Below are 72,089 nucleotides of genomic sequence, written 5' to 3' on the forward strand. Positions count from 1 at the left end.
TATTCTTATTTCTTTCTGTAAGTGCCAATGTGTAGCTTACATCTGGCTATGTACTAAAGGGTCACAGCTGAGCAACACACACCTAGGAATGAATTTGCCTGATACAGGACCATTAATGGTTAACCTGTGATGACATGGCTGGCAGAACACATAGCTGCATAGAGTGATGCAGCCTGCACCTGGCCATTACCATGCCAACATCACCACATCAATAAGAAATTCTGGTATTTGTTTTTGTGAAAATGCATTTTCAAGACCAAACTAAGAATGTTGAAAGCTATGTGTCTGAAAATGATAACCTATTATTGCAGTAAATGCAATAGTATACAAATTGTAGTATTTTAATTGGTCTTTGGGTTTAATTATGTGAATGGTTATTGAGAATTCCTTTTCTAGTTATGCTTAAATAAGCTCAAGTAAAACCAGCTTAATTCCTTTACTTGCATCATTACAGTACATCTTTAAGTTCTTAGAGGCTGAAGTTCCAAACCTGCCAAATAATACCGGAGTACCTGTAATTATGAAAAAGGACCTTCCCTCTCTCAATTTATTATCCGAAGTTCAACATTCTGACAGAATGATCTGTCAGTGAACCTCAGTATGAGAAATTTCAGTATTCTGAGGATATGTTGTTATTGAAGCTATATTTTTGAAAAACTCCTACAATCTGTAGTGATTCATGTAGGAATAGAGGATTCCGCTGCAAGAGTCAGTGGCAGCACCTCTTCCAAATTATATTTTGTTTGTTTAGTCAATTTTTGCCTGTAGCATAACTCACTTCAAATGGAAAACTAGTGACAGAACCAAAAACAGACATGTGAATTGCTTGGTACCATCAACTATAAAATAAACATCTCATGCACCTGTGTGTTATTTTTGAAGATACATTTTTAATGCTATCAAGATTTTACCTTTAAAGTGTACTGTGAAAAAGTGGAGAAAGTAGAAAAATGGTTAGTATTTCTTAAAAAAAATAAAAACTTGCTGGCTTTTTCTTCTTTTTCTACACTTCACCATTCTCTTTTGAGTTTGGTTATGGCTTTCTGCCCTATAAAAGCTCGATGATGTTTGCTTCAAAAAGATCCTTAGGTTTTAGTGCATGTTTGTGACTCAAAATTAGTTGAAATAACTAGGTTCATGACAAAAGAAATAATATCATTAAAGTCCTTAATGACTTAAGCCAAATTTTTCCTGGAAATATTTTTGTTCCTCCTTTCATACCTGTGTACTTCTTCTTTTTTTCTTCCAAAACTTTAAAACAAGTTTTGGAATTTTTCATGGCCATTCCCTGGGGTATATCTGCTTTGGCGAGATATCTAACTGTATTTGCTATTCTGTTTTCCAGACAGCAGCTTGGCTAGGCTTTGAAAAGAGGATGTTAGCATTTTTAAAGCCTTTCCCCTCTTTTTATTATATGAATCAGTGTTCTTGGAGGAGTCAAAGTTCAGTCCTCCTGCTGCATTACAATGCCTTTCAGCCTGATATTAGAGAGCAAGTCCCATTTTACTTTGTAATATGAAGCTTCACTTCAGCATTAATTCCATTCGGAAAGCAGCTGCGCTTATAATAGATTCCTTTTAAGCAAAATGGGAAAATATACATTTATCAAATAACTTTCTTTCAGTAGTGCTGCTATAGTCTTTATTGCATCAAAGTTGTCAGCAATCAGCCCATCTTTCTGAATAAAGATGTGCCAAATCCCAGCATCTGACGGCATACTGAATAAGCAATGAGTGAGCTCTAGGAGAGCATCTGTCTGTCTCCTTCTCTATCTGAGCTATTATAATATATATTTATTTATGCCCAAATTACCTCGCTGTAATAAATAAAAAATGCTGGGTATTTATTTGCTAAATACACATTTAAAGTGACACACAGTTAAAGTATCCACTTGTACCAACTTTTCTGCCTTTTGCTACTAATAATGTGCTAAAGCTTGAAGGGTTTCATATCTGAATATAATTCTTTAACACAGAGCCTCTTCTGGGCTATTTCATGCCAGGAAAGGAAAGGTACACATCAGTGCAACTGTTTGTAAAATGTTTGCCCTTAAACTATGGCAAAAACCACTTAAAGGCAACCCAATGTATTGTGTAGACAATACATTGTAGACAAGATTCAAAATAGCATAAAATTCATATTATATTTACATTTCTGATGAGAAAACACTGTTCATGTTTTCTTTGATTGCACGTTTATTTTTCATTTGCACAACTTCAGTTACATAACTTAGAACTGTATAAGGAGGAAGAACACCCCAAATCCCAACAGTCACTTCTTCAAACACTGTCCCTGCCTTCAAATATACTTATTCTGGACTTGGTAGAAGAGAAGATCTTCTGGCTCTTGTTGCCTTGCTTGTTAGGCTTGGATTTTGTTGAGAGATACAAAAGAGCATCAATGCATTATTTATTAAATATGAAACACATTCAGGAAGACACACAGCAAAAATCTTACTCCTTCAGCTTGCTGAAAACTGGACAGCTCATACCAGTTTCCTGGTATTAGGACAGGATGACTATTATCTACTACAGTGTTCCTCTATACCTTGTTCTCAGTGACAAGAATCTCAGATAACTCTGTGTCTGAATTACACTACTTCAATCTGTAGATGGGTACTTTACTTACATAATTGCATGTTTCTACATACAGATAAAATTTCCACATAGAAAACTAACTTATCGGGCAGAGATATTACAGCTTAGCCTTTTCCCTGACATCTCATTTTTTTAGTGAAGGGATTTTTCATAAATAATATTAATTGGGGCTTTGTTTTGAGCCGGAGCACCCCAGAATGGCGTTCTGGCACCTCTAAAAATACCAACATCACATATTTTTAAAACACCCTGGCCATTTGGGGCCCATTTGGACCTGGATCAGGACTCAAACGGCCAGGACCAAGCTGCTGCCAGGCAGGGAGGGTTCCCCTGCCTGGCAGCAGCCCATACCAGGCAGTTTCGGGCCTGATCCAGGCAGTTAGGGTCCATTTCAGCTATATTTAAACCATTTCAGGCCCAAAATGACCAGGATCAGGCTGCTGCTGGGCATGGAAGGGTTCTCACACCTGGCCAGGATTGGGCCCAAAACAGTAAGGACCAGGTCTATGCACACTTTTGGCAATTTTGGGCCTGAAATGGCGAGGATTGGGCCTGAAATGGTCAGGATCGGGCCTCTTCTGGGCGGGGGAACACTCCCCTGCCCAGCAGTAGCCCAACCCTGGCCATTTTGGACCCCTTTCAGCAATGGCCAGGATACTGCCCTAAATGGGCAGGTCTCTGCTGGGTGAGGGAGTGTTCCCCTGCCCAGCAATTCCCAATCCTGGCTGTCGATCCTGGCCATTTTGGGCCCCTTTGGCCATTTTGGGCCCAATTCAGCCTAAAACAGCTAGTAGCAGGCCTCTGATGGGTGGGGGAACACTCCCCCACCCAGCAGTAGCCCAACCCTGGCCATTTGGGGCCCCTTTCAGCAATTTTGGGCCCAATTTGGGCCCAAATGGCCAGGATAGGGCTCTAAATGGCCAGGATGGGGCCTCTGCTGGGTGAGGGAGCATTCCCCTGCCTGGCAGTGTCTCAATCCTGGCTGTTTCAGGGTTGATCCTGGCCATTTTGGGCCCCTTTTCCCATTTTGGGCCCAGTTCAGCCTGAAACAGCTAGTGTCGGACCTCTGATGGGCAGGGAACACTCCCCCACCCTGCAATGGCCCGGTCCTGCCTATTTTGGGTCCCCTTTGGCCCAAAATGGCCAGGATTGGGCCCTGAACTGCTAGGATCGGGCCTGAAATGGCCAGGATTGGGCTGCTTGCAGGTGGGAGAGTGCTCTCCCATGTGGCAGCAGCTTGTTCCAGGCCAATTCGGGCCTGATCCAGGCCATTTGGGGCACATTGTGGCCCAATACAGCCTGGATCTGGTTGCTGCTGGGCAGGAGGAATGCACCCCCATGCCACAGCAGCCTGTTCAGGTCCAATTCATGCCCAATCTGGGCCAAATTTGGCCTTATCCGGGCCAAATTGCCCCCCCCCAAGAGCATGGGAGCACTCCCAGGGTGGCCACATCCTGCCTGATGATGTCACTTCTGGGAAGTGATGTCATTATGCAGTCCCAGGAGTGTATGCACATTGCACATGTATGCATGTACTGACAGGGGGAGTACCTCCTCCCAGGAGTTGCCACTGGTGAAAGTTCCCCCACCTCTTTCCCCAGAAAAAATGCCCTGGATTACACAATTCCCACATGTAGACTGAAATGTACACTGGTAAATACATGCCATGTTCTGTGCATGTGCAGCTCCAAAATGAGGCAGTTAACTCCTTCCTGAGCTGTTTCAGCTTATAAAAAGGGCTCTGATCTGGGAGACAGGAGCCCTTCCCTTTCCCGCCCCACAATCCTAAACTAAATTGGTCCCTGCAGACTTTTAAAAAGCTTTTCCCCATAGATGTAAGGACATGAGGAAAGAGAGTCATGTTCAGGAAACCTGAACCCAACTTGTTAAAAATCCTAGTTTAATTATCTGGCACATTTCTCAAAGACTGATCATGGTTATATCCTACTTTTAAATACTAATGTTCAATAACTCAGTATTCTAAGGATACACCTATAGAACAACTGGGCAGGCAGGAAAAAAATTGTCCCATATTTATATAGTGTTTTTAATGTTTAAATTTTGTCATGTATATTATCTTCTTGTAAACATTATAATAGCACTATAAGGTATTATTCCTTTACTGACTATGGGAGGCCGAAGCTGAAAAACTTGTACCTTGCCTGCCATATAGTAAATTCATAGTAAGTATGACATTTGAACTAGGGACTTTTCAGATCACAGCTCATTCTTTCAGCCACTATGTTAACCATTTGCTGTGATGGTATATCTAGGATGTGATGCCCTAAAATAAGTCATATATCTTTACCAGGTCAGTGATAGACCCATGTTTTCTTGAAGTGAAATTCAAAAATCTCCCACAGAGCCATTCAAAGAGCCTCTATCTTTGCAGGACATTGTACTCTGTAGTTGCAACTACAAGGTTACTGAAAATCAATATTTAAAACTATGATTTTTTTTTACAAATAATACATTGTTCATCATGCTTCCCAAGATGCATCACAGCCACTTACTGCCACTTTGACAATATAATTGTTTCCTGCCATAACATTTACCAGTAAATTATACTTAATATCTAAATCTCAACGAAGATAATCCCATAGAGATCAGAAAAGTTTGCTTTTATTTGTTTCAAGTAATTTTCAACCCATCGTGCTTGACAGCTAAATAGAGGCTTGATTGGAAAACAATTAACATATTGAAAACCTCTAGAAAACAACTTATTTTCAATCAATGGCAGGCGGGTGGAAATAACACAGAGTTCAATGCTACAGTCTGTGTTTCAATAAACATAGGTCCAAGCTTTTTCATTCTGACCACAGCATAGTTTTGATTCAGAGATGGACACGATTGCCTGCTTCAGCCAATTGCAATCCTGTTATTAGTGGTGTTGTGAAGTTTGGTGTTGATTGCATTATGATGATTAAAACTACATAGATGTCATCAGAACTGTTTAAAAAACTTGAGACGTGAATACCATCACAAACGTGATGTTTAAAACTTCTGATCATTGCAACAAACCTATTCTTAAATATGAGTAGCCCTGAGACCTTGCATTATGTGATAGTTTCCTTCAATTTGTTAGATTGCTATGATATCCTAAGAAGCAGATTCTGCATTTATTTTTGTCGACTTGGACATGAATATAGTTATTTTTCAAAGTTAAAACTATGACATTTGTAAGCATCTGACAAGCTGAAAGTGCAACTGGCCCCATTCCTCCCAATATTTTAAAATTTAAAAGATCAGTGCCTGCAGCTGTAAAAGAATAGTTGATCTAATTGATCCCTCCTCCCCGGGGGAAGCAACACTTCATTTAATTAAGAGCACAGCCACCTGCTTGGTGTTCTACCTCTAGCAGTATGCTTCCATCAGTAGATTACAACAAAGTGTTTAAATGATGTACGGAGCTAAACTACTGACACATTCAGTTGTGGTAGTGGTTTTTAGACTTTCATAACAATAGCTGAGTGAAAGCCAATTTGTTAAAAAAAAACATACATTGAAGACAGAAGATTTTGAGACATTGCTTAGACAGAGGCATCACAAAATCAAGTTAATTTAAGTTTAGAATGCAGTATGAACATCTTTAAGATGTTTTCATGTCCATTTCAAAACCCAAGGACAAAACCCAGCACATAACAGTAAATGGTCTGTCCAAAGCAGTGATGTTAGGTCTTTATAGTAGAGGAATTCCAGGAATCCATTACACATCTGTGAATCAGCAGGGCTATAAAGACAAGTGCTATAGTGAAACGAAAGCAATTTTCAACTTAATTCAAGATGCAGAAGAAAGAGAAACAGCTCTGCAATATTGCAGTAAGCCAAATTTGACCTTGCACTGGTTCAGTCTGACCCTCATACATGTTATGGAGGGTCAAATTAGTTGTACAGGTTTTTAAAGAGCTGGGTCCAGGTTCCCTCAAACCTATAAAGTTTTTGTTTGGGGTTTTTAATTTAATTAATTTATTTTTTTGCTTTTAAAAATCTTACACAGAGATCTACCTCAGGCTGTGGGACTGGATCACCTCCAAAGGAAGGAAAAATTAAATGTAAGGAGTCATGTGTGATTGTCCCCATACCAACTAATGGATTTGTATCCCCATACCATCTGTTCAAAGACTGCCTTCATAATCCAAACCCTTCCATATTCTACAACTAGTATAAACTAGAGTGATCTTACAAGAACCATATCACACAGGGTACACGGTAGCAACTTTTTTGTACCCATAATCAAGAAATTACCCTAACATACATAAAAGCATGTAAACAAAATCTGGGGCCTTTTTCAATAGGAAAGAATTAAGCATGTGCTTAATTTAAATCAATGTAAAAAAGAAAATATTGAAAACAGAACTATATATCACAGTGGCATCCAATCATGCACCTAACCATCCATACACAGAAGGCAGGTGGTGTTTTCTAGCATTCCTCTCGATATGTGTAGCCTCTTCAGGCCGCCACTGACAGAAGTGGTCATTTTGAAATTACATACCAGTGTGTGAGATGACTGAATGAGATCCCAGCAGTGAACAGGCATTATATGAACCAGATAAGTTTAAATTCACAATACCCATTTTTCAAACATCTAATAATCTTAGGTTATCTAGATACTTAAATAATATGAAATTATCCATATCAGTAATTGGAGAAGCAGGAAGAAAGAAAAAAAGAGTGAGGAGCCTGAAAAAGTAAGATTTTACTGTGTATGCATAATCTGTTTCATTTACCATGTGTTAACACTGTGACTTTTATTACTAGTAAATATTTACAAAATATGTTGAAATCTTCTGTCCATAAGCAGAGAAATAAAAAAAAAGTTTCATTTGAATTGAGTGAGCTTATGAGTCATACAACTAAAAACAGTGTTCAAGAAGCTTTGAATTTTGAACGTGTTTGCATGTGCCTGAGTTCAAAAAATGTTGTATATCCTTAGAATTTTATGTTGGAAGTTATCTTTGGTTTTTATTTTCTTCCCTTCCCCCACTAACAAAATGAATATTGAAAGCCAAAGTCTTGATATCACATATTAAGCTCTGCCAAAGGGCATGCTGACTTTAAACTCATATTCATGTCCGTCAGTACAGTTGACCATCCTGTAGGTCTCCCTGGAGCAAGAGAGTGCCATTATCTGATACCACTGCAGCCTTTGAAAAAAAACTTGACTTAAAACCTGATCAGGATACCCTTATTATATGGTAAAAATTTTGCACAAGCTCTGGTTGGACTCAAACTTGGACATTTCAGTGGATTCTTTCAAACTGAGGGTCCAATTTGCAACTGATGTTCAAGTCTATGGGAAAGACAGACATCCACATTGATGCCTGTTGTTCAGGGTTTGGAGAATAAGATTTTTTCTAACTTGCACCTCTGTTGACTAATTGTGATTGGTGGAAGTGGTGGCTCTCCTGCAGCTGATGAGGTTGGATGAGTTCCAGAGCGTCTTTTCTAGGTGAGTGGACCACTATGGTGCCTTTTTCCAGCATCATTTTAGCTTTCCACTGTATCTGATTTTTGACAGCTGAAGAGTATTTATTTATTCTCTGGTTCCATTTCAATTCTCTGTATTTATTAATCATGTTTGTTATTTTTATATTGTGGTTAGGGGCACTGTAAAGTTCACATCGAACCGTTCAATAGTCAAACTTACTGTGTTTGATTTCAGTGATCAGATGTAAGCCAATCATCCAGTCTTAGTTCACACCAAAACTCAGCATCTAACAAAACATTGCTTATCCAAACAGATCAGCAGCCATTAACATTTGCTACTGACATTGCAGATGATTGTATTTTTAAAAGAACATTTATTTATGACTAATTTATATGATTTTAGACTGATTTGGCTATCTGTGGCTACATGCAAGACGCAAAACACCATTTTCTCTTAATTTTATTTATGCAGTGCACCCAGAGAGCTTTATTTGAAATGGCAATCCAGCCCTCCCCAGCTCACAGACATGGCTGCTAGGGCCAGGGTCTGCCTTTACCACCCCAGAAGGGGAAAGCAGCAGGGCATGCCTCCAGCCATCTGGGCACTTAGGAGGTGGGGTGGAGCTGAATTACTTAAAAGGTGACTTCACCCCCTGGCCCAGTTGTGAGGACAGACTGCCTAGTGGGGAACCCCTGGACAAGTCAGTCCTCCCCCAGCTTCACGGCCGGGTGTGGAACTTTAAGGCGGGGAGGAGAACCACTTTGCCTGGCCAGCCAGGTCCCAGCCATACGCATGGATGGCTCACACCCAGGGCAGTGGGGCTTGCCCAGACAGGTCAAGGCGGAGGTCCAGGGGTGATCCAAGGGCCTTACCTGTACTGCCTGTTAGGCCCTTGCCATGTTAGCATTTATGTTGTTGTCAAATAAAAGTGGCCCATTAGTACCCAGGTCTTGTGTCTGCCTCTTTATTCTGACTTAGGGGGGTGCAAATACTATTGCAAGTGTACAGTACTGTTCTGATGATCTATTGCCTCAACCTCTGAAGTTTTTTTTTCCCCTTAAAGTAAGTCTAGGCTTTTCCCATGAAGGGAACTGTAAGAGAACCTCCTCCCTTATAACTCCCCTTACCTCCCCGCTTATAACTCTGCAATGAAAAGGGCTAGACACTTTTTAAAAAGGAAAGCGTTGATCTCTGATGGGACATCAGAAATTGAAGCAATAGATTGTAGAACATTAATACACACTTTCAAAATAGCAATGACTGATCTTTAAAAAAAAATTCTCAAAAATTGTTGCAAGAAAAATTGCCACAGCTGCTTGAAAAATACTATAAGGAAGTAACCTGCTGAAGAGCTGCAAACAGGTAAAAAAAACAGTCAACCCAATCATCAAAAAATCAGCTCCTTGTTCATGACAGGACGTGAGCCAAACTGACAGGTGTTCAAGCATCTCTAATGCTTATATTTTGTATTACTTTTATGTTTGGCTACTGGGTTTCTGCTTGTTGATATGAAGGCCACTGGACAGTTTGACATGTAAAATAACTTATTGCAGTATGTAGTCAGCAATGATTTCCTTAAGAATATCACTTAGAGGAGATGCCTCACTTCATTTGTCATCCCATTCTTTCTGCAACCAATATTCTTTGAAGGTCACGGTGGTGAATGAGCAATTGTTTCTCCTCCTTCTGAATGTTCACTAAAGACACAAAAAATAAAGTTGTCCATCCTGTATTATCTCTGTCCAATGAAAAGCATACTGTTCAACAAGATTCTCTCAATCTCTTATACCAGTAATCATTTTTAATAGATGAATCCTGACTAAAATTGTTTGAAGCTAGTAGGACCATGAGGGAATGCTGTGGTAGGAAGGGAGTACTCTGTTCAGTCCTGGTTCAGACTTGGCACTCACTTAAGAAGCTCTAAGCATCTAGCTAGCTGTTCTATATCAAACCATGACAAGAGGTACATCTCAACAACGTTTTCAGTTTGTTTGGGTTATATTATTATATTATTATTGGGTTCAGTGTTACTGCCTCCGTTTAATCATTTTATTAAAACATTATTTACACTTGAAAAAGCTTGTATAAAAGAATATGATAATGCCACCCATTGATTTTACGTAGATAATTAAAGACAAGTAATTATTTGAACTCTTTATTTCTGCGTGGAAGGTTTTTGGTCAGGCTCAGTTCTGGTCCAGGATTTGACCTAACAAGTCACAAGGAATGCAGCATCTTCGGGCAACTTGGAAAGACCTGTAGAGGAGGCAGTAACAGAATCCAGCATTACCTTAAAACTTGAGCCCAGCTGTTTTGGCAAAGGAAAGTTGGTAGGAGGAGAAGATGGCTGAATACAGATATAAGTCTGCAGCTGGCTTTAGCCCAGAATGGGTACAGTTGTCCCAATCCAGAACAGATAAGCATATTTTAAACTTCTGGTTTCTTTAAGACCAACTAGAGGCATTGGAAAGCTACCATCAGATCTCCCATTTCCTTAAACTTCTGAAAAAGCCTTCAGTAGTGGTCCAGTCCCGATCCCATTTCAATCGCCTGACACGTTATGGTTTCTGTTTGTAGGAACGTAAAGAGACGGGAGCTTGAAGAATAGAAAACAAAAGAGAATACTGGAGATAATCAGTTATTTAATGTTACTATGTAACCCACTAGTTATAGATTAGAGGGAGGACTGTGTTCAGTTACAAATTGTGTACATTGAACCTGTAGCCAGAATCCTAGACCAGTATAGGCTATTCTATGGAGAAAAGAGTGCAAACAGAAAGAGAGGATTGCCTCTTTCCTATTCAGAACTTCATCAACCATTTGAGTCCTGCTCTGGTCCTTTTTGTTGGGCTTGACATGAAATTTGCACCATTAACATCAGCCTGCAATATGGAGCCACTTAGTTTTCGGTTTGTTTGGGTTATAGTACTTGACGCTCTTGTCTTGCAAAAATGAAAATGGTGCATGGTGCCAATGGTATCTGGATGCAGTTTACTAGATAGTGGAGAGCACTCACTAGATTCCAGAACACTGCCACTCCACACCTTTTCCAGCCCTTTGTTTGCCCTGCACTCCCCATAGTATTTGCTAGGGATGTGCATAATAGAAAAAATGAGCCAATATTACACACACAACTCACTGGTTCAGCTCGTTAAAGCAGCTTCCAGAACACTGAACCAAATCCATGAAATTAAATTGTAATATGAGTCCCTCCTGCCAAAAAAATGTGTTTTGTTTTGATTAGAACTTTCCAGCACCAGGGAGGCACTGGGCTCACCTGGCAGGGCAGCAATTTGTTTTCCTGAACAGCGCCAATCAGATCCCAAGGGCAGAGAGACCTTACATTATTAATTAACTCTGTGGGTGAGAAGGGGGAATGAGACCAATGTGCATAAGTGCCTCTCCCCACCCCCAACCTTGTAGCTACCTGGAAAATGGCATTCTCTCCCTCCTTGCCAATCTGGTCCTCGCAAACAAAGACCCCTCCACTCCTATCAGCTTTGGAAATGTTTAGAAGGGAAACTTCAATCATGGGCTGCAATTGAATAACATAGGACTTACATCTGAGTAGACCTGTTTGGGATTGCTTCCATGATCTTTCAGGGCTGTCTCTTTTTCTGAGTCAAAAGCCAAATGTGTGCCTACTCTCTTTCAAAAACAACCCTGCCTGCCTCAACAGCAAAAGGAAAACTTGAGGGAACGACATAGATCTGTTTGGGTGCAGGGCATTCAGCCAATCATTTTGCCTGCCTGCCTGCTTGCCTTCCTGGCTGCACTTGTGCAGTAGAGAAGATTGGCAGCAAGAACACCATGTTTTGTGATGGGACACTGAAAATCCAAAAAAAGGATTTGGATTCAATCCTCATTGTGGGTGAATCCAATCACAAGAAAACATGAAACCAACAGGCAACAACAGAATGCAGAGGTAATAAGTAATTGGCGCTATAGAAAAAGAAGTGAACATGAAGAAGGCTTGTTTTTAATGTTGCTGGGCTACACTTGTTGGAGCGCTCTCCTGCTTGGGAACACCCCACTGCCACTGCTCCATTCATCAACACTCACCTTCTACACAGCCGTTGTGTACGTTATTCTGCTTGAGGAAAAGCTCAGTGGATCAATGATTTAGACTAGGAGGGGGACTAACGGTTGATGCTGTTTTTGGTTAAGCATGAAAACAGCTGCCTCAGACCCTTCTTTCTCCACTTCCCCTTGAAAAGGACAGTATGTGTTTGCACATTTGCAAGCAACATGCATACAATGGACTGAAGCGAAAAAGCTAAATGGATCATTAAAAACCAAGTATCATTAAAATCATCCTCCGCTGGAAATAATGTGTGAATTTTCATATTTGAATGTTTACCAGCAATGCAGGTGCTCGTGTTTTTCTTTAATGCTACTGATTTCCTGGGCAGTGACCCAGAGAAGAGGGCTACCAGCCTGCACAAGCAAAGCTATGGTTCTGGCTCGCTCCTTTTCATTCCCTTCCTCCTTTGTAAGGGTGGGTCCCTTTTTGTCTTTGCATATAGGATGGCTTGTTCAGGGATCCACTGAATTGGAGCCCTTGGTCTAATTTGCTTGAAACATGGAAAGACTTCAGTAGTGGTGAGCACTGAGAAAATTTTCATTATAATTTTTAATCTGGATTTTGGGGGGAAATTTTACCATTCCAGTTTATTTCCAGATAGGATAGGATATTACCAGTTCAGGAGTAAAATCCATTTTTTCCTTTGGGACCATTATTTTCAATGGAATATATATTCAAGGGTCTGGGGAAGCTGTTTATTAAGAAATTTACACTTAACACAGTCCTCCCCAGGGCTTTTTTTCTGGGAAAAGAGGTGGTGGAACTCAGGACCACACAATGATGTCACTTTGGGTCAGCTGGAATAAGGGGGGAGTTTTTTAAAGTTTAAATCACCCTTGGTGAAAATAGTCACATGGCCGGTGGCCCCACCCCGTGATCTCCAGACAGAGGGGAGTTTAGATTGCCCTGGGTGTTGCAGCGTGGAGGGCGATCTAAACTCCCCTCTGTCTGGAGATCAGGGGGCGGAGCCACTAGCCATGTGACCATTTTCAAGAGGTGCCGGAACTTCATTTCACCGCATTCCAGCTGGAAAAAAGCCCTGGTCCTCCCTCTAATCTAAATTGCTCCAAAATTTCATGCAGATTGAACAAAGGGGGATGATTTTACAGACCCTCTATGATGGACCCTCCCCTTCAAACTCCCACTTTGAGGTAGATTTTCCTGCCAAAATTCAAGGTTGCCTGCTTTGGCTGAGCAGCCCCAATAGCATGTCTCTATTTGTGCTTCAAAATTTCTTTTGTATGCCACCCTGATGAGCAATTATAGGTTTGGCTTTTTAGCCCAGTTCAGAAACTTGATGGAGGGAAAGGAAGCAGGAGCCATTTTCTTCTTTTTATGAAATGGCACTAGAGACTGAATAACTCTCAAACGTCAATTTTATTGAACAGGAAGGTATGGTATAAGGACAGTTAGGAACTAAAGAGCTGAAGTAAAATTTGTTGGTAGAACAGAATACTCTTTAAATCACATGCAAAATCATTTTCTTTAAGCTTAGTTTCTATGTTCTTGTTCCTTAATAGTGTGAGGTGTTTTGCTCATTATTTAGGTGGCAGCAATAATGTTTCTTCACAGAGTTCCCTCTTACAACTCAGATTTCCAGATGTTAGTTCAAAACTGAGTTCCATTTACAACAGACCTGGCGTCCTCCTAAGAGCCAACCCCTCCTTCTAGACTCTGGGCAGGAATTCTACACTTAAGAAGACATAACCCTATTCTCTTGGCTTGAAAGGGAGTCTCCACTTACTACCTACTTACTCTGCCAAAAACACACACCCAGTTCTATCTTGGCCTTATCTTTACAGTGTTTTCCATCACACACCCTAAGTAGGTCCCTCTCTGCATAGCCACAATTATCTCTACTGATTTATACAATGGCAGCATAGCAGGAGACCTGCAGACTGGGCATAAGCATACCCCGCCCCCCACCCCTGGCATGTTTGCATCCATTTCATCCAGTGGCTGGCTCAGGCTCTCTTAGTAGGCCTCTACTTGACCTCCATTCCCCACCCACCCATAAGAATCAGTGGAGAGAATTGTACCTGTGCCAAGAGGCACCTAATTCAGAGGTCTGTAAAACCTCTGTTCAAGTTGCTTGAAACTTAGGGAGTCTTTAGAGTGCAAATTTGGTGCTGTTATCTTTATAATCAGCTGCTTCAGACCCTTGTATACATTCTTCATTGAAAATAATAGTCCCAAACTCCAGAACCCAAAAAACCCACATGGAATTGAATCCCAAACCAGTAATGTAAGTAATCATGGTAAAAATCTCCACCTGAAGCTTGGATCCAAACATAATATTTGTTTCTTTTCCTCAGCGCACACCTAGGCATCATATCAAAACCCAGTTAGGGAGTCTGTATGCACAGGTTTGTTTTTTTTTCCAAACCAGTAAGCTACTTAGAAAGCCAACATTGCTGATAAATACCAGACAACCTCGGTAGAGGAATATGTGGTCATATTCCTTTGACTTCTCTGAAGTATGATGATAATACTGAGTGCAATAACGATCATTGCATAATAGTGATTGTGTATTGTTTCTCTCTCTTAAAACAGAGGATTCTCTGACAACTTCCTAGTGATATAACTAATAATTTCAATTGCTGTTCTTGCAGAACAGTACACCGAACAGGCATCTTCCTCTCCTTTTTAAAAATGGTGGGAAAATTCCTTTTGGAGCTTTCCTGGGAATCATTATGTACTTATTATGAATGTGACATTGAAGTTCTGTAGTTTTTATGATATGCAGCAGGGGGAAGAAAGTACGCTGTAAAATGTTGCTTTAAAAACGTATTAAAAACAGTGTTCTGACAGTTTCCTGCACAATGAGGTCTTACATTAAGCATTTATGGCAGCTACAGATTCACAGTGTAGTTTTGATGCCATAATAAAACAAAAAAGCAAAATGGGTCCAAAAGATTTTACAATTGGAACAAAGGGTTGAAAGTGTAAGGCATATCTCAAAATATTCTTGGTTTCATATTCACTGCCATTATCTAAAACTAAGCTGCGTAAAAACTACATGAAACACTTTCCAAGACAAGAACTGTGAGTAAATTAGGGCCTTTAGTTATGCCAAAGGACAAGCAACTTAAATGGAATGTAATCACCAAGGGTCAAAATATTGTTTGGAGTTAACATCCTGAAATTAAAGGAGTTCATAAATGCCAATCCATTTATAATTCGCTTTTAACATTAATTAAGATAGAATAGCCCTGGAGCCCCTTCAGAATTATAGTGTAGTTCAGCCATCTACAGTTCTGCAGTAATATGTTTCCAATATGACAGTGCTGTGCAGCACTGCACACAGGGTCAAGCAAACCATATATTGAGGAAAACCCCTTCATAAGCTATCTTAACTACAATGCATTGATCTTCTTTGGTTTGGAAAGTGACTGTGGTTCAGTGGTATGCTTTGCCTCAGTTCCATTTCTGGCATCTCTAGTTCAAAAATATTGAGTCGCAGGTGCTGAGAAAGTCATTTCTTTGCTTGAGACTCCATAATGCTGCTACAAGTCAAAGTAAACGGTATGGCGCTAGGTTGGCCTGTGGTCTGATTCAATTTAAAATATCATCATATGTTCAATTTTCTTGGGAATGCTAAGGAATCTGTAGTTGTATCTGTGATGATACAACTAAGTTAAAAACCTTATTCAAACTTTTGCTTTATTAAACATCAATAATTAGATTCGGTTTTTTTTAATCTCTCTGTAGCCTTTTTAATAATGTGGAGAGTGGATGATGATTGCCATTTCTTTAGGGATATTCAGTAAAATAAATGCAAACAGTTGAATTCCTAGTCTAATGGTGTAGCTGAAATCAGTGGCTGGAAGAATCATGGTCCACAGCTGAAGTCTCTTCAGTGCCTGCCATGTTGATCACATACTGGAGTCTACATTGGACACAACTGCTGTAAACCAGTTTGCAACCCCAGTTGGAATGAAGAGACAGACACAGGCTTGGAATTAAAGGGCCGTTTATTAAATGACCATTAAACATAAACCACGGCAAGGGCTAACTAAGCAGTACAGGTCAAGCCACGGGATCAACTCCGGACCTCCGCCTTGACCTGCCTGGGAGAGCCCCAAAGCCCCGGGTGTAGGCCATCTCACGAATGGCTGCAACCCAGCCAGCCAGGCCATGGATCCCCCCAAGTACCTAATGCCCCAGCCGTCTAGCATGAGGGAAGGCCTTGTGCCTGGGGATCCCAGCAGGCATCTGCCCACGTTATGGTAGCCACCAAAAGCATACTGCACTGATGGCAGACCCTGTTCCCCACCCATGGGGAAGCACCACTGGGGCTCACCGGCCCGCACCCTATTCCCAAAAATCTCCTGCCACCGCAAGGGTCAAGACTCTGCTTAGACCCTTGCACCCCACAGGTGGCTTAAGGCCAGCCAAAGCCCTTGCCGCAGGTCATCCAAAAATATGCCGTCCCCCAAGGACTTCTTAATGGTGTGGTTAGCCTTACACTGGGCCATCTCAATTGCCTTAGAATCTAAGGCTTCCCGCCAAACCTGTCTTCGTAGCATCTCTGACCAAAATATAAGCACGCCCAGCCATCGGCTGCTTATACACCATAGGTCCTCAGCTACTTGCATCGACAGAGCCTTACCCTGCACCAGCCCCAGGTCATTACCACCGAGGTGAATGACAACAATATGTGGGGGAGGACCCTTCCTTCCCCGAAACAAGAGGGGCAGAAGGCCCGTCCATCTGAGGCCGTGCCGGCCCTGCCACTCCCACAGTGGCTACAACACTCAAACCCAGTTGGGATCCAATCGGTGTTCTCCTGGCTTGGTAGGCCGCCCAGAACACCATGTTTGGCTACAAATCAGGATCTTCTTCCTCCCTTGGCCCGACACGGCACCTGAGGAAAGAGCAATTAGTATGGCCTTTTAAAACTGAGGAAGGGGGCGGATATGAGTCCGAAATGCCCCTGACCGCCATCTGCCCACTTGCTGTATTGCCTGATGAGGGTACCCCATAGCTGCTGCTGTAGAGGCAGCCCCAATCCGGAAGGAGTGGGTGCCGAATTTGACCCCCAACAAACTGATCCTCTTAAGAGCCCTCTCGGTCACAGCCCCAAACTGATACTTAGTTAATGGGGTCTGATCTTCGTGGCAGAATAAGACACCCTGGTCTTCCCCACGAAGTGAGACATACTCCCTGAGTGCCTTAACAGGGCACAGCTCCTACTCCACACATGAGTCCAAAAGCAAAGTACACCCTCATTGCTGCTGATCCATCTTGGACCACCGAATACAAAGGGAGACTTTATTCCCAATACATTTAATGTCTTGGGCTGCCAAGGCCTGGCCAGAAGCGTCCCTACAAGATGAGGCCACCAGCTCACTGACCCGCAAGTCCCCAAAGAATGCTGTCAAGGAAGCAGCATGAAAGAGCTTCCTTTCAAACACCGAGGAGCACACCTCCCCCCAAGTGGTCCCCAACCCCTTCAATACAGATGGGGAGATGGGCTGCCTGGGGTCACTCAGCATTCTAACTTCCCTGGCCCAGCCCTCTAGCATCTTTCTAATCCTGAAAACACCCGTAAATTCAGGTAAGCCACGCGCTTTGCTTGCAAAGGCTAAAGCAGACAGCTGTCCCCTAATAGACTTCACCGAAAGACCCCTCCCACGCTGCACTAAACAAAAGTGCATCAGGTGCTCAAGTGGGATGGGCCATGACTACTGGAGCCCAGCCAATGCCCTAAACTGATAGAGCTGCCCTACTGCACGGTCATAGGCCCTGCGCATGCTGCGGGCAATAGACAGTTGAATTGCTCTATTCGCTTCTGCCGTCCAAGCTGCCAAAGCTCCTGGGGCATCCTTGCCAGTTGGCTGTCGGCCTGAAGGGCAAGCTGCCAGAATCGTTCCATCTGTTGGCGAGACAAAGCGTCTGCCACACCATTGTTAACACCCAAAACGTGTCTGGCCCTAAATAAAATGTTTAATTGTAAACATTTCAAAGTAAAGGCCATTACGAGCCTCATCACCCTGGGGGATCTAGATGACAGAGTATTGACCACATGCAGTACAGCCAAGTTGTCACACCAAAAGTGGACAGCCTGGTTAGCCAATTGTCCCAAAAGCCATACTGCCACTAACAAGGGAAAGAACTCCAAAAATGTAAGATCTTTAGACAATCCCTGGGCTACCCAATCTGCAGGCCATTGCTCAGCACACCAATGCCCCCTAAAAAAGACTCCAAAGCCCGTAGGCCAGGAGGCATCCAAGGTGACTTGAAGTTCAGCTCTAACAAAAGATCCTCCCTCCAAAAAGTCACCAAATTAAAGGTGTCCAGGAATTCCTTCCACACCAATAAGTCGTCCGGCATGCCTTTATTAATGCGTAAACGATGATGGGGCAACTGCAAGGTTCCTATAACATCACACAGCTGCCTGAGGAAAGCCCTCCCAGGTGCAACTGCCTTACAGGCAAAGTCTCAAGGAGAGATACCTTGTCTCTACTCAAGCAGTCCTCCAACTGGGCCCCAAGGTCTACAACCTTCTCTAATGGCAACTGTAAGGTCCGTTGTGCCGTGTCAAGTTCTATTCCTAAAAACGTTAGGACAACAGCTTGCCCCTCCATTTTCTCATGAGCTAAATGAACCCCCAGTTCCTCCGAAAGCTCCATGAACCCTGCCAATAGCCTGGAACACTGCCCCGTGCCAGCTGGCCTAGACGTCATAAAGTCATCTAAATAATGGACGGTGTCCGGGCAAGCACAGCGACGATGCAACTCCCATTCCAAAAAGGAACTGAAAGCCGAGCAAGATATGGAACACCCCAACGGAAGGGCCCTGTCCGTATAAAACTTGCCCTCAAATGAAAACCCCAGGAGCTCAAAGTCTTCTGGGTGAAGAGGGAGCAGGCAAAAGGCAGACTTAATATCACACTTTGCCATCTCGGCTCCCACCCCACACCAGCGCACAACCTTGACCGTAGTGCACCATGCAGAGTTCATCTGGAATGCCATTCACCAATCCCCCTTTGGGGAAAGACAAGTGGTGAATGAGGCGAAACTTTCCAGGTGCCTTTTTTGGCACCACCCCCAAAGGGGAAACTCTCAGGGAAGGGACAGGAGGTGCATAAAATGGCCCTAAAACCCTGCACTCGGCACATTCTTTAAAATTTTTAGCCGGACCACCTCTTCCATGCCAGCCACTGATCTAAGGTTGGCTGCCATGAAAGGTGTCCGGGGGCCCTGAAAGGGAATCCCAAACCCAAACTTAAAACCTGAAAGTAAATAGCATCCCTGTGCCTTGGGTAAGCCTGAAGCAACCATTCAAGTGCCCTCAGCTTTACCGGACTGGGCCCCTGTACCAGGCCCTTGTTGACTGCCTCTGCCTCCAAAGTGCTTCCCACCTTGCTTAGCTTTGGGGCAGGCTGAATATGGGTGGGTACCAGTGCATGCAGGACACTCGTGCCTATACTTGCACGCTTTCCTGTTGCAAACCCCCTTAGACATGAAGTCCCAACAGAGCAGCCATAATTGAACATGCTGCCCCATAGAAGTGCGGGAAACTTAACCCTGAGAGGGCCAAATTATCATAAGACCACTGTCAGTCCCATCCCCGAGGTTGGATTTGGCAGGGGCCATGACCTGCACCCACAGCTGTATCAGAATTTAATCCCAGGGGAGGCTCAGATTCAAGGCAGCCCACATGCGGAACTCCTCATCGTACCTGAGCCAAACTGCCCCCTCAGAGTCCGTGTATCCTCTATAAATGATATTCATGTATTGGAAAAGGGGGGAGAGCCCTACCTGGCTGCGCCCTAGCCAATATCCCTGCATAAACCAGGAACTCGGGCAACCAATATGCCCTGTTCCTGTCAATCTGCCTGCGGCGGATCTTCTCTTTATCCTTGCCGCCTAGATCATCCTTATTTTTCTTCTCCAGCTCCCTGAAGAGAAGAGTAAAGACGTCCACGTACTTACCCATTATAATTTTTTTCCGGGTGGCCTGAGTCAAGTGATCTCCCAAAGGCAATGCCGTACCCCCTGGGGGCAGCACCCTATAAGGGACCATGCCATATCCCTGAGATTCATAAAGGGGCCAGGCCTAGCTGATTGCCGTAACCATAAGACCACCCATAGAAAGAGGGAAGGCCTGTCCATCCCAACTGGTAGCACTGCCCGCAGATGGCAAAACTTGTGCCTGCTGCTGGTGCAATGAGCCACTGGCATAACTAGGCCACACTGGCAGGCCCGCAGAATGCCAAACCCTGCGTGGGGTATGCACCTGAAACGGAAGATGCTAGAGCACTGGTGGCTGTTGCCTGCCCCCAAGAGCCCCAGGGCCAAGCGGTGCCCTGCTGAGGCAGAGGATCCTTACTGTCAGATACAGTAAGAAGGCTTGGATTTCTTCCCCTTCACAGAGTTTCGGAACTTAGCTGCCCCCCCCCTCTAAGATGGTGACGAAAAAGCAGAGCCCTGCGATGAGTAAATCGGTGATGGCGATGTTACAGGGGAAGGGGGAAACCCTGGAAGAGATGGTCAGACGAGCGGTCTTTGAAGCTATGCAGCCCTTTGTAGCAAAGTTAAATGAAATGGGGCAAAAGGTTGATTCAGTGGAAAGCGAAGTGAAAACCATTAAAGAAACACCGTCTGGAGCAGAGCAGTCTGCACGCAAAAATGTAGTACTCATGAAAGCAACAAGTAAAGAAGTAAAGCTCTTGGAGAATCAAATAACAGGATTACAAGTGGGCCGTCCCAAACGGTACTGCGTCTTCAGAATGTAAAAGAGGAGCAAAGTGAAAATTTAAAAGATTTGGTGTCGGAACTTTTGGTGTCATTCGCAAAGGCAACTAAAGAAGAGTTAAAAAGCGATATTCTGGAAGTCCGTCGGACATCTTCAAAATATGCAATGAAGCGTCAGCTGCCTCGCGAGATTATTATTGACTTTTCATCTAAGAAGACTCGGGACACCATCTTATAAAATTCGTATAATGTGGACTTGGACTATCTGGGCAATAAGGTTAAGATATTGAAGGATGTTCCATTTTTGGCTCGTACAAGAAGATTTAAATATAAAAGACTTGCGGCTTTCCTGAGGAAATGTGAAGTAAAATATAAATGGTTGTTTCCGGAAGGCATCTGGTTCAGATACAAGGATCAAACCTACAAGATAACATCGGAAGTACAGCTGAGGGACTTTTTGTTTAACCATCAGGAGTTTCAGCAAGAAGAAAGTCCAAAGTCTGAAGGGGAGAGTGGGGGGGAGGAGGGAACGAGTGCAGCTATTGTAGCTGCGCAGAGAGAACTGAGACCGAGACACAGGGGTGGGGGGGAGAAGACCTGATCCTGAATGTTGTCTGTATTTTATAAGATCTACCAATCTGATAGCATATTAGAAAGTTAACTTTAAAGAAAAATTGCAGTATGAAGGGAATACAAGACATGTAGATGTAGTGTGTGTTTTCTGTTTATATGTTGCTCTTCCCTTTTCCCCAGTCCCCTTTTTTCCTTTATCTTTTTGTAGTTTTTTGTAGTTTTCTATGTTAGAAATTAAAAAAAAAATTTAAAAAAGATACGGGCGGTTCCACCGCTATGGCGACTTGCCCGCTGTCAGCTGGCCACTCCTGGTCAACATCAGCTACACCCTTAGCTGGTCAGATGTTCCTGTACACTGCCTCCATCACCTGCCACCACTCCAGATAATTCCTCAAGGGCTGAAAGACAAGAGGCAAAACCATCGTTAATTCAGCCCTCGAGACTTTTTTAGCACCCCTGTGTGGCCGAACAAGTGCCACTACTGATGCAGTGCCACCCCTAGCAGCCTCAAGAGCAACAATACGTTCCATAAGTTCCCGCCTGCTCGGGCCATCGTCCTCGTCTGAGGAAGTCAGAGCCGGAGTAGGGGTCCTTGGCGCTGGCCTTTTCACAGGCTGCTTCCCCTTAGATGGGCCACCCCCTTTCTTGGACGGCATGACCCCTACCAAGTATGGCACAATAGTTGTCAATGTCAAGTCATGTATGCAACTGGTTTGCAACCTAACCACTTAACCAACTATAACGCCAACCCTGCTTTGTAGCACAGTGCCCAGTAAGATTGGAAAAATTGCCAAAGGGACAATACTGATAATCCACCACTAGGTGGCACTGAGAATCACCGCGAGCAGACCCAAAGGCACTGCACAAAATGGCTGATGCCACAAGCAAACACAAAATGGCTCCTGAGCCCACAGAAGCAAGGCAGCCGCCCCACCCCCCACCTAGATGAGGGATGCCAGCCAAACTAACCCTCAGGCCACCAACCCCTAATTTATGGGCTACCAGGGCCTCAAAAGTTATTGTAATGAAGCAGAGGGGGGAGGAAAATCAACCCCCCACAACCCCCAGGCCGCTCCAGGCCATAATAGTAACCCCAGCTACACTGCTCCCATCTGCCTGGGGGGGGCACAATGCAGGTGACAGGGCAGTGGCCTAAAGCTGAAAGCCTTGCTGACCACGCTTTAAACCATGGGAGCACCCATGGCCGGAAAACCGGTCTGCTGTGGCCGTGGGGTTAAAATCAGGCGGCAAAAGCAGCAGGGACGCTCCTGCATGAAGCACCTCCGCCGCCACCACCAAAATGCTGCCGCCGCCGCCGTCAAACGCCCTCTCAACAATCAGCTGTTGCTGCAGAGGCCAAACAGCGTCTTGCTCCTTGCTGCCCGGGGAAGCATGGAGCTAAACACTCCTGCTTCGCTGATCGAGCGAAGCAACTGATGCCGGGGGGGGGGGGGGAGCGCAGCCGCCTGTATAAGGCTCTTGGCTCCACCCCCTGGCAGAGCCCCAGATGCCCAGGAAGGGAGCTTGTCTCCATTCCTCCGGGCAGGGCAGCAAATGACGGCTCCCAGCTTGAGTGGCTATGCCGCTGCTGGGAGAGCCGAATTGGTGTAGTTTAGTGTAGTGGTTAAAAGCGACAGGACTCTGATCTGGAGAGCAGGGTTTGATTCCCCACTCCTCCACTTGAAGCCAGCTGGGTGATTTTGGGTCAGTCACAGCTCTCTCAGAGCTCTCTCAGCCCCACCCACCTCACAGGGTGTCTGTTGAAGGGGTAATAATAACACTGATTTGTTAACCACTCTGAGTGTGGCACTAATCTGTTCTGAAGAGTGGTATAGAAGCACAAGGTTATTATTATTATCATCTTTAAGGAAGGCAGTGATCTTCTGAATGTTTTGCTCCTTCATTAACACTGCCATGAATCAGAGAGGTTTTTTCTCCACCTGCTGTGTGCTGCAGCTTTTACATAGTTGGCTGGCATTGGGACAGGGGCAGTGAAAAGTTACGAATCCTATAAAAACTTATCCGTTGGTCAATAAACTTCACTACATGGATTGCTCCAGAAGAAGGGCAAGCAATTATGTCAACTGCTATGATAATGTGTGCTGCTTCATACTTAAAGCCCTTCATGACCTCAGATCTATAGGATGGTAAGATTGCTCTTGACCCAGATGCAGGCTTTTTCCAGTTGCAGCCCTAGGATGACCAATACATGAGGCAGGTGCTTTCTTTGCAGACATTTCAAAAGCTCTGAAAACCTATTCTTTCTCGGGTTTCTGATGAATGGGAATGATTTCTGAAAAGCTGTTGATATTTTGTTCTGTTGATAGGCTGGAGATAATCTGGAAAGCAGCTATGGACTAAGGTGTATTGATGAGGAGGTTGTAGTCTTTTGGTGCTACACCTCTGAAGATGCCAGCCACAGCTGCTGGCGAAACGTCAGGAACTACAATGCCAAGACCACGGCAATACAGCCCGGAAAACCCCCAACAACCATCATTCTCCGGCCGTGAAAGCCTTCGACAATACAGGTTGTAGTTTTATTGTTTAATTTGATGTTTTTAATATTTGTTGTTTTTAATATTTGTATTATGTATTATATTTTTATAACTGCTGTACCTCGCCCTGAGCCCGCTTGCTGGAAGGCTGGGTTAGAAATGTAAATCAAACAATAACAATAACAAAAACAATAACAAAAACTAACAATAACATTAATGTGCATTATATCTGGAAACTGCATTGACCACATTTTAGGGAGAAATATGGGGTATGGAATTTCTCCTACGGAGTGCCTCAGGGTTCTACTCTCTCACTCATGCTCTTTAATATATATATATGAGGCTACTGAATGAGATCGTACAGAGCTTTGGTGTTGAGTGTCATCCATATGCAGTTGACAACAACTGTATTTCATTATTCAATCCTCCCGATGCATCTGTCTTGGTTAGGAACCAGTGCTTTGAGCCTGTGGTCAGATGGCTACAGCAGAAAAAACTGAACCAAATTCAGACAAGACAGAGGTAGTTTTGGTTGGGAAGGATGCTATTCTAGAAAGACAGAATCAACTTGTCCTAGATGGAATGAGCTTGGCTTTCTCAAGAGCTTGGAGGTGTTTATAAGCCATGCCTTGCCATTTAAAAAAGTAGGTTGGCATGGTGGCCCAGAGCACTTTTTATCAACTGCATCTGGTGTGTCAGCTCTCTCACTTCCTAGATTTAGCTGATCTCACTACACTCATTCATGTATTTGTAAAGTTGTGGTTGGATTGCTGCAATGCACTTTACATAGGGCTGCCCCTGAAGACAACCTGGAAACTGCAACTTGTCCAGAATGCAGCAATCTGACTATTGTCATTTTGTAAGCTGTCTTGAACTATGTTCTTTCTGGCTTTATTCTACCCCTGGCTACTTTGGGGGGGGGAGCATTTATCTTGACTTTAATTTGGAAATTAAACTATGTTCAAGTTCTGGCATTACTCTACCATGTCTGCTGTTTGTTTCATCTGAAAAGAAACATCTTCTATAAGTTTCCTATTAGTACACCCTGAGCAAATTTCCTAATACTCTTAAAGCCACTAAATCCCATGGGCCTGTTTTCAGAGTTTGTAGATAAATCAGTTTATATAAAGTCAAAATTCCAGGAAAAAAATACATATGATTCCTGTGGCTCTGAATAAGCTTTAAAACTATTTTTCAAAAGCAGGAGCCTTAGACACTTCAGCCAGCATCATTCAGATTCCTATCTGCCAAATGTGAGTAATTGTTTTCCTAAACCACAGGATTAATTTATAGATTAAATAAACTAAAACGTTTGTCCTCCTCATCCAAGTTATAATGCTCCCCCCCCTTTCATGCTTAATGTATTTTGGACTGAGGGAAAATCATATACCAATTTAAAAAGAAACCTCATAGCACCCTTACTTCTGTGCCGTACTTTATAAAACAATGTAAAATGTGTTTGTGGCCAACTCACTGATTGTTAATTTTGTACCAGAAAATGCTTTGATATGCCAGTTTGTATTGCAACTGCAGAGCATCAGAGCTACAGTCCAGAGCATTACCTCTGTTATCTGAACCTGCTTCCTGAAACATCAACAGGCACAGGGTGTTTTTTTTAAGTACTTCTCATTGTGTTCCGCTCTGCTGCTCCAGTTCAAAATGGCTTTCTGTCTCACTCCACTGGTTTCATGGAGGTGGGGATTGATCTGCGAATCTCTTGCATGATATGTTTGAAATATTTATCTGAGGTTGAGCTGTCAGGAGGTGTCCAACTCACTCATTACTAGGCAGCAGAGGGAAGCAATGCTGTCAGAAAGTTATCATTTTCACAAGATATGGCTCTGTTTTGATTTTTATGGACAGCAGGTTCTATGCTTTGTTAGACTTTGCTCCGGAAGAGCTAGTTACAGGGGACGTGATTGAAACACTGAAAATATTAATGCAATAGTGGGTTACACGGTAACATTAAATACCTGATTATCTCCAGTATTCTCTTTTGTTTTCTATTCTTCAACTTAATTTTTCTTCTGGTAAGCCTGCTCCCTTCTACCATTTCCTTTTGTTTTTCTTTAGTAGGCAATTGTTGATAGTAAGGGTGTGCAATTTGGTATATATATATTGAATATATACCCCAGATAATGCTTGATCAGCATTATCCAGGTATACCGTATAAAACAACATAATCTCTAATATAATTGGGAATCCCAAATACTGAAAGCCGGATAGACTAGAATATATTCAGATTTATCCAGCAAATAGAGCTCCAACTGTTTTAAAGCTGATTGGTTGCTTTTCCATTTCTTTATCTTTCCTGTGCTTTCCCCCTCAAGTAGAGGGAGAAATGAGGCAGAACGGGGGGGATGAGTGACCAATGGCTGGAGGAGCTGTAGTTGTCTGGCCAATCGGGATTCTTTGAGGGGAGAGAGCCTTTTTTAAATTCTTCAAGGAGTTAAGCAGGCCTCATTCAGAGCAAACTCCATTTTTGTGAGATTGCTGGAAACCAGAGAGACTGCAGTATGAGTGCTTGCTGATCCTCTGGCTGCTCTCTGGCTTGCCACCGCATGCCTGGATCTTCTGCTTGCATCCAGGAAGACCAGAGGAGGAAGTCCGGCTGCTTCCCAGCCTGTCTGAGAAGAGTCCGCTGAGGAGGATCTTCACCTAGTTTGAGAGTCTTAGAGATTCCTTTTTTTCCTGTTTTTTTTTTTTTTTTGGTGGGGGGACAGGATGGGGTTGGCCTTGTGTTGGGTTGTGGAGGGAAAGGATAGGGTAAGGAGGGGCAGGGGCATGGCTATTCTTGATTAAAGTTTAATAATTGTTTTTGCTGTTGGGGGTGCTTTTAGCTTTGCTGTTCTGATGAGGAGGAGATAGCTTTTTCTGGTTGTTATTAGTTGCTTACTTTGCTGCTTGCTAGTGATTCTTTATATATTATTAAGAGTTGTTCCTGCAGGGGGGTGGGATTGCTTAAGCAAATGTTTGCTGTCAATTTACTTGTCGCTTATTGCCGGGGGAGAGTTGCTTTCTACCTGTAAGAGATTTGTTGTTCTGCACTCTGTTTGTTGCCACTAGTGAACTTTTAGGGAGCTCTCCTATTGGGTTATTCTTTCTGAGTACTTGTTGCTTGGTAAACTTTGCATAAGGTTTTTAACATAGGTTAGTTATAGGCCTTGTCAAAAAACTCAATTTAATTATCAGCTTAAAATGGGGGGGGGGAATCTTGTGGGTTAGCATTGGGTTAAGGTATTAGCGTAGTGCAGTTCAGCTAGGCCTACTCTGAAAGTAACAGTAGTACTAGTGGTAGTGGGGACAGACTGAGCAAGAGGAGAGGAGTCCATTGGGGCCCTGGGGATAAGGCAAAGGTGAAGACTGGAGGGGTTGGGGAGGGCTGCAACTCCCCCCCCCCACACACACACACCTGCATGGTGAAGATCTGTCCCAGCACAGCTATCTTCCACCAGGCTGGCCTCCAGCTTGGCGGACAACAGCAAGAGGCCATACTTGTGCTGAAAAGAAGGTCCTTTTCACTGAGGCTGCTGCAGGAGAGCTCCCCATAGGTGCCTGAGGCAGGAACTGACACTGGGCGGGGGACTGCTGCTGAGGTTCCCTCTCCTACAGCTTTTGAGACTCAGGAGAGAGATGAGGAGCAGCATGAGGTGTCCTTTGGGGTGTACTTGGGGGATGTGAATCTTCCAGTCCTTGAGTTCACTCCGGCAATCCAGAGGATGCTAGAGGAATTGGAAGAGAGGTTCACCCCTTGTTAACCTATTCTGGTTTCCTCTGAGTCCAGCAACAGGCCTTTGAGGGAAAAGCAGGAAGAGAAGATAGAGGCAGAAGAAGAGATGGAGGAAGAGGCATGTCTGCCATGAGCATCTAACAGGAAGCGACTCTTGGGATGCCTGAAGCTGCAGGGCAGAGTGGGTTCCCCTACACCTCTGCTATCTGAGAGCATTTTAAGAAGACTGAGGGCCAAGCTACACATGACGAATGACACTTGAACGGCAAGTGGATTGAGTGGAGGGCAAGTGAACAGGGAGAAATACACTTGCCATTCAAGTGTCATTCGTCATGTGTAGCTTGGCCCTGAGGATCTGTGCTATGCACATTGCCAGTGGTGTAGGGCATGGATCAGTCAAGGTAAAGACCTTGCTCATCTCTTGACTACCAAACTCAGGAATCTCTTGAAGAAGCACCACGAGGCATCACTTCTTGGGGATAGAGAGAGGTTGGTGCTGTCTGGCTGCCAGCAAGTGAGGAAAGGCGGGGGGTCATCCTTGTAACCACTTCTAAAGCTCCCCCCCCCAGGCCTCCCATAGGCAAGGGACACAAAGGGTTTCTGATGGGGATGGTTGGTGGGGGTGGCACTAGTGTGCCATGAGGAGGTATCCAGAGGGCAGGGAAGAGGGTTACTTGCCTCATCAGTGAGATGTTCACTTTAGATGGATGTCCATTTTCCATGGTTGAGGATGTTGGCTTCTGCAGGCTGCTCCACGGTCTGTGCACTTCTCATCAGACATCTATACCTGCCCTCAATCACAGCATATATACCTCTTACTGGATGCATACTGGTGGCAACCTGATGACCTTCTGGGTTGGGGTGGGACAACCAGCATTAGGCAGGGCTAGATGGAGGGCTACTAGGCCATTTATTGCAAGGCTTTGCTCCACACTGAGGTTCTTGATGAAGTACACATGGTGGACAACATCTCTGCCACCATAGAGAGGCACTTAGTGTAATGGATAGGCAGGGTCATCACCATGGGATACATGGCAACAAAAATATCTAAGCAGCAGCAGCCTAAGTGGGGCTCAAGAACATTTACTGGATAGCCTACAAACTTCACCTCATTGTGAGGGACGTACTGGGTCTGGTTTCTTCTGAGGACCCAGGTGCTGCAACTCATGAGTTCCAGTGTCATGTGTCATGGACAGTGTCAGTGTCCATGCCATTGACAGTGTAAAAGCTACTCACCAACTATACTAGAAGCAGGTCCTGGCATGCACTGCCTGATCAGTGACATTAGCACTCACTAGCCTTTTACTCATGCCATTCTTGAGCCACTCTCACTATGTGGCTCTCGTAGAGTAACGCTGGGAGGGGGGAGAATTTAGGCTCCTCTGAGCAGGAAGAGACAGTGTAGTCTGCAGACTGTTGAGAGGAGAACTTGGGTTACCTAAAATTACCCCTCCCTCTCACTTTCTGAGGTCATCCTTGGGAAAGGGATCCATCATATACCAAGTTACAATTAGTCCTTGGGAAAGGGATCCATCATATACCAAGTTACAATTATGTTTGCTTGCCTTGTGCTGGGTTCATGGTTCTACTCCAGTGAGGTTGATGTGTTGGTACTTGGTTCTCTTCTGTGGTGCTCCCACATTGGCCCTGGGTTCTGTCTGGCTTCTGTGATTGACACTGGTTCTGTTGGGCTTGCAACAGTGTCCCTTACTTTAGTTTGATTCTGATGAGATTCTCGGGTTCCACATTGATTGTTAGGGAATTTTCTGGTTTGACATTGGATCTGTTGGGCTTTGTTGGTTCAGATTGCATTGGGACTGGCTTTTGGCCAGGAGTTGCCCCAGTGCATTTGGTGTCTTTGTTCCTCAAATAGTTTCTAACATAGGGGGAAATGACCCAATATATTCGGGATTCCCAAATAAAACCAAATCTAAATGGAGAATCTGGTATTTTTGATATCCAAATCCAGATAGAACTGAATTTTTTTTTTGGCTGTGCATCCCTAGTTAATAGTTATAAAGTCTAGTTTAGCTGTGCCTGTGTGTTGTTTCAGTCTGAATATGCCTCTGTTTTTCTGTGGTATTAGGAAAACAAGGTGTGCTGAGAAAAAATGCTCAAGCAAAGACCAAAGCCCTAGTAAACACTTCTCTTGCTTTCCCTACAGCAATCTTCTGATAGGCTTTACCCCCGATTACTTAGTAAGGAATAAAGTATCAAACAAAGTAAGACAGGTCAATTTCCCTGTTGTGTCCTTCTATTCTCCTCCTGTACCACATTTGAAATAGAACATTGCAGTCCATTTAGTGAGTACCCTGTGTTTATTCACAGCTAGACCCACTGGTTTCATTATATGTGGAAACTGACAGACATTTTTACACTATACAAACTGCCTGAAATTGTAGTTCTTAAATATTTTCGGTATATGAGAGGCATATCTGACTGCTGTGGGAACTGGGACGTTATCTTTATGTCAAATTACTATTCTTAGTATATTTGAAGTCCTATTTTGTTGTTTGCATAAATACAAATGCATTGATTTTATGACTTTTATTTCAGTTTGAATGGACTATTAATTGTGTGTTATTAGATGCCATGCAAGTGTATTGGTCTTATCTAAAAATATTCTTGTTCAAACAGGGACTGTTGTTACAAAATAACATGGTTTACATTGTATTATTCTTCATTAGCAGATTTTTTCCCACATAGGCAGAAAAAAAGTCTTGACACTTTCGAAAGTTGGGATAGTTTTTGTATGTCAATTAATAGTGGAGAATGCTGAAAAATCTGCAAACTGTAAGTTACCATCAGAAAGCACAATAGTCTAAATGTACTTTTCAGAGCCTGTGTGGTAAATGAGGGGACAGAAACCTGCTAAATGGGGGCAATCAAGGATAAATTAAAAAATTGAAACTCAATGAAGTAGTACCAACTTTAAGTAATGAAGCAATTTAATAGGGGAAATGGTGCCTTTTCAGACTACTTGGAAGCCTCTGGGAGCTATCAGTTCCACCACCATTGTTTACTTATCACTGACTATGACATCCTTGTTTCTCTTCCTGCAGTGGAAAGAAGCCAAGCACTGCCAAGGAAGGGAAACACAAGTAAGCAGCGACAGCGGCAATCTGGAGCTGCCTGTTCATGTATGAGCTATTCCTATATGGTGTTTATGTGCAGTTTACATGGATTAATATGTGAAATAGTAAACTAGTGATTTCTTTCATAGGAATTAAATTTGGAAAAGCTGAATATTTTTGCCTGGGAAGACTTCACTGTCAAGAAAATATGTTCCGATCATTTTATATCTTGGTAAAACAACCTTATTGGGGAATTGTGTGTGTGTTTGTGTATCTTCTTCCCTGGATAGCAAAAAATTTGGGAGCACCTTTTACGGGGTTAGTTTCTTGCTGAGCAGAAAGTCAGAGCCAATAATTTAGTGACATTCTCTTAAATCAGGCATTCATCACCTTATTAGAGAAGTGATAGTTTATGGAGAGACAGGCTGAATCCACACACCCTTGGAGCGTCCCGGCGTTGCGCTAAATGTTTGCTAAACACTCGGAAGTATAGCATCTTTCTAGCACGATTTCTGAATAGTGCTAGAAAGACGCTACGCTTCCGAGTGTTTAGCAAACATTTAGCGCAATGCTGGGACGCTCCAAGGGTATGTGGATTCAGCCATAGTAAGGTCATATTGTGACACTGTCATAACTAACACAGAGAGGAGCTCGGGTTTTCTGCACAGGCTTTTTTCATTGGTTCTGGCCCCATATTGCTTTAGTTTATCCCCTGATTTTTGCACGCTTTTTTTCCCTTTTAGCTTTTTCTTTGTCCCCTCCCCCCCCAACTTTTTCTTGTTCTTTTAAGACCACTTTTATACCACTTTTATACTTTTCTGTAAGCATAGTCTGAGTCATTTTTTCCTTGTGTAATGTTTCTTTTGGTTTTGTTTGTCCTACCCATTTCCATCCCCCTCCAACCCACTTTTTGATGATTGGATGTTCATCACCATCAAACCACTCCTCCTCCACCCTCTGGTTTTGTTTGCATTCTTTTTTTTAATCATCTATTTAATATCAATGTTTCATCCTTCCATTTCAAGTCTGAAGTTGAATTGAAATGCATCCAAATCTTCCATCTTATCCACAAAAACTTGGAGCCAACACTTAGAAGTATGACAGTACTGATAAGGGCAATAAAATTATTTCATGACTGTAAGCAGGTACATGAAATGAGAGCAGGTACATGAAATGGTGAAAAACCAGCAAACAATATATTTTGACAGTGGTTGTAGGGGGAATCTTCTTTACCTTTTCCCCATTATTTCCTCTTTCCCCTGAAAGTCCTAATAGCCCTCCCCTTTTTCCTGCTTCTTTCTGTCCTTCCCCGCCACTTTCAACATAGTTGATCATTTGATCCTGGTCTGCTGCCTGCCCACACTGGGAGTTTAAGGTACTGCCTTAGTGTGGTTTTCCTCATTCCTCCAGGGTCACTCTTAGAGGGTTGCCATTACAGACAAAAGGTCCTCCATGTGATCCCTGGTGTGTGGTATTTTTCAGGGTACAATCTTGTCCCCAATGTTGTTTAATATTTCTATGAGCCCTCTGGTGGAATTCATCAGGAGATGTGGCATTGCGTGCCATCAATATGCTGAAAACATTTGGCTGTTTCTCCTGCTGAATAAGCAGCCTGAGGAGGCTTTCTTGGACCACAGTCACCTCCAGGTGAGACTACTTTAATTCACTCTACATAGAGCTGCCCTTGAAGATGCTCAGAAATTGCAGATTGTCCAGAGTACAGTTGCCCATATGAAGCCTATTCCATGGCAGTTGCACTGGCTTCCAATTGGTTTCTGAATCAAATTCAAAGTGCTGATTTTTAACCTTTAAAGCCCTACATAGTCTGGGATCACCATACCTGAAGGACTAGCTCCCCCAATATGATCCCTCAGGAAGTCTGTGTTCTTCTTCTCATAACTTACTGGTGGTGCTCGATCCCTGAGTCACTTGTCTCTCTTCCCTCCAGTCAATAACTTTTTCTGTGGTGGCCCCATCCTGATTAATGCTCTGAGTTTGTGACTGTGGACAAGGAAAGTTAGAGACCTTGGATCATATAATAGTTTTTTGCCCTAAGTGGAGTAAGGAAAGAGAGAGATTTATTATTCCTATTATGTTAAAAGAAAAGCTTCCCTTCCTTCCTTGGGCAATCTCAGTGTTATTGTCTGATAACTTTCCTGACAATCAAACCTCTGCTATAGTGGCTTCCTTTTTAGCCACAGTGATAAAGAAACAAAATCTTCATGAGCTTAGATAGTTTAAAGTGATAATGACGAGTTATGTCTGTGTGAATTGGGTATGTTCAAGTGTACAGTTCATATTTTGTTGGTGTTTGTATGGCTTATGGCTTCGGACGGAAAAGCAATAAACATATTATTATTATTAATGCTCTGACTGACACTATGCATGCACTGCAGAACCTATCTTGGTTCTTCAGGGTCTGCAAGGCAGGACTATTTCTGCAGGCATTTAACCAGCCATGAATAATATGGAATCTTTGCCACCTGGTCACTGTTTTTACTACTAGCTATATTTTGGGAACACCTAATTGCAGTGTTTTTAGTTTTAACTTATAATAATTATTGCTTTTTAAGTGTTTTAAATTGTCTTAAATTGTTTAATTGTTTTTAATTATTTTCAGTTGTAAACCTCTTCAGGCCTTGTTTGAGGAAGAGGTGGTATAAAAATATAATAAATGAAATAATAAATACATGCATACTCTAATTAATGGCTTTGATGTGGTAGCTGAACAATAGCAAGCAGCTGGGCCCAGGTGAATCATGCAAACCAGGTGGTAGCAAGTCGCCCAGTGGTTCCTGGAGGTTCTGGATCTAATGAGTCCTCTTTCAAAGGGCAATAACCCTGAAAAGGGCCTTACTCTTTTCCCTGCCTTTTACTGACAGAAACAAAGGCTGTTGTAGTTGCCTACTGATAGAAACAAATACTTATGTAGTTGCCTAGCAATGATCGCCAAGGGCATTTGTTTCTGAAAGCAACAGGCACTGCTTCTATTATTTGGGGCAGGGTGGGGGAGTTAGCTTCTACAATTTATTTATTTATTAGACTTCAGATTTTTTTTTGCAATCCTGGGGCTTTTCTCAGGTTTGTGGAAACACGTGTCTTGTATATTCATGGCCCTAATCTTTGGCTTTAATATCCACAAATGGGACCAAGTTGAGAATTAAACATATTGATCATAAAAGGCAAAAGCTCTGGTATCTCCATTTTAAGCAGAAGAATGACATGATGCACCATGCTCCGCACTGAGGAATAGAGGAGCCATCTTGAAATGAAAGGCATTTTCAGCTTTCTATACAAAATGATAATGCTTACTAGCCCTTACATATGTATGTATGTACTGGCTGTATGGGATGTAATTCAATTCTAAGACAGTTGTACTCATTCTGAAATCCAATTATATTTTTTGTCTTATAGTCTTAAAGTTGACTAGTGCTGCACCTAATAATGTATGTTTAATTTGCACCAAGATTATTTATTTGCAAGATTTGTATTCCACCTTTGTGCCCTTATCAGGGCTACCAAGGCAGCTTACAGATTAAAAACATACACAATATAACCACATCTTAAAAACCTCTAAAATCAACAAAACACACAAACATTATTAAAACAATTAAAACCAAAGCTAAAATACACATACAAAAACATAAAAAAACATTTAAAACATAGGACAGGAAGGAGGGATCACTGATGGAACACCAAATAAAACAATAAAGGTTTCAGCTGTTAGTGAAAAATAGCAACAGAAAATGACAGACAAGCCTTCCTGGGGGAGAGTTCCAGAGTTTTGGTGTCACAGCGAAGAAGGCCCTCTCTTGGGTTACCCCCTGCCTAATCTCAGGCAGGAGCACTACTCAGAAGATGACCCCAGTGGTTGGGTAGATTCTTCTAAGGGGTCAGGTGGTCCTTCAAGCATGTTGGTTTCAGGCCACATAGGGTTTTAAATGTCAACACCAGGAAGTTAAATTCTGCCTGGAAACAGATTGAGATGATATTAGGTAATGGTCACCCTGGCATCTGTTTTGAATATCACATGTAAAATGTACAGATATTTCATTTGAATTGTTTGCTTTTAATAAACAGTATCCAAAACAATATTCCACACATTTTGGATTTTGTATGTAGTAGGTTGGATCCAAACATCCTCAAGGCTCCCTTCCTCTAGCTTAAAAAGCTTTCTTCCGACTTTAAGGGAATCTTCCTCCAATGGAAATGCCAATTATGTTGAAGGAAGTAAATTTAGATTGGAGGAAGACTTCAAACTTGAGCCAAAAGAAAAGATGGGATATAAATATTTTAATTAATAAATAAACTTTGATCAGTGGAGTGGTAGGATAGGGTTAGGATCCCCTCAGTACTTCTAGGCAGCCGAGACAACATGTGTGCCTTTCTGCATTGGGTAAAATGTAATGGAATTAGGAATGGACTGAAGCACATAGGGATCAAATTAACAAGGGTTATGGAGGAGTTTTTGCAGACTATAATGAAGGAACCTAAAACAGATTTATGGTGCAATCCTGAGAAGAGTTACCCCTACTAAGTAAATGGGCTTCAAAGCACACTATTAGGATGATGCTGTTCAGGCTGCAGTGTGAAAGTTTTACTATCCTAGAACAACAGCAGCAGCAGCAACAAAAACATTTGAAACTCAAAAAAACCCATTAGCCTGGCTGTACTGAATGCATCGGCACTGAAAAAAACTGTAATGACTTGTTCCGAGAGTCCTGATTGTAGTACACACAATGGGGCATGAACCTTTTCCCTCTGATGGACTACTTTTAATGATATATACTCTGCAGGCATCATAGCCATCAGCTTTTAAAAAAGTCTTTGATAATATTTAGTATGGAAGTGAATTCTCATTGAGTCATCTAGCACAGATCCCACAAGAGAACAATATAATCCTCAAACCACAGGAATCAATTACAGAAACTCTGCTATCTCATTATTTTTCCAAAATAGATTGTTGCCAACTGATTTTTTTCCAATACTGCTAGAGTTTCTAATGCATTTAAATAAATTAAGTAGGAGAATTAATCAAATTCTACTCTATATCCTTAGAAATAATGAATAGCTTAAAAAGTTCTTCTCAGTGGGAAACATTGAATTGCTTCATATGAAATGCAGTATCAATAATAACCCATATATGGAAAACAAGCAAAAAGTCTTCTATAAGGGCTTATTAAGAAACATTGTGTGGGAAAAATTGTACCAAGATAAAAGTAAATTTTAGTACAAAGCGTATCTGTAGGAAGTAGTATTATAGTAGGTAATATAAGAACACAGTTATGAATCAAAGAAACTGCCACCTTCAAGCTGTAGTGGGCAAAAAGTTAAATATTTTGGTACTAGTGGAATAGATGCATCTCAAATTGAATGGCCACGTTACTATTTTAGTTAAAGAATTAAACCATGTCTGTAGGGAAGTTTAGGAGGTTTGCTGGTGCCAAGGATCATTGTGCATTAGTTTGATTGACCTGTAACAAAGTGTGGGTTCCCCCTGATTTAGAAATATATTTCAGCGTCTCAGATCACTGATAACACACACTATGGAAGGTCTCTTTTGAAGTTATCAGGACATATTGTGAATTTATGGTAATAATATGTATGAAGAAACGTATCAATCAAATTCTAGGGAATAAAGCAAAATAGCAGTGAGAAGGATTAGGAGACAGAAAAATGAAAAGGGGCTCCTGTTGGCCACTGTGCATCATAAAGATAAAGAGTTAGTATTTTTACAAAAAATTCAGCATTGTGGCTGGCAAGTAAACAGAGGGCTAATACTGAAGTAAAAAAATAACTTTGCATGTATTTTAAGATGTCCTAACTTCCAGTAGTATGTATAGCAGGATACTATTATAAATAATAATAATAATATGTTTATTGCTTTTCCGGCCGAAGCCATAAGCCATACAAACACCAACAAAATATGAACTCTGCACTTGAACATACCCAACTCACATAGACATAACTCGTCATTATCACTTCAAACTATCTAAACTCATGAAAATCTTGTTTCTTTATCACCGTGGCTAAAAAGGAAGCCACTATAGCAGAGGTTTGATTGTCAGGAAAGTTATCAGACAATAACACTGAGATTGCCCAAGCAAGGAAGGGAAGCTTTTCTTTTAACATAATAGGAATAATAAATCTCTCTCTTTCCTTACTCCACTTAGGGCAAAAAACTATTATATGATCCAAGGTCTCTAACTTTCCTTGTCCACAGTCACAAACTCGTTCAGAATAAGGGACTCCAGAGAAACGACCAGAAAGCTCTTTAGAGGGGAAGGAGTTAAGTCTAGCCAATGTGAAGGCTCTGCGTTGAGCTGGAATCTTTAAAGAATAGCAATAAGATGGAATAGCCTCTGGGGGTGAAAGTCCCAGGGATAAGCCCGAACATGTACGTCTGGCTCTCTGGAGAGTACTGCTGTAATCGAGATCCTTTAGTTTTAATTTTATAACTTTTAGGGCCTCATTTGTCTGTAAAGATGTTATATCAATATCCAGTATTTTTAGTTTCTGGTTAATTAAATTAGTTCGGCTACTCTTATAGGTATCCTGCGAGATCAAATGTGCGAAACCTACTTTCCCTGAATTGTCCTTGTAAATATCCTTGTTCAAGAACAACTTAAAGGCTGTAATCCATGCTCTTACTATTATAAATAATATTTGTAACAACACACTATGCATTATGCATGATCAGAGAAGAAAGATATTTTTATTAAGCATCGTTATAATAGTCATATTTGTGTACTTAATTTCCTTTTAACTTTTTTGAAGATTGTATATCAATGTTTCCCTACTTAAGTGTTTTGTTTTAAAAAAAAGTTAGTAGACATTTATGCAATTTACCTCAACTTCATCATGCATATTTACAAGTTTTCCTTCTCTCTTTTTCAAAGAACTGTGTCTTTGAAAGCATATTTCATTGCCCTTGATCCTACTAATATTTTATGGAAGGGATTTTCTTATCTTCTGCTTCCCATGGAATTGTCAGCCCCCAATCCTCCATGCCCATCTGGCATTTCCAACTGCATATCAGAGTGGTGGCAGGAAAATGGATGACAGTGTGACACTTCTGGGAAAAATAGAAATGATATAATTCCTCTCTAAGAATAAAGTTTTTGGTGATTTCTAGAGAGAACTGGTGTCATTTCATGGTTTTCTATGGAAATGATGTCAGTCCTCTGTAGGAATTGCTGAAAACTCTATGGTTAATGACATCACACTGTAAGGAGATGGCCTCCTCCCATGTCCCCTGCCTCCAGGTCTTCAACTAGTTGCCAGACCTACATGTAATTCTAGGAAATAATTCAGAAAAAAATGCTCAATGCATTTGGGGTTTAAAAAATACTTCTTCGGAGATAACTCTAAGCACATCCTTGCCAGCAGTCTTCTTATAAGGAGTTCTTGTTATTGCAAATAATAGTATTTGTAGCATTGTTTTGAGCAGAATTTTAAAATGTATCTGCCAATTCATTTCCTTTACTCTTGGCTTCTCAGAAAGAAAGGAAGGAAGGAGAGGAGAAGACTTCTCCAGAAAATATTTATATTCTTCCCTTTTCCTATAAAGGAAGCCAAAACTTTCCAATTGCAAAGTTGTCAATTATAGGATGTTTTGAGGTTATTAATTCATATGTGAGTGAAGTGCTGTTAAGTATTTTATTTATTTATTTTTATTTTTCAGATTTTAGACCTCCTCTCCTTCAAAACAACATTGAAGCATAAAAAATATTATATATTAAAACTAAAAAAATCACCACAATAAAAGGGGTCCCCCACAAGAATACAACCCATAGTAAAACTACCAGGTGGCAAAAATTCTATTATTGTGTATCATCATGGAAAGTCACAGCTGTCTTTTAGTGACCCCTGCTAGGTTCTTCAAGGCAAAGGAGTACAGAGGTCGTTTGTCATTGCCTGCCTCTGCATAGCAACCCTGGTCTTCCTTGGTGATCTTCAATCGAACTTCTAACCAGGGCCGATCCTGCTTAACTTCTGAGGTCTGGCAATATTGGGTTTGTCTGGGCTATCCAGGTCAGGACATTAATTCATAGAGTCACCTATGACAATTGACAATATATGCTGTCAATTGTTGACAATTGACAGCATATAATTTACACTTTTTCCAAACTCAGGGCAGTGGTTAGCCTCAGAACAATCCTATGAAATATGGCTAAGAGAGCAAGGCTATTAATGTCATTTGACAAAGTGTGCCATGTTGAAACATGTTTGCTTCAACCACAACTATATTTTTACTTTAAATTCCCAATTTGGTTTTTCCCCTTGTTTGTATCAAATGAACCTTAGTATTTTCCTGCCATTTTCTGTTTCCTTGCATTAAATTATTCCTAGTAAATATAAGTATTTTAACATTATTTTTGCATTGTTTTATAATGTATTTACATATAATATATAATTGCTTTTTAAAAAGATATAAATGAAGCAGAAACATCTGCACATAAAATGCTCTCAAAAACAGTATATAGAAAAATGTCAAAGACATTCATGTGCCTTGGGGCACAATGTAACCCCTGTTCTGCTTCCCTGCTGGGCCCCAAAGTAAATAAAAGTCATTACTTGTATTGTCCCACAGGAATCCTGGGAGGGATGAGAGAGGGAGGGCTGCTGCTAGCTATCCTGCTGAGCTCCAAAGTGGAATGCGGAGGTGTTACTACTGTAGCCCATATTGTACCTGGTGTGAACAGCTGGGGCAATCGCTTGGCTTTGGAGCAGGATGCAGAGGTGTTGTTTCTGCAACCACCTTGCGCCTAGCAGGGATGGCATGGGAGGACAGCATTTGGGGTGGTAAAATGCCTTGAGGCATCCTTTCATTGTTTGTGCTAAAACTATTGGATCTACCCTTAACATTGGCCTGCCTGGAAGTTGGAACCAACTGCCATTTTGCCCCTCCTTAAAGAGATAAATTTGTGGGAATAATGTCTTAGCTACATGTCTTATTATCTTACATTCTTTATTCTGGACCTTGATCTTATTGGCAGTTTAGATTTCTAAACTTCTAGTACATCATCAAAATTTGTTGTTTCTTATTTATTTTTGGCACAAATATAAATATTATATTATAAGTGGGAAAATATCTACCCACTGCATTTAGAGTGTGATTTAAAATAGTTTTAAGTTGAAAGAACAGTGTATTTTACCTATGCTCTAAAATTTATTGTGTTTGATTTGTCCACTGTGTTCATTGGACTGGAACTGAAATAAACGGAATTTCTTTTTTCTTTCTATACAGCCTAATCACTAAGGCCTAATATCTCATACTTTTCAAGAGAATAGGGCAAATATGTGCCCACTTGCAATTGCAGGCATGAATACATATCTCACACTTAAGCCCAACTCTCTAACCACTGTACAACACTACTAAATTATACAGCTCTACATCTGTTTCTCCTTCATACATCTCATGTTCCATGAGAATAAAAGTATTTTTAAACTGTAATAATATAGTTCTATGACTGCATACCTTTGTTTTTCATAAAATGCCACAAATGGTTCATCACAAATACCAAGTTTATGTTCTGTAGCTTATGTGACATGGATTTATTAACATTCATGCATATTGATGAAATTCACATTGTAGCTATCAGCCTTCAGCCTTACAGAAAGTTTAAAACAAATACCCAGCACTAATATATTTTTTTAAAATCTTCAAGAAGTCTGCTTTACTTCCTGATATTAGGAGTATTTAATTATTGAGTATTTGGTGCATGATGTTTACATCATAGACATTTTTTTGTTCTTCTAATAAGAGACATAGTATCTTGTGGTGAGAGAGGAAAAGATAATGCGTACACACACACAAATCAGATGTAAATGCAGGGTTCAAAGTAAACCAGCTTCATATCATTGTTCATGGTATATGTTTTGTCAGTTTCTGTAGAATGCTGGTAGATAATTGGCCTGAGATGTAAAGGCTCATTCTACTGTTCAAGGAACAAAGAGAGACAGCTTTAGCCCACAAGGCCATATTTCGTAAAATGTACTCATCCTTTTCCTTAATGAGCTGAAACATACTGCTGTTCTCTCTGCTGTAAAAAATCAGTTGCCCTTTATTCTTCCTCAGCTCTATGAGATATTCAGACTGATATCGTTTATTCTAGTCTTTATCATCTTATGGTAAAGGGGTCTTTCATAGTATGAAGATAATACATGCTGTCATCCTAACCAAATGGAAATAATGATAGTACTCTGAGAAAATCTCTTGAGCCTGATCCAAAAATTGATAAATCCATGCAAAACAATCCACTAGCCTCAGAAATATATGAATCAGCTCATGGGGTGGAATGAATCCTCTTGCGACATGATTTAACTTTAGTGTAGATAGTATTAAGAATGTAGCAGAAAGGCTTACAGAAGCAGGTTGGGGCTCTCCATTCACAGAAAAACAAGCCAAATCACTCTAAAAACATTAGTAAAGTAATTTATAATAATGCTGTTTAAGTGGGGAAACCTGTTGATGCAGGAGAACTGTTTTGTAGGAAGTTGTGAATACAGGAACTGCACTTAGCACATCTGACTTAATTTCTGATAAGGTTTTGCTATTTGTCTACCTCTTCCATGCTACCTACACGTTTAAGTTAATACTACTCTGTACAGAAGACGTTTTGGGTTGTATTTGTTTCTGCCTGTCAAGAGCATTTTGAGTATGTACATGTATACTTCGGAAATAGATTGGACCTCTTTCATTCATCTATTCTTTCATTCAGTAGGAAGTGAACTCTTGATGAGAGTTTTATATGTGAGTGGCATTCACATTTAAGAAAAAATAAAACGAAGCAGGCAGGTAAACTATTGATAACTGTGATGCAGTAAGACCCTGGGATAGTTGACATCAGACTATACTACACTTACTCCCTTAAAGAAACATCTATTGTTTCGGGAAGTTGGAAAATATCGGTGATAGACTGAACATTTTAAAAAGCCTGGAAGTGCTGTACACACACAGCTGCATGATTGTTAAAGGTTAATCCCTCACAGAATTAGAGAGCTTTGAGTGACAGGCTACTCCAAGGCATCTAATTGAGTAGCATGAGCTGGAAAAAGGTGGGTCTTTTTTCAATCCTAGCTCATAGAGTGTGAAGAGTTGGGAGATGGGGTTCTAATGGTTTTAAAACCAGAGGGAGAACTGGAGACAGTTTAACATCAGAAGGAGAACTAGAGAAAGTTCTAGGAGGTTTAGGAAGTAGATGTTGACTCCCAAACGGGCCAAAGAAAAGGGGATAGGTCTTCTGGGAAGATCTTCCATATTTGACCTACCCAGTCAAATATGGAGGTAGCTCTGAAGAGGGGAGAGATCCCTGGAAAGGTGTGGTTATAAACTCCATGTGGAGACCTTTAGATTCAGTTAACAACTGAAGGAAAGCACTGCTGTGTGAAGACAAGGGGACTGGGGTACTAGAAAATGGGTACCAGCATTCCCTAACTCCAGAAGAGAAAAAGAATACTAAAAGAAAGTATACCAGAGTGCTTGGGGAAAAGCAAGGGAGCCAAAACCTCAGAACAGAAACTTTCCCCTCTAAAGTAAATAAACTAGTTAATTATTTTTTGGAATTTAAAAACCCTTCTGGTGCCATTTTTGTTATAACATCCTTGTGACTTTTGGGTGTCACAAGGATGTTTTTTTTAGAAACATACAAAGCTAATGTTTGTATCAGTCTTGAATATTCCCTGTTTAAAAAACTAGCAGATAACAGAAAGAACTTTGCATTTTAATGAAAATATTAAGAACCAGCCAGAATAAAGGAAAATAACTGTTGAAAAACAATGGCATTTTATTATTAGCAAGGCATCACCAGCAATAACATTTTTACGGTAGATATCCTAGAACATCCAGGATCTCTCCAATGGCATGGAAAAGGAGAGAAAATCCTACTATATAAAAGCCTAACCGTGTTCCAGACAACTCACCTCCTACCCTGGTGCACCTCCAGAAGGCACTGCTGTGGAGGGAAGCCCAGACAAGGCAGCCTGTCCCTCTGAGAGCACGCTGTGGAGGGAAGCCCAGGCCGAGATCAGGTGCGAAGCAGGTAGCAATGCTGGCCTTCATCCACCTGGGATCAGGAGCAGAGCAGGTGGGAAAGCCCATCCCTGCCTTCACCAAGCTGGGATCAGGAGTGGAACAGGTGGCAATAACTGCCCCCACACACACACACACACCTTCACCCAGCTGGCATCAGGCACGGAGCAAGAGGCAATGCTCTCCCCCCTTCAACCCGCTGGAATCAGGTGTGGAGCAGGTAGCAATGCCTGCCCCCTCTGCCTGAACCCAGGCAGGATCAGGTGTGGAATAGGTGGCAATGCCCACCTCCCTTCACCCAATTGAATCAGGAATGGAGCAGGTAGCAATGTCTGCTCCCCCTTCAACCCACTGGAATCAGGCATGGACAGGCAGTAATGCCTGCCCCCCTTCACTCCATCAGGATCAAAACCCGAAGCAGGCAGCAATGCCCACCCCCTTCCATCCAGATGAAATCGGGCACAGAGTGGGAGACAATGCCCACCCTATGGGGTCAGGAGTGGAGCAGGCAGCAATGCTTCCCTCCCCCCCCCCCAACCTTCACCCGTCGAGGATCAGACAGAGGAGGAGGCAATGCCTGTCTGCCTGCCCTCCCCTTTCTAGAGCCCATTGTATTTTTTCCCACAACAGGCTTTATTACTAGTAGAGTTAATGAGTAACTTCATATGTTCTTAGCTTGCTCAACCCTGATGATCACAGCAGTTTTCAGCGAACAGCTCTTGTATGGCAGATATGAATGCATGCAATCATATATTTAATATCATATAAAACTATGAGAGAGAAAGCATTTGCTTATACTGAGTCCATTGTATCAAAATGAAACTTTGAAATTAGGCCTCAGTGAACCCAGAGGCAATGCACTTTTTCTAATACACAATTAATTATTACAAAACAACAGCATATTAGGCTGCATTTTTTATCACATGTCAAGAGCAAGTATTGGATTTGTCAAAATACTTTTTTACAATAACTTTTTTGATTTTTCATTGCACCCACCAAATATACCATAGAATCAATCATGTTTTAAAACATAAAGCATATTCAAATGTTTTCTTGCTTCACCACATACATATCAATCCTGTTCATAATGAAGAAAAAATTATCTGAATTAAATACATTCCCAAACTTTGTCACAAGAATTAATAGAAATTAGCAGTAAATGAAGTATATTGAAGTATTTCATAATTGCTGATTTTACCATTTTTACACATCCCATATTTCAGTCTATTCTGAGAGCATTCCCCCCGCCCCCACCATGGGTCTGTCACATCAGTGTTTGCAATCCTTGATTTGTGACTAACTCAAACATACAAATTCTGATTATATTGGAACAATTACCAAATTATAGGCATTACCTTTAATCAACACTCTTATTTCCTCACTGAATGCTTGCTCTAACAGGATGAAAGGGACGCTGATTTGAACTTACACTTGCTGTCTTTGGTTCTAAACATTAAAGTACAAAATAGAGCTTTTTACCTTAGAAACAATAGTGTACATAACCTTTCAATGTATGTGTATGCACTATGCAGTATTTGATATAAAAGTGTTTCCTTAAAAATTCTAAGTACCTCTTTCAGTTGTTTTTGCTTCAAAGATGACCAGCATGTAATTCAGTATTTCTTTAGCTATTTTAGCTTAAGTTACTCTTAACATCAACTATTGTTCCAAAAGCTTCAACACGAGGCTGCTTTTTGTGAGATTTAATAAAAGGGGCAAGGTTTTATGATGTTGAACAGGACATTTCTGCAGTGCATTTCTTTCTCTCATGATCAACTGAGGATAATTATGATCAGGATTCAAATACAGGGAAAATAATCCTTCGACTCCCCCCCCACCCCCATTACAAAACATAAGGAGAGGTTACTCCATTCTTACAGAAAATTTCATATTGATGTGACATGAGCAATGCCTATGATTCGGCTATGAATCCTTGTTTTTTCAGGTTTATTTCTCTCTGAGAAAATAACCCTCCTCCCACCATAAAAATAATTTGTGTGTGATACTTCTAATTCACTATGTCAAGACTAAGAACGAGTTATAAAAATATCTGAGTAAATTTAGGTAACATTAAAAAAGGTTCCAAAAAGTCCATCTAATAAGCACAGTTCATTTCATTTCATACATGATGATTTTTTTAAGAAGGCTGTAAAATAGTCAGTATTCATAGAAGAAAGTACTCCATTCTTTTGGAGCATCTTCCCCTGATAATTCTTCTATTCATCTTAGGCTTGGATTGTTGCCTTGTATTATTTTTAGGGTTGCCAACCTCCAGATGGAGCCTCCCAGAATTACAACTGATCTGTAAATAGACAAGGCCTTGTTTTTCTTTTTAAATTTTCTCCTCACCATCCTCACCAGGGGTATGGCAGGCCCCGAAGAACCTTTAATAAAGATCATTGTTGAAACTGACTGAAAATTGCAAAGATAAAATAATACAATTCATAGCATGTACAAATGCAGCTGCCTTATAGTAGCTCTGTTTCTTAGCTATAGTGCATGCACATTCAGTCCATAGACTGCATTCACTTGGTGGCTTTTGCTCAAGCATTGAGTAATTCTTATGTTATGTTCAACACATGTACAACTGAATATGTGATTTAAATCCTACAATTATCAAGATACTTGACTCTGTTTTCATTGGTAAAGTGACTTAGCTTGAACTCTTTCTTAAAACATTTCACTATAATTTGAAAAGACAGAGTTGACAGAACCCTTGGAGGCCAAACCAAGAGGAAGAGGTAGCAAAAAAAAATGACATTATTTCTGGTGTGATGTGGAAGCGATGGGTTGCATTGGGAGCCAGTTCTCTAAAAATTGCCCCCAATCTTAATGTCTGGAGCTGATTTTTAGAGAATCAGCCATGGCATGACCCATCACTTCCGCTTTGTGCTAGAAATGAAATCATTTTCAGTTGACATAGGAGCATGCCTGCCCTCTTTGGCTGTGTGCCTCCTGGGTGAAGTGTGCACAGTGGGCTGGTTCCCCTTGCCCCCCATGCTGACCAGGTGAATGGTTGTTGTAGGGGCAGCAGCTAGCAGCTGCTGAGGAAGGGGATCCTCCACCCCCAGAGTGGGGTTGACAACCCTATGAATAGGGCTACTGAGTCAGACCCTTGATCTACCAAGGTCAGCAATGTGACTGGCAGCAGCTCCCCAGGGTCTTAGGTAGAGATCTTTCACAACACCTACTACCCCATCCTTTTAAGTAGAGGTTTCCAATCTCCATGGGCCTGGAGATCTTCCAGAATTACAACTGATCTCCACAGTATAGATATCAGTTCCCCTAGAAAAAATTTTTTGGAAAGGGAGATCTATGGAATTATATCTCACTGAGATCCCTCCCCTCCACGAATCCCGCTCTTCCCAGGCTCCACCCCTCAAATCTTAGGTATTTCTCAACCTGGAGCTGGCCACTTTAGACACCAGTCAATGAACCTGGGGCTTTCTACATGCTAATCATGTGCTCCACTCAGTGTAACAGGTTCTTCATTGTTATTACATATTTACATGTTATGCTTTTGTTTCCAGTGATTTGCAATATAGCTCAGTGCTGAGCTTCTCTAATCATAAAGTGACAACTTTAAGCCTTGGCAATTTCTTCCTGAATGAGAAATAAAAGGAACCAGAAGTTAGTCCTTGCTCTCTCTCTCTCTCTCTCTCCCTCTTCCCCCCTCTCCCTTGGAGTAGTCTAGGGTTACAAGCGTCAGTCTAGTTATTTTTTCTCAATGTTTTTTTTTCTTTGCTCCTATAAATGGCTTTAAACCAATATAGTTAAGGCATGACAAGCATTTGGAAAATCTTAATATTTGTCAGTTTCACTGGCTAAAAAAATTGGTTTTCTGAATTTTCTGGACAGCTCATACTAGATATTGAAAGGAACATTTTTCCTCATTGCAGGTAACAGTCTGCTGGACAGTTCAGTAAAGAAAATGTTGGTATACTACAAAATCAAAATCTTATTCAGCATTAAGATATCTGCAGATGGAAAAGCAGAAAAGAGCAGAAGTCCAGTAGCACCTATAAGACTAACAAAATTTGTGGCAGGGTATGAGCTTTCGTGAGTCACATCTCACTTCTTCAGACACGTGAGCTATGACTCACAAAAACTCACAGCCTACCACAAATTTTCTTAGTCTTACAGGTGGACTCTTGCTCTTTTCTACTGCTGCAGACAGACTAACATGGCTAGCCATCTTGATCTATCTGCAGAAGGAATTGTTTATTGTGGAATTATATTAATGTGTATCATCATGACATTGAGTAGCTTTAACATTTCTCAAGCCCTTATTTCCATTCACTGGTTCGTTCTTCCTCTCCTCCCAGTATTCTAGCTTTTAATCACGGCAGCACAGTTTTAAAGATGGAACATGTCCTTATGTTCTTTATGCTTAAAGACATTACTTTTATCCCATGGGCCAAAAATACATTTTCTTAAAATATAGCCACAAACTCTAGGAGAAATGAGAATATAGAACTCTTCTTTTTTTCCATTTGCGGGAATAGAAATGTGTGGAGATGAAATTGTAGGCATTCTGTCATCGGGCAAATTATGTGTACACTGAGCTTCTCCTGTGATGTTCAGATTGGCAAGCAGAGGAGTGAAAAGAATTGGTTAGGTGATAATGGGATGGAGAATTCCCAACATGTGTTCTGTCACTTTAGAACTGCAAGGGAGATTGTGATCACAAATTATTATCCCCAGGTGATTTTCACAGAATATCTACAAATTCACTATTCCATTTTCAAGCCCCATAGACAGCAGGAGACAGCATTCATTTTGGCTGGAGGAAAAAATATGAAATATCTAGTACAGAGATTCTAAACACTTTGCATCACATTCCATTGGAACAGGCAGTGAGGGGGAAATCTATTGACTGTAGGCCTTAGCTTCTAAGAGGAATATTTCTTCTCAGTCCAATAACTGATTTTTACAAAGAAACAATATAATAATGTTCATCTTCTTAGCACCATCACTCCAAAGAACTAGGGGTTGGAATCTAAAGATTCTCTTACAGTTTCCTCCTACATCTCAGCTGCACCTGTTCTTGGCTCAATCATATTTAGCCATAGATATATCTTGACATGCCTTAGTATTCTTGACTGGACTACTGCAATGTGCTCTACCAGGAGCAACCCTTGAAGATGGTTCCGAAGCTGCAGCTAATGCATAATGCTGCAGCTAGACTGCTGGTTGGGGCCAGCTATTGGGAATATGTGACCCTGAAATTACAGCAACTAAGATGGCTACCAATCCACTCCCAATTCAAGGTATTGGGTTTTTTTTTCCCTTTAAAGCTCTACATGGCTTGGGACCAAGGTATCTGAAAGAATGTTTTCTCCCATACAGTTTGGGGGGGGGGTAGTTGTGAAGAACCTAGTGGTCCCTTCCAGTCCATTGATTCTGAGGTTCCTGCTTGGGAATTAATATCACACAGAGATGTCCTTCATCAACCAAAGAAGGTTGGTTGGAAGGTGCACAGGAGAAGGCATTTTCAGTGGCAGTCTCATGATTGTGGAACAACCTCCCCAAGAAGGTGCATGTGGCCCCTCACTTTCCATCTTCAGGGGGCAGTTGAAGACTGGTTTATTTAGGAAGGCTTTTACTTAACCACTTTTTAATGTATTTTAAAATCTATTTTTAACTGTTGTTTTTAATATTTATGTTTGTTTACATTTTACATTCAAGATACTTTTTGGTGGAAGGCAGCTAATAATTGTTTAAAATAAAATAAATGTCTCAAATCACTCCCCGCCCCCATACATGCTTATATACATAGAGAAGTTGCTGGGTTGAAGTTACTGCTATGGGGGAGGCAGATGTGCTCCACAGCACAAATTATGAAAACTAGTTAACATTATTACAGTACAATCATAAAAAGAGTTACAGCCTTTGAAGCCCATGGACTTCAATAGACTGTGCAGTAGGACTATGCAATAGGACTGAACAGTAGGAAAATTAAATGTATATTATATTAAATTGCAGTAAAATGAGAATGAACAAGGGTCATAGGTTTGACGTGTTTGCATAATATAGATGGCTGGAGAGAAAGGGTGAGAAGTCTACCATCTTCAGTCTTGTAGTGATATTTGATGGGGAATAAGTCTTACAAGAATCTGAAATTTATAATGTCAAGGCTTTATAGAATCCTTTTGAGGGGCTGTTAAAAAGTTAGGGCTTCCAAGCATCATACGTACTGTTTACATGTACTGCTTGTAGAAATTTTGTGACTTGTATACCACTGTTGATGTCTAAAGAAACTTTGTGATTTCATACCATCGCTGATATTTGTTATACCATCGCTGATATTTGTTATATGACAATTTGTATGATAGAACAATTCATATGATGGACTTACTCGCACTGAGCACTTTTAGCACCTTAAATATATGAATTTGGGATAATTGTTGATTGCATTTTCCTACGGGCTCTTTGTATTTTCTGCTTGTTTGCTGCCCTTGGGACAGCTCTTTTGTTACCTTGGACTTCTAATTCCTTCACAGCAAATAGATTCTGCAAGAGCAAGAATGCAGGATTATTATATATGGTCTAGTCTTTAAGTTTTGTGTTTTGAATGATCAATTCCATCTACTGTGAGAATGCTTCCATTTTTGCAAATAAGATATTTAGAAATTTAACTTACTTTTATGCCGATATTCATTTCCTCTTGGTTCAAACATTCCATATGATTGCACTGATGATGTGTGCAATTTTAGATGGAAAAAAAATCAAGGAGTTTTGTATGTGTACGGTATGTGGCTTTCACTTTGGCAGCATCCATATAGACGCTCCTATGTTCAAATTGCATGGCTTCCTGGGATTATGTTATCACTGGCAACAGAGCCCATTGTGTGGAAAAATACAATGGCCTCTAGAAAAGTGATTTGGCAGTCCCCCACTGTGGGGCCTTGGAGGGCCATACTGCCACACCAGGCCTCCCTGCCACCTCTGTGGCCCCACAGAGGTCCAGTGCAGGCATAGGCTTGCCAGGTCCCCTTACCCTCCAGGGGGAAGACCTGGCACTTACCATTGGGTCATTCTCATGTGCATGCAAAGCACATGTGCTCCCGGGCTACGCATTGACGTTACTTCTGGGACATGACATCATTGCACAAGCCTCGTGATGCCTTGGAGAGTGCTCCTGCACTCCACAGCAGGCCAAATCAGGCCCAATTTGGGCTCCTGTGGAGCCTGGGAGCACTGCTGAGGCAGCACAATAGGCCCTGGAATGCTCTTGGGCTCCTCAGTGGCACAAATCAACTCAAAACAGGCCCAATTCAACCCAAATTGAGCCACTGTGGAGCATGGGAGCACGGTCGGTGCGGAGTGATGGACCCTGGAGTGTTTCTGTGCTCTACAGTGGCCCGATGCAGGCTGAATCAGGCTGCTACGGGCCCCAGGTGCACTGCTGGAGTAGTGCAATGGCCCCTGGACTGCTCCTGTGCTCTGCAGCATCCCAATTCAGCCCAAAATGGGCTGAATCGGCCCACTGTGAAGCCCAAGAGCACTGCTGGAGTGATGTGATGGGCCTTAGAGTGCTCCTGCACTCTGCAGCCTGATTCAGCTCAAAATGGGCCAGATTCAACCCAAATCGGGCCACTTTGTAGCATGGTAGTGCTGCCAGGGTGCTGTGATGGGCCCTGGAGTTCTCCTGTGCTCTGTAGCAGCTCAATTCAACCCAAAATGGGCCCGACTTAACCCATATCAGGCTGCAGTGGAGTGCAGGAGCTCTGGAGTGCTCTTGTGTTTTGTAGCAGGCTGAATTGGGCTTGTTTCAGGCCAAAACTGGCCTGCTGTGGCGTGCAGGAGTGCACCACAACACCTGGGAGCATGTCCCAGGAGATGTGTTCTCTTGCCTTTTCCCCGTGGCAGGTAAGTGGGGCAGAAGGTGGAGGGTGGGAGCAGAGAATCCTTTGCCCCCAGCAGGAAACTGGCAACCCTATGCAGGTGGAAGGAAGTCCTGGTGGGGCGGGGCGGCCCTCGCAAGGCTCTGCAATGGCCACGCCACCGCACTGGGCTTTTCTGCTGCCATGATGGCCTCGTCATGGCCTCCAAGTCAAGCTGTTTTGCTGATGACTCATTTTTTATCTCCACCGAGGGGCGTACAATGTGCTTGCACAGGGATCAAAAGTGAGTCATTGCCAATGTGGTTTGCCTTTTATATAGTAGGATAGTTCCAGGGTCATCCACAGCATTTTTAAAATTAGATGAGAGTTTGACTTTATATACTGTTTTTCTGCAAGTACAGACTCTGGCATTCCTCTTATTAGTACATGCTCAGAACATACCAGATTACACTACAGTTCCCTGGAATGAGTGTGAGAATTTACAAAATAAGTATGATCCAATTTAGAACATAGTTAATACAAAACACTTGCTTTCAGGAGTCAGGGAGGCCAGACACAGAAAGCTGGGATACTACAGAGAGCCATACAGGTCCCTCCTCTCCTTGCAGTCTTGAGACAATCAAGAAACACATCTCTTCTGAAAATTATTTTTTCTATCAATAGGTTGAGCAGATAGAAGAGAGCGATAGACACAGCCATAAGAAAGCAATGCCGAAAACACATGCTCAAAATAGTTGCAATACAATGGAGAACATTTTCAAGCATTAGCATTTTTTTTAACCATTCCAGAGCACTTCTCATAATCTGTGATCAAGTGATAATTTGGACAAAATTATTACTGGTGATAAAAAAACAAGTTAGTTCTGTTGGACCCATGCTCTATGTTGTATAAGATGGGATATTATTAAGACTTGTGAACAGTAACCAGAATTTCATATTATAAGATTTACATATTAACATAAATACAGCCTTTTTTCTTAAATTGGACAGAGATGAAGATTGAGTTTTGAAATGGAAAATATTTTCCTCTACTTCTCCCAAGAAGTAGATCAGTGGTTAATATTGTGCCCATTGCAGTTCAGCTGAGAAAAGCTAGTAGGTAATTAGGAATTAGGATTCTTTTAATAGAATTTTATTCCATAATATTTTATTGCATGTGCTACCTAGCTTATTTTTGTATCTGTTTCAATGTACTGCCTTCATAAGGGCTGGATGTGCAATTATTGTTGTGTATTTTCTTCCCTTCTTGTGTTCTAATTGTGTTTCTTGAGAAAAGGCTGTGTACTATTCATATGCGGAGGATAATAAATTAAATAAGTGCAAAATAAACTGAAGCTGATTTAACTTGAATTGGTAGAAACTGACACTTTCATTATGCTATTATTCTTCCCATGTCCCATTTTTCCTAATGTGAGCATTGTGTTTAGAACTAATTTTCAAATATTTCACATTTCATAATACTATTTGTCTGATTAATTAATGCGTAATACATCCTGGAGACTAATTTGTTTATTCCTAGTGGACTCATTAAGAATTGCTGTATGCATAAGAGATTAAATTTTAGGAGAGTTACCTTACAATGATGGAATCATATGTCTGTTTTTCAAGAGCCTGACAATCAAGCATATCCTTTCCTTTATATTTTATTTATTTAGAATATATTTGAAGCTATATGCTAACAAGTAGCTTTCTAAACTATATGTGCAGTTTTCTTGAGATCAATAAGTTGACATTTGCATGTAGAATTTGTTCTAATCTGAATGTATTTAAACATCATATGTCTAAGGTCATTAGATAAATTATCTATGAACAGTGGTAGTATGATAAGGTAGTGTATTTTCTATACAGGGAAGGAAATCTCATGTATGGACTTTTCATGTGACAATGGATACCTTTTCTCTACTACTCACTATTAAAGCAACAGTAAAACATTGCATAAGCTGGTAGTAACACTAAGGTGCATAGAGTTTATGACATTGGAAAAGTGTCAGACCTGCATGGGCTTGTTCCAGGAGAACATTGTTAGCAAATTAAGTTGTTTTCCCTATGCAAACACTGCCATACGCTGTCCTAATATTACCTGAGCCTATAGATAATTGAAAACACATGAATTTTATTCCACTGCAGACTCTTCCAGTATATACTTACATAAGAATGCTACACTGCAGACTTATTTGTTGATAATAGAGCACCTTGTCTTGTTTGCCTTAAAGGAGTTACATAGTAACCTGCATTCTCTAATGAGTGTGTGGCTATCCGTGAGGTTATGCTGGTACTTCTGTTCTATTGTCAGCACTGGCCATGTCATCACTGCTAATTTTGTCACCACTTTAATCCTATCTCACATCATTAAGTATGAGGAGAAAAACTGTTGACACCTCAGTCACTATTGTTATACTAGTTTGTAGTGTTATTTTCTTATAAATTCAGGAAGATTTATCAGGATGTGCTCTAGGTCACCTTCTTTACTGTAATGTGTTGCCTGTATCTGTTTACAAGGTGTCATTTTTCAGTGAAGTGAGCACCTTACCGTTCAAATATATGCGCTAAACTGTGTACTCTGAAGCAGGTGCTTTGGCATTGATCCATAACACAGAATTTCACATGCATGAAATGTTCCATATACTTCCATATGTTATACTCCCAGTAACTAGAGAATGATTTGCAGGACCAAAATAAACATAGCCAGCAAGATCCTGAGGAACGTTTGCTTGATCCCATGGATTGATGAAACAGCTGGGAGAGATGGTCAAGAGATTGGAGGTGAGGTAATATATAAAAGACCAAGAGCCCTCTTTCTCTCTAATGGCCAACAACCACCCTTATAACTAGAGATGGGCACAAACCGGAATACTAACCAAAAAACCCAAGAACCAGCCTGGGAACCCACAAACCGGTTCATTTTAAACAACAATGCCCCTTTCCGTACCGCTGCAAAGCAGCAGGGAAAGGGGCATTTAAACCCATGGATCAGCTGCTTGTCGGGGAGATCCCTGACAAGGAGCTGATCATTTAAACAGTGGGGCTTGGCTGCCCGGACAGGAGTTCCCAGCCAGCTAGCCAAGCCCCACCTGCAGTTTAAATGGCCATTTCCCCGTCGCTTGGAGCAGCAGGGAAATGGCCATTTAAACTGAGGGTGGGGCTTGGCTGGCCAGCCGGGAGTTCCCAGACGGCCAGCCATGCCCCACAGTTTAAATAGCTCGGACCGGTGGGGAAATGGTCATTTAAAGAGCTGGAGAGGCTTGGCTGGCCAGCAGGGAGTTCCTGGCCGGGCAGCCAGCCAAGCCCCGCTGTTTAAATGCCCATTTCCCTGCCACTTGGAGTGGCAGGGAAATGGCCGTTTAAACTGTGGGTGGAGCTTGGCTGGCTGGCTGGCCGGGAGTTCCTGGATGACCAGCCAAGCCCCACCCACAGTTTAAACGGCCATTTCCCCGCTGCTGGGAGTGGCCATTTAAACAGCCCTGCTGTTTAAATGATCAGCTGCTTGTCGGGGATCTCCTCAACAAGCAGCCGATCCAGGAGTTTAAATGCCCCTTTCTCGCCACTGCTAAGCAGCCAGAAAGGGGCATTTAAACCCCATGAACCACAAACCGGTTCATGAACTTGCCCTAGTTCATGGGAGTTCATGGTTCATGGTTCATGAAAATGCCACGAACCATGAACTGCACAGTTTGGTTTTTTTGTGGTTCGTGCCCATGTCTACTTATAACCAAGCTCCTCTCATTCAGTTTCTCCAAATGAGCCAGTTCCCTGAAGTGATCCTGGGGTTGCCCACTCTGGGTCAAGAAATTCCTGGAGATTTTAGGGGTGGAGCCTGGGGAAAGTGGGATTTGGGGAAGGGAGGGACCTGTATGGCCTATAATGCCATTCTTCTACCTTCCAAAGCAGCCATTTTCTCCAGGCATACTAATCTCTGTCATCTGGAAATCAGATGTAATTCTGGGAAAGTTCCAGGCCCCACCTAGAGGCTGGCAACTCAAAGTGATTCTCCTGAAAATGAGATAAGGAATAAGCAATGTCATTATGCAAACTAGGCCCATGCTAGTGCCTCCAGTGATTATGGCTTGTATTGCAGCCATGGGAAACCTTTTCATTTGAATGATGGCAGCCACTAACAAGCCCTGCCTTACAAAAGCCCCACCCACTTTCTCAACAGCTCTGCGGGCACTGGGGAGGCAAATGGCGGGCATCGTTGGAAACCCTTCTGAAAACAATAGCAAGATAAAATAGACCTCAAAGGGGGAAAGTATCAAAAAGAGAATTAAAACAGCACCAAATGACTTTAAAACAACCTGTGATTGCAAAGCTTGTAACCAATCAAGCAAAACTCCCAACGGAAAAAAAACCTGGGACCAAAACACAAACCAGGAGCAGAGATCACTGTGTGTGTGGGGGGGGGGGGAAGGTAGTTGTGAATTTCCTGCACTGTGCAGGGGGTTGGACTAGATGACCCTGGAAGTACCTTCCAACCCTATGATTCTAACCTCTCAAGCCACTATAAATATAGTAAAACTTAAAGAAAGAAGTAGCAATGAAAAAACACTGCTGTGTCCCTAGCATAAATTAACATATTTCCAAAGGAGATAATAATAATTAAAACACATACACAGTTAAAACACATGCTTAGGAAGGAAGGTCAGTGAGGAAATGCCATACAAAACAGATAAGTGTTTGTCCACTGGTGGAAGACAATGATAGAAGAGGGCAAGCAGATCTCTCTAGGGAGTGAATTCTATTATTTTGGTGCTACAACTAGTCATGGGCACGAACAGCATTACGAACGGAAAAAAGCCATTAACAGCCCGTTCGTCTGTTTGCGAACAAGCCATTCGTGAGGCTCCATTCTAAACGAACAAGTGGTCATTGCATGCCTCGTTCGTTGCCTTCGTCAGCCATTCCTCAAGCTGGACAGTCTGGAGCCTTTCAATCAATTCCCCTGGCAACAGCAGGGACTGAATGCTGTCTGAACTCCTCCTGGCTTTCCTTCTAGCTTTAACCCTTCAAAGTACTTCCAGCAGAGAGTCCCATTCTTGCCACTGTGGAGAGAAAATGACAACAAAGAGAATGACCCATGGATCATGCCTTTCCATGGGGTGTTAAATTTGGTGGGTTTCTCTCTGAAACTTGGGGGGTCTTCAGAGGACAGTGAGGACTATGTCCCCTGCAAATTTGGTGGGTATTGAACATTGGGAAGATTAGTTTGTAACCCCTCAAAGTATATTCCACCAGAGATTCTCATTTTTGCCACTGTGAAGAGAAAATGACAACAAAGGATCATGGAACATTGGGAAGGTCAGTTTGTAACCCCTCAAAGTAGCTTCCACCAGAGAGTCCCGGTTTTGCCACTGTGAAGAGAAAATGACAACAAAGGGTAGAACCTATGGATCATGCCTTTCCAAGGGTGCAATCTCTCTGAATCTTGGGGGGTCTTCGGAGGACAGTGAGGACTATGTCCCCTGCAAATTTAGTGGGTATTGGACATTAGGAAGGTCAGTTTGTGGGGTGTTTAAAGGGCCCTGTAACATTTGTCCTGATGAAAAGTTCTGCTGAGTTTGAATGATTGCACAAAGTTTTGATCATTTTGGTCGGCACGTTTAAAAGGTATTACATTAATTTTATTTTTTATTGTTCTGGATTTTGCATGGGACAATATGGCTGTTTACAACTTTTTTCTTGTGATGGACAAACAGCCCTTGAGGACATCACAAGAGATTCCTTTTCCTTCCAGATCAGCCATCCCTCCTACATCCAGCTATTGTGATTCAACATAATATATATAAAGATCTCTAAGAACAGCTGGTAATTAACCCAACAAATGAAAAAAATTCAACATTGCCTTAAGTCATGTTAATATTTATAGAACCAACATACCACACAGTACATTATGTAATATATAATACACTGCATGACATGAATTTTCCTCTAAGCTTGCCTGCAAAATTAGATTCCCAAACAAGTGTCTTCCAACTGAACCAGACTTGGATTTGTTCATGCATGTGTACTTTACATAATAGATATTGTAAAAGTCATAATCATCCTTACTATTAGAAGGATTATATTTTTCAATCAATTGTTACATAGTTTTTAAGCCAGACTAATGCTATATTTCTATAAAAGTCTATTTTTACTTGCACAGATTCATGAAAAAAGTTTATATTTTAGAATCATGCTTTTATCCCTTGTAAAAAAATTTTACTACTATTGAGTAGATTTAAAAGTCAAGGAATTGTTCAGTATTACTGGAACATCAGAGGTGCCTAAAGACAAATATTCTTTAGGAAAGACTGCCAGTGTTTTTTGTCAAGATATTAACTCTTCGAGATTTAGCCTTGGCTACTGCTACAAAAGAAGACAAAAACTTCAAATGGAACTGTGAAGGTGGACTATTTAATTGTAGCATGAGCTTTCACAGGTGAGAACCAACTTTATTAGATTATGAACTACGCAGTGAATTAGTCCATGGTCCAATCAACACCATACACATCTCTAGTGGATGCTTATTATATCAGAACTGAATGCAAGCAGTGTAAAATATTCTCGGAACAATTTTCCAAATGAAAGTATCATATTGTAAGGCAATGACCTCCAACATGATGTCCATGGTGTCACTTTTTCCCCTTGTACCCAGATCCCTCTCCCATCTTGTTTAATAAAACAAAAAGCCATACTTTGCTTTCCTTCACTTCACTGGAGGTGATTCAGGAAAGCACCTTTGTATCTGCAGAGAGCACATATTTGGAAACAGATTTCTCCATTTTATTAGGATGCTTGGATTGGAATCACCTAATACTTTGTGGAACCTCCCAAGAGTATGTGATTTAATCCAGCTCTCACGGAAGCTATTTTTTTATTGGTCCCACCACTATGGCAATCATTTTAGTCCCATCCCCATTGCAACCATTTTGTAATGGTGCCCATTGTCTGGTCTTAAAATCCCCAAAGAGTTCACAGATTCAACAAGTTTGGGGAATCCTATTGTGCTGTAAATATTCTTTGCAATAAGCAGAGAGTCAACGTGCAGCAAAACCATTTTTCTGTCAAGGAAACTCATGCCCGTTGAGTCTGACTACCATACAACCTTTTGTAGTACAGAGCTTTTGTCTGGAAAACGAGGTGGCAACTTTTTGTCACCCCTTTTGGACTCACTTCTGTTTACAGCCTTTATTTGCCCACAGAGCTGCACCCTGTAATGAATCAGTTTTCAGAAACAGCATCCAACTTACTTGCATGATTAGTTTCAAAGGAGGTCAGAATATACAATTAAGAGCCTTTTCCCTAACTGCCTGAACTGATGCTGAGGACAAGCATTGCACATGGCTGCCCTCTATCTCTGCTTATTAAAGCACAGATTGTTTTAAGCAGTTAAAACAATTCCACTCTTACCACTGATAGAGGTCAGAACCCACATGTAGAAAGCAATTCTTGCATCACATGCAATGCTCTACAGAGCCATATATTAGTACTCTATGAGCAAACTCAAGATGGAACAGAAAGCTTGAATTTAAACGTATTTGCTTCCATATCAGCTTTCCCATATAATCCTGACATTTTTTCATTAGTAAATATTTCACCATATTAAATTTTTCGTGAGCGATATTTGCCTGTTAAGTTGTCTTGGGATCAGGCATTTCTGAGTCACCTGCAAGCATATTTTTCAGCAGAAGGCAGGTTTCAAGGGAACTCACTTGCTTTATTGCTAGACTATGAGCAGAACGCATACTTTAAGCTAACAGGATAGTACATATAAAGTACTATCTAATAGCCATTTGCAATGTCCTGTGAATCCTTGACTTCTTGAATAGAAAGATCAGTTAGCAGTTACCTTGCCATTTGGACCACAGTAGACTGTGATACGAAGCTCTTTCATTGGAGATAGCTACTTTGTAATTCTTTTCACCATTTCTTAATTACTCAATAATCCATTTAACTAATTCGGAGTAGTTTGGAAATGGCTGTGGTATATTGGAAAAAACTATCCATTGAGCGAACTGCAAGGGGGAATTCTGCACTTATACCAGCAGGTTTTGTAGTAGAAGGGATGCATCTGGATTAGCACATATGCTGAATGGTCAGTCACACCTAATCCTGTTCAAGATTTCATATTGTGTTCAAAAGATCTCACCCACAACACTCAGCTGCTTGTCTACACATAGACCAGAAACTCCTAACTGGACTAGACAATTAACTGGCCAGGAAGAGGGAACGTGAAGTAGCACATTAACAACAACAACATTCAAACTTTTCACAAGGATATTAGCAACATCAGTATATGATTATTTAATGGGAAACAATATGTACCCTATTGAACAGAAAGGCGATTTTGAAAAGTCAAGAGTCACTAAAGATCAACTACTAATAGATAAAATGGTACTGAAAAATTCAAGAAGAAGAAAGACAAATTTGAATATGGCAAGGATTGACTACAAAAAGGCATTTGATTCCCTGCCACACAGTTGGATTAATACCTGCCTGGAAATTTTTGGAATTAGTGAAAACATCAAGTTGTTCCTTAAGGAAAATATGCAAAAATGGAAAACCATGTTAATGGCCTATGGTGAAGAAATTGAGGAAGTTTGTATCAAAAGAGGTATATTTCAAGGGGACTCCTTGTCACCTTTATTATTTAACATCTCATTAATCCCCTTGATAATGATCCTAGAGAAAACAAAAATGGGTTATTATCTTTCTGATCAGGCTGGGAAAATAAATCCCCTGTACATGGATGATTTGAAAAGGTATGCAAAGAGTCCCACTGAACTTGAATCATTGCTTAATACAGTGAAAATGTACAGTGATGATATTCAAATGAAATTTGGCTCAGACAAATGTGCAGTACTCTCCATGCAGTGTGGAAAAGTAAAAAATATTGATGGAATAGAACTTGAAAGTGACAACATTGTGAAAACATTATCAAACAATGAAAATTATAAAAACCTTGGAATATTAGAGTTAGATAACATCCTGCATGTGAAAATAAAAGAACTGACTCAGAAAGAATATATCAAGAGAGTACGAAAAATTCTGAAATCAGAATTAAATGGTGGAAATACAATCAAGGCCATAAATACATGGACAATTCCAGTGATCAGATATACAGCTGGAATAACAACAACAACAACATTCGATTTATATACCGCCCTTCAGGATAACACCCACTCAGAGTGGTTTACAAAGTATGTTATTATTATCCCCACAACAAAACACCCTGTGAGGTGGGTGGGGCTGAGAGAGCTAGAAGCTGTGACTGACCCCAGGTCATCCTGCTGGCTTCAAGTGGAGGAGTGAGGTATCAAACCCGGTTCCTCCAGATTAGAGTCCCACGCTCTTAACCATTATACCAAACTGGCATAGTGGTTAAGATTGGACACAAAGTGATTTAGAAAAATTGGATTGAAAAACTCATGAACATGAATCACTCTTTACACCCAAAAAGTGATGTTAACAGGCTATATTTACCGTGAAAAATTTGTGGAAGAGGACTGTTACAAGTACATTAGGTAGCAGCAGAAGAAAAGAGAGGCCTGAATGATTATATCCGTAGAAGTACAGAAAAATTACTTCAGGCTGTGAAAACAGAAAACATATTAAAACAACTGAAACAAAGGCTGAATACAAGAAGAAACAGTTTGAGAATAGATTAAATGGATGGAAGAACAAACCCTTACATGGGCAACATCTAAAAAATATTGAAGGAAAAAGTGACAACATCCTAACTTGGGCATGGTTGAAGATGGGTACGATCAAGAAAGAAACTGACAGTCTGATCTTCGCAGCACAAGAACAAGCATTGCAAACGAATGTTATGAAAGCCAAAATTCAGAAAATCAGTGAAAATCCAAAATGTCAATTTGCCAAGAAAAAGATGAAACTGTGTCCCACCTTATCTCGGAATGCAGCAAAATTGCACAGGTGGACTACAAAGCTAGACATGACAGGGTCGCAAAGCTGGTTCATTGGTCATTGTGTAAAAAGTATAACTTGCCAATATCAAAGAATTAATGGGAACATCAGATGGAAAAGGTGCTAGAAAATGAACAAGTCAAGATCTTGTGGGATTTCAGAATTCAAACTGATCGGCACCTTGAACATAATACACCAGACGTAACAGTAGTGGAAAATCGAAAAGTTTGGATAATCGACTATGCAATTCCTGGGGATGCCAGAGTTGAAGAAAAAGAATAAGAAAAAAATGATTAAATATAGAGATCTGGCAATAGAAACCACTCGACTATGGAAGCAGGGCCGGCTGCAGGTTTTCTGGTGCCTGAGGCTGGGGGGGGGGGCAGCTTCAAGACTGCTCCTGCCCCCGAGCGCGCATGCGCATGCACCCACTGTGTGGCGGCAAGCGGCTGGGTGAGAGGGCTGAGAGGCTGCCGGCCCAGCCAGGCACGGTTGGTGGCTGGGGAGGCGTGCATGCGTCCTCCCAGCCCTCCCACTCTGTTGCTCCACACGCCACCCCAGATGCCTGCTGCACTTGGCCCATGCACCGCCCCATGCGCTGCTGCCGCCAGCCACCCCAGCCCCAGCGCCCCCTCCGGCACTTCAGTGCTGGAGGTGATCACTGGGGTTGCCTCAATGGAGGTGCCGGCCCTGTATGGAAGAAGAATGCAACAGTAGTCCCCATTGTAATTGGGGCACTTGGAACCATCTCGAAAATCTTTGCAATTCATATGGATGGAAAAACTGCAGCTTTCTGACATAACACCTATATAACTGCAAAAGATGGCACTACTTGGAACAGCATACATATTACACTGATATCTGGTTGATACTTAGGTCTCTGGTAGAAACTTGTAGCAAGGCCAATCAATAATAACATATAATAACAATAATAACAGGACAACTTAACACCCACTCAGAGCAGTTTACAAAGTATGTTGTTATTATCCCCACAACAATCATCCTGTGAGGTAGATGGGGCTGAGAGAGTTCTGTAACAGCTGTGACTGACACAAGGCCACCCAGCTGGCTTCAAGTGGAGGAGTGGGGAATCAAACCTGGTTCTCCAGATTAGAGTCCTGCAGCTCTTTACCACTACACCAAACTATCACCCATAGCCTCTATCTGTACCTTAAGCCACCAACAGTGAGAGAAAGAGCACAGCATGAGTGGTGACATTACCCTATACAATAGAGAAGTTGGGGGCAAGTGGACCAAGCATTCTTTCACACATACAACCTTTCCCACCAACTTTTGGGGACTCTCAGGTATCGAGAGGAAGGGGAAGTGGATGATTGCATTATTACAAGATACAGTATTGTATAATGGTTAGAATATCTTACTAAGGCTTGCAAAATCAGGATTGAATCCCCCCTCTGTCATGGAAGTTTTGTGGGTGTCCATTAACCTGCCACAATCTCATAAATTAACATCCCTCCCAAAGTTGTTGTTATGAAGATAAAGTGGAGGAGGGGAGAATGATGTGATAGGCCACTTTGTGTCCCCATGAGGGAGAAAAATGGGATGGAAATTAAGAATGACAAAATAACCAATCATACCTCTCCAGACATGCTTTGTTTCCACCCATTTTGTGATAGCAATATGGAGACTTTTCTTCTCTAGACACCATGTATCAGTAGATACTATTTTTTACATGAGCACCATGGTATAAGCTTTCATTATCTGAAATAATTTAAATGCTAAAAGGTATACATGAAATCTTAAAGCATTAATAGGGTTCATACATTCTCTGTTTGAACCCACTGAGCCCCCTCCCCCCATTCCTCATGGATAGAATCTATCAATATGTTAACACTTTCCCTAACAAGACCAGTTTACGTATTTTAAAAAACCTTACACTGATTTTACAGCAGTTCTTAGTGACTGTGCAATATTAGTAATTATTAATGAATTATTTAGTTTGGTACTGAAGACATAACAATAAACCATTGATTCTTGTTATGTGAATAAATCTGAAGAAGATCTTTAGTTTTTGACAATTAATACTTCCTTCTTCACGGCAAAACACAGTTGGCCATTTCATCTTAATTTCAAACTAGGATATCTCCCCTCCCCCACTAGGATTAATATTAGAGTTTAGAACCCGGTTTGTAAAGAAAAACCCATAGTTTGAGACTATAACACAAGCTACTGTTTGCCAAGAAAGAAGATGTGTTCATTTTTTTGGAGACACATGAAGGGAGAAGAGGCAAGGAGCATATGAGCCAGAAGACTGTCTAGATTCATTCATGTAATTACCAAACAATAGTTTGTTCATTTACATCAGATCTATGTCTTTCATATAGGCATGTTCTAGTTCAACGAAAGTGGTTTCACATCAACACAACTGGTTTAATCAAATCAACACATGTTAATTTGTACATTAGGTGATAATGTGCTTGTTATAGAATGTCCTGGCTCCAGACTAACCTTGGGCCCCAGTTTGTAGCCAGGGGGGTGGTGTGGATCACAGTGGCTGCCATTACACAAGGCCTGGTGGTTCCCAGCAGTCTCCAGATAGGTGGTGTGGCAACTGGCAGTTCAAATGCCCAGCCAGCCAATTGGCAGTGGATTGGCCAGGCTTGCATTGGGAGGGCTTCTTGGCTGGTGGACCTGGAGAATAAGTCCTCCTCTGGTTCTCTTGCTGAGGGGGAAGTTGTGGAGCCAGCCAGGCTTTCAGCACTCAGCTCCTGAACCAGCTTTCCACCATCCAACCAACATTCAAGGGATTGCTGGGTGATTGGATTGGCTCTTGAGTTACAGCATCTCTGTTTTATGCTATTCTATCTCTGTGACAACTTGAGTAATGACAGTTTTGGCACTGGGCAGAGATCCTTTTGAAGAGAAACAGGGCCACCAACCCAGTTTCTCCATACATGGGGATCCTCTTCAGGGATCTTCAGGGTGAGGCATCGTAGGGACATTGCTCACTCCCAGGTGGCAGGGAGATCCATGCAGAAGTTTATGGTCATGTGGAATCCCACAGCCTGTCATCCTGCAGTTTCCGACTTCAGCAGGCAAGCTGAAGGGGTGAGGGGGTCATTGGCCTGCAGGCGGGTCAGCTGATGCTTGGGATCCATATCCTATGCAACACCAATGCTCCATAATTTTATTTCATTACGTTTATATCTCACCTTCCCCACAAGCAGGCCCAGGGCAACTTATAACCATAGTAAAACAAACAAATTAAAATGCGTTAAAATGCATGTAATCACAATACAGAATAACCAACAAAATATGACACCTGTCATTATACTTCAGGGTCAAATCCACATTCACCCATTACCCGCATGTTTATCGGATATCTTCCGTTTGCCTCCAATCCGTGATTTTTTCCTCTTCATTCACATTCCTGCTTCCAATCCATCTTTCTCGCGCGTCACTCCGGTCACACGGCCGCTTGAAAACCGCTTTTTTGGGTGGGACCTTTTTTTCCCCGCCCATTTTTTTTAAAAAAAAATTTGAGCGCACTTTTCCGTTATTTCGATCTTGCCTTATAAAGAAACATCATTGAAGATAATGATGCCTCTCTTTCCGCCACTGACAGCACTGATGGCTCTCTCCTGTTTCTTTTTTGGAAATTTGGAAGCATGTGGGAAGCTTTCGTGGGCATTTCCTATGCAGGACAGTTCAGTGCCTGAATTTTACTGAAGTTTCACTTCCTTGGAGTGTCATTATTTCGATATTACAGTAATATAAAATAAAAACAATAAAAAACAGTTAAAAAGGAAGTTTCACGAGACCGTTCTGAGGATGGATTCATCCCAAAATGATTTTTCAAACTACCAGATTTGATTCAGGAACAGCATAATCAATAAATCCAATGCTATGAAGTCAAAAACAGTCTTTTGCGGACTACGGAGCACTTGCAAGTTGAATCAGCCAATAGGAACTCTCGGAACGGCTGGAGAGACAGGAAGGGGGGTGGTTTTTAAAAAAACCGCGTAAATTGCGCATTGGCCTGTTCATGGCCACCGTGAAACTCCCGTTGAAAACCTGTGACCACATATGCGAATGAAATGCGTCTGTTTAATGAGGTAATGTGACCGGCACTCGGGATTGTGTGGGGAATGTGGGGAACATACGACTTAGAATGAGTAATGTGGATTCCACCCAGGAAGGCTGTAGTAGAACCATAAATGCCAGCTACGATATAGAATCACTAGGCATATCTAGGTGGGCAGGGTGTACGGCATGGGCAGTCAGTCAAGAGGGACAAATCGCTGACAACACAACCATAAGCCTAGCGGAACATCTCCATTTTACAGGGTCTGGGGAACTGTAACAAAACCTGCAGGGCTCGGATCTCCACTGGAAGAGCATTCCATCAGGCAGGTGCCAGGGCAAAAAAATCTCTGGCCCTGGTTGAGGCTAGGTGAATGTTCCTTGAGCTGGGGATCACCAGCAACTGTTTATCTGCAGAGTTCAAGGCCTTCTGGATGACATAGTGGGAGAGGCCATCCTGCAGGTATGTTGGTCCTGGTCTGTTAAGGGCTTTAAAGATTAAGATCAAGATTTAAGATTAAGATCAAAACTTTGAACTGGATCTAGAACTCAACCAGAAGCCAGTACCAGATGGAATGTGCCCTGAATGGTGTCCCCATAAGCATATGTTCCGCTGCATTCTAGATCAGCTGCAATTTCTGGATCAGGCCAAAGTGCAGCCCTGCATACAGTGAATTACAGTAAACCAGTCTGGAGATGACCATTGCATGGATCATTGCAGCCAGATCCTGAGAGAAGAGACAGGGTGCAAGCCCTATCGAAAATGAAAAAATTAATATTCCTTGCAAAAGGAATGTCACTGACCAACTTATTCTAGACAATTGAGCCAGGTGAGAGCTAGTGGACTCAGTAGAAGCTGAGAAGCAGTCCCTCTTCACAGACTTCATACTGCCACCTCATTGGCTTTCATAAACATCCTATAAGATGTTCTTGTTGGTTCATCACAAAGCTGTCACCACATTTGTTCTAACCATCTCAGCTCTTATTTCATCCATTGCAGCTCCTCGATATACCAGGGGCTACTCTGGCCCAAGAGAGGAGAGGGCAATGGGTAATGATTTTGTCAATGGCTTCAGAGAGCATCTAACAAAGTGCCAGGGAGCATCAGACCCCGCAGAGCATTTTGGTAACCGATAACCAATAAAGTTGTGGCCTTTTGTCAATTCTGACAAGGTGTCTGTGTCTTGTCATCTTGAACTCACCCCTCAACACCCCTTGACACTAAGCCCACAATATTTTTTATAATTCCCCCTATACTGAATATTATTTAAATGTTTAATTAAAATTGGGATGTGAATTAGTACCTGAAGTGTAGACACATTCTGGAACATTCAAGAAGTGTAGTTATTCTTAACTTTCAAAAGTCTCATTTCACATCTTTTCACATAGAGAGCTGTTGTAGCATAGTATTAGTGGCTGGGTTGTGAATCAGCACTCTGCTGGTTCAAATCCCACAGCTGCTCAGTAGGTGGCCTTGGATAAGCTACTCCTCTCAGTCCCAGCTCACCAGCTGTATTGTGGGGATAACAAAACTGACTTAATTCGTTGCTGTGAGTGGGGCACTAATCCGTCTAGAAGAGCATAAGTGCAGTTATTATTATTTATAGAAAATGATAGTAAACATATGGGTTTGTCAAAGATTAACTTCAGTCATTCCAAAAAAAACATGAAGGACTTAGGCTTCCTCTTTCCAATCTACTTAGTCTTCCCCTAGCTGAAGTACAATTCTTTGCAGCGCTATTTCAGTTTCAATGGGCTTATAGAGCAATTCTGCATAGGATTTTCCTATAAACATATTTATTGCAAGGAGATGTGTAATGGTCCTTTAAAATATCTTTGATACAGTTTGAATACAGTGTAAATGATTAATGATTACAATATGGCAGTTGCACTCTGGATTATTTAATATTCATAATGGAAAATGCCAACTACTTTGACAAGTTTTGGAAATCAACCATCTGATCTGTATCTTGCAAATCTTAACAAATTCACACATTTATAGCAACAATGATAACAAATTCTAAATCATCATTGTGCTATAAAAGCAGATTTTATTGTGCATACTGAATTATGACAAACAGCATGTAATGCAACAAACATTTACTCAGTGGAAGAGTCTCTGTCCAGATTAGAGAATGTATAATGCAACCATTATCTTTATTAAAATTACGTTTAAAAACAACTTCTGAATCATTTTTCATAAATATGTTATAATTAACTTAGCCAGATAAATTACCCAACTCTAGAACTCTCAGCCATATACACCAAACAGTTAAAATAACTGATTTGTCTTATTAGAAGGTATTCAGGAGCTCATAAGAAGTTTCCTATTCTTGCAAAATTTTGAATAAGTCAAGGCCATCATCTGAGGTTATCTGCAATTAAATACCATTTTTTGTAGATTCCAAGGAAGTCCATATGGGCAACCTACACAGGAAAGACAATTATTTACATTTCTCAGAGCCTCGCTACAAGTGACATCTTCCACGCGAAGGGCACTTGATCATTTTCGCAAGTCTTTCTGGGTACTGAAGTCCCTCTCCCACACCCCTTTTCCTTCTGTTCCTTCCCGTCTCCGTTAGCACGGCTGCCTGAAGAGACGGAGAAAGCCTACGAGAGCAGCTTTTGCAAATCGTCTTGCTGGGGGGTGGGGAATGCTCTAGAGAAAGCTGACATGTGAAGTCCTCCCCTCTCTGTTAGAACTGTTAGGATCGCTGCCTTAAAAGTCAGAGAAAGCCTGCGTTTGCAAATCGTTTCTCTAGTCGCAAGCCTGCTCTCAATGATCTTTGGGGGCGGGCAGCTGCAACTTTCTAAGCTTTCTCCAGAGCATCCCCCCCCCCTCCCCGAGCAAGACGATTAGCAAAGTTGCAGCGGGCAGCTTGGGGAGGGGGGGAATACTCTAGAGAAAGCTTAGAAAGTTGCAGCTGCCCGCCCCCAAAGATCATTGAGAGCAGGCTTGCGACTAGAGAAACGATTTGCAAACGCAGGCTTTCTCTGACTTTTAAGGCAGCGATCCTAACAGTTCTAACAGAGAGGGGAGGACTTCACATGTCAGCTTTCTCTAGAGCATTCCCCACCCCCCAGCAAGACGATTTGCAAAAGCTGCTCTCGTAGGCTTTCTCCGTCTCTTCAGGCAGCCATGCTAATGGAGAGGGGGAGGAACAGAAGGAAAAGGGGTGTGGGAGAGGGACTTCAGTACCCAGAAAGACTTGCGAAAATGATCAAGTGCCCTTCGCGTGGAAGATGTCACTTGTAGCGAGGCTCTCAGATCCCCAAAATGGAGTCTTTTGTCAATATATAAGGGCAAATCACACTGATGTGCTAGGATTCTATGTAACTGAACACATGAACACAGAGACATTTTAACTGTTGTTCCCTGAAACATGAATCATTGGTATGCAAGAGGAATTTTTGGCAGCAGCCATATTTAATCTAGTCCTGAAATTCATAAATAGCTATTCATTATAAATATGGTGCTTCACAGACTATAGACTGTTTTAGTGATAAATATCATACCTGGAAGTGCTTCCATAGAGGGAAAATTATACAGGTGATAGTTGTATACAGCGGTTTCATCATTGTATGTAGTTGCTGGGAATGCTACTGCTATTATTTATTTATTTATATTTATTATTTATATTATTTATTTATTTATATTTATGTTACTTATGGCCACCTTTCTCCCTGACACTCAAGAAACTTCATTTCAATGAAATAGGATATATAAATGCAATCTGAAAAGATTCAGGACTGCTGAAACACAGTAAAACTGGGGTGTGTGCTTTGGGTTTCCGATTCATGTAAAACACCTGAAACAGACTTGATCTGTAAAGATTCGGGAATCCCAAATCAGGACCAGCATGCTAGCTCCGATTTGGGAATCCCAAATCAAAGCTTCCCCAAAGCATTTGGGTTGCTTCAGGAACCTTCCGGGCCCAAGTTTAAAGGGCCCTTTCCCTGCCTCTTACAAGCAGCAGGTCCCTTTAAAATTCAGCTGGCAGGCAGGGGGATTCCCCCGCCTGCCAGCTGAAATTTAAAGGACCCCTTTCCTGCTGCTTGCAAGTGTCAGGGCCCTTTAAACATCCCGCCAACCCCAGATCCCCCCCCCCCACTTACTTGGACTCTGCCGCTTGCTGCAGGCCGCTGCAGACGTGGAGGCAGTGGGATGGCACGGTAACAATCGTTCCTTCTGGTAACAATCATAGAACATGTGTGGAATGGTTATAGATTATTTTTTATATTTTTAATTTTATTTCACCCCAGAATAATAATAACATTTGATTTATATACCGCCCTTCAGGATGACTTAACACCCACTCAGAGTGGTTTACAAAGTATGTTATTATTATCCCCACAACAAAACACCCTGTGAGGTGGGTGGAGCTGAGAGAGCTAGAAGCTGTGACTGATCCAAGGTCACCCAGCTGGCTTCAAGTGGAGGAGTGAGGAATCAAACCCGGTTCTCCAGATTAGAGTCCTGCGCTTTTAACCACTACACCAAACTGGCTCTCATGTTTATATAATTCACAGTATTTGAAACAACTTTTTGTGAAGCACCACACTATTTTATAAAAAACCACTTCTCATTTGCTAGTAAGATAGATAAACAATATTTTAATGAATTATTTTTATTAGTATTATATAGTTGGTCCATAGCTAAATTATCTGACTGCTTTGGATTTTAAAAATAATATTCATATATCTCTATGTCCAGTGGATTCTTAATTTAATTAGATAACAAAAATATATTTTTTTAAAAAATCTTTCCTTACTATGATTTTGTGAACGTCTTCTCCCACTGGTGTTTTCTTTATCATTGTTATGTTCTACAAGGACAACTTCTGTTAATGTGTAAATGTCTTCTAGAAAGAAGCAATCCAAAGATAAAAGTATATATATAAAAAAAATCTTTGATGCATAATTGGTAACTGAGTTGATAAGAGATCAATGTCATTTATTACTTTCTCTATACATTGATTTTAAAATATCTCCTACTTTCTTCATAACCTAAGGATATATTTTGCTGTTGTTGCTGTTATTGTAGAAAAAAATCATATAATATCATATATCATCAATAAATATGAATTGGGGTATATTGAGAGCCAGTTTGGTGTAGTGGTTAAGAGCGCAGGACTCTAATCTGGAGAACCGGGTTTGATTCCCCACTCCTCCACTTGAAGCCAGCTGGGTGACCTTGAGTCAGTCACAGCTTCTAGGAGCTCTCAGCCCCACCCACCTCACAGGATGATTGTTGTGGGGATAATAATAACATATTTTGTAAACTGCTCTGAGTGGATGTTAAGTCATCCTGAAGGGTGGTATATAAATTGAACGTTATTATTGTTGTTGTTGTTATTAATTTGTAGCTATATATTTTTATTATTATAAAATCAAAAATAAATGGTAAAGAAATATGTAAGGAAAGGAAAAAAATATAAAAGGTTGTAATAATACATCATATCTTTTACTACTTGATTATTAAAGCTTTTAAATTGCTCAGATTTTCACCAATGTCAGGAAGTTCAGATGTATTCTATTGTTGTTTTTGATTGTGTGCAGTTGGCTGCTATTTTTTTTTTGGTAGCCATATTAGCAATCCCCTAGGCAACAGTATAGCTTCTGGAGATCTATATATCTTGGTCTATTGCACAGTTTGAATATTTGCTGACGAATAGTAACAGGGAGGTCATGCTAAATGTAGCAAATTTGACTTTGGCAGATGTTAAAATGGCAGAATTTTCTAACTACCCATGCAGTAGGCTGTAAAATTGATGTCTGAGGTTACATTCTGTTATGGAGTCTTGGGGAAATTGTTTTAGTCTCTTATGTGAGTTTGCATTCCTGTATACATTCTCGCTTGCATAGGTTAATCTATTTTATAATCCTGGATTTTGTTATGGTTTATAGCCAAGAGCAATAAATTGAACTGAGCTGAAGAAAATTTACCCCTCCCATCAGAGTGTCTGCCTTATTCAGATGGACAAGTCACTTAGAAACTGCATAGATAGTCTTTTTTCAAAGTCCGTATGCAGAGATTTAGTGAGGCCCTGAAAGATAGTACAGAACTAGATTTTTGTCCAGGGCCACCTGCATTCTTAAGGTTAACATGACATACTGTTAAAAAGTAGAAATCACTAAAAATGAATAAATACCTTTAAATACTATTTGTTTATGTGAGAAAAAATAGCTATGAATGAATGCTTTGATGGCAACATTAAGAGTAAAACAAATATTGGCTGGGTTAGAGAGTTTAAATAAATCCATGGGGGGGGGATTTATAATTCAACTAAAATGTGTAGGCTTTCTGCTTTCTATTCTGTCCGAAGTTATCTATAATAAGCAAAAGCAACAATGCAGGTTTTATTTATGTTCATAACAGAGTCTAACATTTATTAGTCATCTGGCCTGTCAAACAGAACGCATTTTATGTTCAATTCTAATAGGAGTTTTCGACAAATGCAAGACTATTTCACATCTCCTGTCTTTTATGATGATGTTGATGATGATGATTTTAGGTTGAGCAGCAGCTGTCAATCCTTTCAAAAATAAATAGTTATTGTTTCAATAAAAGGAATGTAAATTCATACACAAGCAATTCAATTCAATACATCCTAGCTTTTCAAATCCGTTTTTTTAAAACGAAGAACCAAGAGCGCAAGGTGAAGGACAGAGTAAGCCGGTGAGGCATGCATCCTGCTGCTCTGATGCTTCACTGAGAACAGATGGCATTCTGAAACCATCCATTTGTGTTCAGTCCATAATAAAGATTAAAGGTGCACATTTCCTACCAGAGGTTCTTTCAGTGATTTGCCAATTTGCAGAGCAAGTTCTTAACTTTTCTCTTTCAGGCATGGACTTTTTTTTACTTCATTTGTCTAATTTCCTCCCCAAAACATTTGTTTAAAAATCATTAGATCATTAAAAATCATTCTTGTTACAGTAGATTATTATTATCTATCAGATTATTAACAGTGTTGGGAAAATGTATCTGTTTCCAAGAGGCTTGAGATTGCCAATATTTGCACCGAAAGGTTCTTTCCCTCTCTTTCTCCTCTGTCTCTCTCTCTCCCCACAAAAAACATACATCTGGGTGTGAGTGATAAAGCCATGTGGCAGCTGGAACTTCTAAAACGCACAGCAGGAAGGCAGATGTAAGTTAATTTTGTTCTTATCATGAGTTGGCAACAAAGTTTTATTTCCATTGACAATAATGCATCTAATTGGTATCGAAACAGGTTGTCTGATGGCAGTCAAGCACAGGAGTTTGTTACACAAAACAAATAAAACCAAACATTTCGCACCTGCATAGGGCAATAAGCTTGCTATTTTGGGGTTAATGTGGTGACAGTTTTTCCACCTTCTTGCGTGCATTTTCCATTTACTACTCTATTTTTTTCCAAATCTTTCATGGTGTGGTAAGGTTGATCTAGTCCAACTGGCATTACACTGCTACTGATTGTAAAACAGATTTTAAAGCTTTGTGGCTGCATAACAATGAGCTTTGATGAATGTAGACATTTGTTTACGTTCCAATCCTATTCCCCTCTAAGCATCATTGCAATTGTAATTAGGATCAGG

The sequence above is a fragment of the Eublepharis macularius genome, chromosome 4 (genome assembly GCF_028583425.1).
Source record: "Eublepharis macularius isolate TG4126 chromosome 4, MPM_Emac_v1.0, whole genome shotgun sequence".
NCBI lineage: Eukaryota > Metazoa > Chordata > Lepidosauria > Squamata > Eublepharidae > Eublepharis > Eublepharis macularius.